Genomic DNA, 69,286 nt, shown 5'->3' on the forward strand with positions numbered 1-69,286 from the left:
TAAACGCGTTTACTAACGCGTTTATTAACTTACGTACTATTTTTCAACATTATTAACAGCAAATATACAATAAGTAACCCTAAAAGCGGTTGTAACCAAACAATAACAGTGCGTTAATGGATGCATTTTTTTGTGAACTCTTCATTTTCACATACATAGAAAAAAACCATCACAATAAAAGCAAACAAATCGGGTCAAAAAAGAAAACAATTCAATAAGAGAAACAAACAAAAAAAAACAACAGAAGCAAACTAGCAAAGAAAAATAATTATACAAAACAAACTGAGTGTAAGTGAACCACTTTCATGACAGGTATAAATAAATATTACACAAACTTTACCACACCACACACTCAACACTCAAACACACCTAACCCAAAACACACATGACATTACCTATCGAGTAAAAAAAAAACAACAAAAACAACCAAAAAAATATACAAATCAAGGAAAAGAAACAAAAAAAACCAACACAGTAACACATAGTGAATGCAGTGAGGCAAGTGAATTGTGAAGAAAATCCCCGCAACGCAATGGTAGCATTCTGATCCGCCGGACCGAGAGAAAGCTGGAAGACGAGTAAAAATAAACTGGATACTGGATAAAACTGCAACGCAAAGAATCATATGAAAATGCCGAAAATTGCGTCCGAGTGTGCGAGCGTGATTGTTGTTAATGGCAACCGATTGGTCCTATTGGAAGAAAACAAATAAAAATGGATGCGCACCACAGAGTGAAACGAACGAGGATTAGTAGAAGATCAAAGGAGGATCAAAGAAGGAATAAAAAGGAAGGAGAATGCAATGGGGATGAAGGGAAAAGGGAAGTGTAAAACTGATTTATGTACTAAAATTATTTTCAAAATAAAAACATTTCAATTCAAATTTAAAAATAAAATACCAATCGTTCGTTTACCGCTTATTCCCATTGCATGTTTATGATGACTAGATGGATATTTTCCGATTTTGTACGGTATGGTTGCCCTTGGGTTGGTATCTTGGGTTTCATGCGACATTGTATGGCGTGATGCGGTTTGCATACACGAAGGCGTTTTTCGGTAGTTTTGTTCGTTGGTTTTTCTTTACACTTGCTGTTAGGCGACGAACGTTTTTTAACAAACACTTTATCATACGGTTTGATGTATTACTTACTATAAATTGTAATTAAGTAAAATTATCTCTAAAGCTATATTTTAATCACATATTTTACCTGAGATTGTTCGCTGCTTTTAATATTACGGCAAACACTGTGGTCGGATTTGGGGTTTGGTGAATGGAGAGCATCGCTGAGCATGTGCTTTCAGCAAACATATCATCGCCTTTCCCGTTGCCCATCTGTGTTAACTCGTCTAGCTAGTGTTCCTCTAGCCAATATCGTAAAGCACTATGGTTCATGATCATGCCACCGGTACCGGACTTATGATGCAACTTTCGCTAACTTAATTTAATAAATTGTTTTGTAATCATTTTCCTCTCGATTTCCGCCAATATTTACTTCCACAAAAGGAATTATTATTACACTCTCACGCGTTATTACTCCAATTTTGTCCTTCCACGAAACACAAAACAGCCCATAGTGCACAGAACAGGCGCGATCGCACCGACACCACACACCGAGGGCGGATTTTTTCTTTCGCGCTTTGTTTCGGTTCAACACGCGTGCCGATAAGACGCGCGCCGCGTTCGCCAACTAGAAGGGCGGATCTTTTTTTTTGTTTTTGTTTGCATTTTTACCCATTCGCGCCCCGTTTCTTCGGTGGTTTCCGTGCGTGCCGTTTGTGAAGATCGGCTTTTCCTTCGCGTATCAGGTGCAGTGTGCGCAGTGGCGCAGGTGGTTCCGGTTGATTTCGCTCCCTAGCAACGTGCTACGTTTCCGAATCCGTTGTGCAACAGGTGTGGTGTCCCTTTTGCATAGTGTACGGTGAACACGCTAGCTGATCGGAGCACATTAGCGATAAGAAGGCAAATGCCCATCGCGTTCTGCACGTGAAGGGCGTCGTGAGAGTGTGTGTTCGGCGGTGGGGCCTAAAATTACCACCCGCATCTTTACCATGCCAGTGTCACAGTATGCTTTCTGGGTTAATGTGTAACCGTATGATACGAAGTTCCTCTACCCACATTGAGGCGTAGTTGTATGCGCGGCAAACAAGGGAAGCAACATTGTGCGTACGTGCCGCCGAAAACAGTGTTGCTATATGCACGTGTGTTGGGTAGTGTGGAATCAAAAATAGCAAACCCACAACCACCACATCAGAAGGATCTCCATTTCATGGTGTGTAGTGACCGTTGCCATGGCAACAAATAGCTCGATGCAAGCGTAATTAAATGGTCAGTGTTAAAGTGAATAAATGATGCAGCTACTGTTTAGGCTGCATACGGCTGCATGAGTTGAAAGCGGTTGCGTACGTAGCGGTTTGTTACACAATCAATACGGAGTAAGCAGCCAAAGTGTAGTAAAGCGCAACAGCGTCACTATATCCAAGTGGTAAGCGACTGCAAGCTAATCAAACATCATCATTACGACCACAATAAAATATTTCTATCTATTTGATTACGGTGTGTGTGTACCACCACGTATTGAGTACATTAATCCTTTGAGCTCAACGCAGGGCACACTTAGCAGTATTTGTCATAATCCTTCACTTTGAAGCTCTCGCGGAAGAAGCATATTTTCCCACCCTACCTCTTTGCCTTCCACCACGCGCAGAGCAAAAACTATTGCCTGATTAATCGTGAAGTGATAAAGTTGAGCTTCTAACGTCAAGACGCTACGTGTATACTCCCAAACGGGTGTCTCCTTTGGGGAAGTGCCTTTCTCTCCTCTTGCTGCCTAAGCGTTACCGAGTTGACAAAGTGGGAAGTGATTTGAGTGACAGCTTCATCAGATAGCGATTTATGCTGATCGGTCCCGACTGCACCACGGATGATCCCGAGTGTCATCCCTCCAGACGCTTCTCAAACTTTCCTGACGAAGACGATAGAAAACGCGGGTGAGGCAAAAAGCAATTACAAAATGCACCGAAGCACCGATGTGCAGTGTGATAGCGAAAAACGACACATAACTTTGGATCGGATGAGGATTACAGCAACAAACCTCTGTTTTTTTTTGTCATTATTATTTACCGCAAAATCTTCCCTGTAGAAAGTTTCACGTCAAGTCGGAACGGTTTTCCTTTCTCCCGGCGACATAATGAGGCGGAAGGTAAAATCCCGGTGGACATTGCAAAAACTTCTTGCCACACCGCGTGGGCAACGAACCAAATGACGCTTAAACGGTGTACGATTGCATCAAAAAGCGCATAGTTTAGTGTTAACCTTCTCCAGCACTAAAGTTCAATGAAATATGACACCTGATTGTTGTTTTTTTGTTAACCCCGAGAATATGATTCCAACATTAAAACCGATCACGAATCATTGAAGTTGTTGCCTTTTTCGTTTTATAATTTTACACGCCAGGAACGGAGCTGGTGGAGCATTTATGTGTATCCCATCCCACACGCTTTAACAGCTCAGCTCATTCCAACGCGGGGCCACGTTGTTTGGAGTAAATTTCCGCAGCACATTTGACTGTAAGTTGATCCTAAATGCGTTTTAGCGTGGGCAAATATTATGCTCGAGACGTAAACATACGTATGATTGGTGCCGCTTAAGTGTTGCCGTGGAAATATAAACACAGCTGTGTGAAGCGGTAGCAGTGCTGGCCGCTTCATTAACAGATCAACAAGCTAGCGTCACAAGCAATCGGCCTCTGGCTCGGACATTTAGAAGACGATCATCAAGCGATCTTTATGTCAATGTTGTTTTTTTTTTAACACACGCTTGCGTTAATATGCGCCGTAATTGAATGGCACGTTTCACTGCAACCCAAGAGCGCCCCTTTGTTGCTACAATATAAGCAACGAAACAAACGCACCGAAAGCGTCTCACTGCCCGTCACTTTGCAATCGCAATCGGGAAGCTTTAAATTATGCCCGTTTAAGTTAAACCGAAGTGTGACAGCTGGCCACTTGACAGACAGCCCCAAGACGTCTTATCATTTCCCGATCGGCAGTTCACCAATCCCGTTCCCGTTATTATCGACAATTAGCGAAAAACGAAGTTATGAGGCACCAAGCCAGCCCCCGTGTTTGGGGGTTGTTATTTTTCAATCATGTAATCACAGCTTTAGGCCACTTGCCAATGTCAAAAAGAGGTGCAAATTGTTCACCATCTTCGCACGCAGTGCGTGACGGGAAGCCTAGCCGAATAGGGTTGCGTGACTGTAGAGGACCCGACTTGGTCAAGGGAACATTTAACACAGGATTCTAATTTTGGTTTGCTTTCCCAATGAAACTATTTATCATACTTAAATTTATTTGTTTCAAGGTTTGAAGTAATTTTTTATGCCATAATTTTTTGTTTGGAGGATCTTTTATGCTCAGTAGAAATTGTCTTTTATAGAAGATTGTTGATCTTACTGGAAAAAGAGTGAATAATCTGTAATCGCTGATTGATGAAAGATTGAAAGATGTTTGTAGTGACACTTGAGACTTGTATCAGCTACAAGTTCAACCTGTAATTATAAACACAGAGGAAGTGTCATCACTGAGATTGAATTCTTGAAGCGCTTCTGAAGCTCCTCCACTACATCAAGTGCACTAAATCGGTGATCTTTCGCGATTATGTAGAAAAGCAACGAATCCCACATTCCGCACGTTCAGTGCTTGCCGCATTTTCGACGCCTGCATCTTATTACACCGCTGCGGTTTAAATGTTCTGCCAGCCACACCGCAACGACTTGAAGGCTATCTGTCAGTCTGCGGTTTGTATGACAACTGACAAGCACAAAACCGGGCGGATCCGCACCATCTATACAAGCGTAACGCATTTAAGGGCCATCGGTATCGAATTCGCAAAAGAACACATCAAACGAAAAGACAGGGGGGCCAGGGGGCGCCTCCAGTATTAAAAATGTCATTCAATCACACCACCTGTCCTGGTGCCGAGAAGCAAACGCAATCAGAAGCGCGCAAAGCTGTTGCACAATTAGTTCCACCGTTATTACGACGTGGTCTTCCCTTTTTTCATGAAATTAAGCTGTCCTGAAAGTCGAATGGGTATATTATTTTTGTTATTATTCACCTTTAAGCTACCTTAATTCCGGCCTCATTCGAAAGGAGTTTTTGCTCTCCAACCTGTACAGATGTGTGCCCAAGTGCGGTGCAAGATATGCAAGCACGTGCAATCATAATTTAATAACTGTTGCTTCACCATCGAAAGGTCGCTCCCTTTCACGCTTCCCGCATCGAATGGCAACCGGCAACTCACGTGTGAACCGGAGGTGCTCCAGTAGGTGCATTCTGCCGCTTGGGACGATACTGCATGTGACACATACACCGTTTTGCTCACCTCTCGTTTAGCAGTTCTCACACATCGGTCGACGATCGATCGATACCACGAGACCTTGAACCAAAGTAAACAATTCCGTACAGTAAGCGAGACGTGGAGTGTCTGCCCCGGAGAAGGGCAAGAAAGCTGTCAGCGTTGTAATTCAAATAAATATGCACCGGTTGATGCGTTTGCACTTGGGTTGCGGTGCTACCGGAGTCCCGCAAGGTGTCATAATGGAAGATGCACTCCAGAGAGTGATGACGGATTTTTGACAGATGTGCGGAATATCCCGCAGCGCTATCAGACTTCACTCCCGACGCAGCTCGAAACCGCAATTAACGATGCGAACCGTTGCCTAAACACCGTCGGCATTACCGCACTGCCCTTTAAGTAGCACAACCGAACTCCATTCATTTGTAACAATTATCCGTCCAGCGGGTGCGATCGTCACTGTCCTCCACTGCAGAATGCACACGATCTCACGTTTCTCACATTAGCGTCTGCAGTAGTCACCGGCACGGAACAGTCGACGCGCAGTGCAACGATTACATCCGGCATAAAGGCATAAGGGATTCTGTTTGTCTGTCTGTCTGCCCGCTACGATCATTACCGATTTTATCCGGCCAGTACAGCGTATCCTTCCTTTTTTTTTCATGTAACAAATGACCCTACCCGATTGTTAATGATGATCAACGGCGCACGACCGTGTCCATTTGGTTTTATCTCGCCAAAAAGGGTAAAGATCATCGCGATCGGCGGTACAGTGCCGAAAGCGTCCTGATTTATGGACGAAGAACAATGGACTGTGGTGCCGATTAACGATTAACGCCATTCTGCAGCGATGTGATAAATGCGCAACAGCGAACGAATTATCGTAATCGTTTTGTTATGTTTTGTTTTGGCGAAACAAAACATGGCGCAAGAGGCCCTTTTTTCCTTACAGGGGTTCTAAAGGTTCATTATTACTTACAAAGATATAATATTTAACGTAATTATGTCTAGAACGTGTGTAAGTTTAAGTCATTTTGAAGTTTTTTGGAGTGTCGTGTATCCCTGTTTAACTCGCCCGAGGCCGAATAAACGGACAACACGGATAAAAGGTACATCTGCTTCTGTTGATGTAACAAAGAGTGGGTTACTTGAGAGCCATCCGCGACTCGTAGGTGGAATCTTCGGGGACTATATTCTATGAATCAGCCCAAACCCTGGCATACGCTGATGACATAGACTTCAATCAATATTCAAAATTTTAAATATTCACTCTCTTCGAATTACTAATACCATCTTGAACTGCAATTTTAAAGTATCATGGATAAACGCTTAACGAAGCCAATCGCGGATGAGCGACGTTTTACTGTGTGTTAACTTCACTAAACTGTGTTCAACTTGTCCCATTGATGAGGCGCCAACATTGAACCATTTAAAGTTTCACACTACGTGACATGATGCAACGTACCAGCGACAGGCAACGCCAAACATCAACCCCCCTGAACCGATACCCGAACGAGCATCGATCGAGAAACACGTTCGGCATTGGTGCAAGGTGTAACCGGGCGGTACAACACACCGGTGCGCAAGCATTTTGATTGGTTCTAGCCGTCGCAATCATTATAATCCGCTGCACCTTGGCTGCCCACCGCATCGGGGCGGCCCCACACTCAAAACGGCACTGGTGGGGCGTTTTTCCTTCCCAAGTCCAAAAATGGAAAAATCTCCACCCCTCGTGCATGGACTCGGCCAGCGGTTTCGCCGGTGCTCCAGTTTCACACACTCACACCCTGGTTTAGTGATGGCAATTGTGCAATTTAAATTATTGCACATCAGCACCGGCACCAACTGCCTTAACGCTGCTAGGCTCCACGTTCGGTTCTAGCTCTCGGGCGCAGCATTCTTTTTTGGCGACGGCGACGTGCCCACCTCCGAGGGCGCTTTTCCCTCGGTCGAACCGCGGGTTCATTTGTGCGTGGAAAAATGTTAATTGAATTTAAACTGTAGCTCACCAAATGGCCGTGTGTGTATGTGTGTTTAGAGGGCTCCATTGGCCGTGTACTTCGGTATCGAGGTGGATTTTTCCGAGTTTCACCCATTAGCTCACGATGTCACCTCGTTTCACGGCTTCGCTTTCGAACGACATTCCATCTAACTGATTTGTGGACCGAACGACCCGATACGAGAGTGAAGACGCACCGGCATTCGGTCTTTGCAGCGTCATTGTGACATAATTGTAACCGATCAAACGTGCAATCTTCGGTGTACAGTGTGCGGAGATACTTAGCTATATAACGAAATGTTTTAACTTGGATGTGCACACATGTCAATCACGTTCAGTAAACCATAACTTATGTGTAAGGTAAGGATAAGATACTCTAAAGACAAGTACACATGGTTTTCTTGTGTTTTGCTTTAAAGTTACTAAAGCATTACTTAACAAATCAATCACAAAGATATGGATCGTGATTAGATTTGAACAATTACTAGACAAGCCTTCTCTTCAACTACAAATCACCACTAAAGCACTACCCAATAATGATATCGTTCCATCTTGGGACATTAATCTATCAACGCGTCTACTAACATAAAATACCGAATTTACCATCTAAACCATGCACTAGAACATACGCTTTCACCATAAATAATCGCCAAGCGCTATTTACTTGCTACAGACCCGCTGCACCGGCAATGGATCATCACGATCATAATGGAACCATATTAACGCGTAAAGTAAACATCTCGAACATATTGGCCGTGGTATTGATGAATCTTTCTTGTCCATTTTATCTTCTCCACAATCTGAATTACTCCAGTACGTAAACCCACCACTCGACAGCCATCTACCAACCGGTCCGCTTGTACCGATCCATGGTGTCCAGCAGCAGGATACGTTTAATAAAATCATACGTTTCATAAACGAAAGCCGATAAGGATAAGGTAAATATTATGCTCGGTAAAATAGCTTCATTGTTCGGCTCAGTTTACGCCCAGAGCGAATCTCTTACCTTACGCACACACACACACTCGTGTGCACGGTTCGAGCTTTGCTCCTTTATGCTCTGTGCCACGATGGTGATGCTGCTGCAATGGCAACTGCAACGGCATCGAAATTAATGCCGTGTGTCCATAAATTTCCGCCCCAAACGGGCAACGCCGGGTGCACTCTTGCGCTCTACACTTGGGCGTCTTATCCGTCGAGTGGCGGGCATCCCCCCAACACGCAATCGATTCCGTGCGATATTCGATGTTTCGGTGTGGGAACAGGAATCTTACTTCTCCGTTTCGATTAATACGTACCATGAAGGGGTAAAGCAATTAAGAGTAAATCACCCCGGGTACCGAGGATTCCCTCGTTTAGCCGTCTTAGGAAAAACAGAAAACCGTCCCATTAACTGTCCAGCCTGGCAGTGTGACCATCTTGGCGCAAAACCTGTTTCTTTTCCTTTTGCTGAACGCTTTGCACTCGTTAAAAGCACCCCGAAATGCAGTTAAACGCTTTCGGGACATTCTTTTCGGGACGCACGATGACCGTGTTTATCGGTAGTTTAATTTATCGGCTTTACCTTCCGGGCGTTTTCGTCGTACCATGTGGGCCCGGCAGCATTGGGATGCATTGGTTGATCGGTTGTGTTGAACATTTTGTGCTATTTGTGGGGTTTCTTTCCCAAACAAGTGGACAAAGACCTTTGCGAAGCTACTTTGAGGGTTTCAAAGAAAATGTATCAATGTTGCTAATGAATTACTATAAAATTAATAAACACCGTTTGCTGATTTTATGCAATGATAATAAAGCTTTACCGATCTACTAAGAAATCCACACGAATTTATTTCTACGTTTTTCATCAAGTTAAAATGTACTAAGCCGTCAAATCAGCTTCAACTCTTCAACTCTAGAAGTATAAATTCATGTCTGATGACATTTAGAACTTATCGGCATACTACGATACATGAAGTACACCTAGGCTATTTATTGCATCCAAAATCATCAAGTGAGTTTAAATAAATATTGCAAGCCGCTCAGACGTCTGGAAAAGGCTACAATCAAGTCTCAAGATGGAAAGTATTCTCAGGATTTATCAGCAAAGCCATTCAAGATTTGAACAGATTCGTGCTAAAACTGACCCACCAACAGAAGCAGCAAGGCGTTCTTCGAACCAATCGGCAAACGAATCAATCGTTAATGGGACGTCGTTCAGGTCCGAAGCAGTAGTTAAGTTTCACCAAGAATTTAAAGACTTTGCACTCTTCAAAGCAACATCTTTCTGAAACGGAAACGGTTCTGCTTGATGATAGATATTTCCTGCGCGCTGTACGGAACAACATTGTAAATCACAACCACTCCCCGTCCGCGATGAATCTCAACATGTCCCACAATTTACATGCGTAATGATGGGTATTTGCATGTAATTAAATTATAGTAAATGATTATGAAAAATGTTATAATTAAATATAATTCTTCCACTGTCAACGAGTGGCTTCTTCTCGGCGTGCAGCTAACCTTCAGCATCAGCAAAAACCTTTACACGATGCACGATGCAAGACAAATCGCACAATTGACACACTCCGAGATTCGATGCCAGGGTTTTTTTTTTTCATTCCGTACGGGCAACGTCTGCTCGAAGCGGGAGCAGATCGCTCGTTAAAGAATAATCTTCCCATCGTTCAACACCCGTCACCGTAATGTGTGCGCTCATCATTGACCTAACTCAACGGCGGTGTGGCGTTATTGCTGCAGGTGTCATTATGGTGATGATTTATACACATATAAATCCAGCACATCTTAGCGTCGGTAAGTGCTGGAAGGCAACGGTCTCCATCGATCCGCTCGTTCGAGCGCCAACTCGATTATCACCAGGGCCACCGCGTTGTGATTCCGACTGCAATTAGCATTATAATCTAAAATAATTTGCCATAATTTGGATGCGCTCGCATAGCCTGCGTGTGATGCACTCCGTTACAAACTGGTTGAACCTTCCCCCGGGTGTGGACCAACCGATGATGATCGATCGTGTGGCACACCGGAATCCGGCACCACTCTTCCGCAGACGTTGCGATCGTGCGATGAAACATGAAGCGCCGGTAAGATGACGTGATTCTGAAGTGTCTACAAACCGCGTTACCCAGTCAAGCGTGTCACGGGCTGATCATCATTACGCTTGTACAATTTATTTGCCTTACCCAAACCATCACCATCAACCGGATGAGAGCTCTACGTGTTGCGCCCATCACAAACCGCCCAATTCCAATCATTCCATCATAGATCGCATCAAAGCTAGCAGCAAATGTACCAACATAAAAACAGTCTTCGTGCGAGCTGCCACCAAGGACACAGCTGAGAAATTTATGACAATAAGGTTTCCGATCTGTCCACACGGCGTTGGAGCTGGAACCGGTTTCGCTGAACATTCGGGCCCCCCTCTAGAGGCGGTCTTCAATGATGTGACGTAAGAAGTTCTATCCAATTCCTTCATCCGCCATCCGGGAACCGTTCTGTTCGGTAAAAATTCAACAAATAATTCCAAAAACCGTGCCTTCTTTGCATACAATCGATTTGGTTACTTTTGATTTTGGGGTGTAAGCGTAACATTCAAGCTAGTTTATCTTGAAACCAGATAACAATTGGTCGGGAGGGTACCAGCTCGCGGTTGCCGGTTCTCAGTTTGACGTCATTAAGCACAATCGTCGTCGAGAGTATGCAGCACGAGTAAAATCGGGCCCCATGATTCGCTAATGTTATTCAAATTCAGTTGATTTTAAGTCTAAATGGTATAAATGGGCCAGTTGCACGAAAGGGTCGGTGTTTTTTTTCGGATACATCTCAACCACTCAAAATATACAATTTCTAGTGGATCCCACCGTTTCACGTTTTCACATAAATAGTACTCCAGGGAGACTCCAACTTGTAATTCCGAAAAAAAGTTGTAAGGGTCACATAAAGTTGTAAGGGTCACAATACGAAGGAGACTCTATAGTTATGAACAAAACCAACAGTACAGAACAAGGGAGCGATTAATACTCCTAGATTGGGTCAAGATGAAACACATTTGTAGACACTCCAACCGTTGCTGTCATCTGTTCCGCACAGCAGCACAAACTTCCTCTTGACATTTCTATCAGCCTTTACCGGATGAGCCCCCGTCAAGGTGGCACGCTTCATAATTACGCTCATGAGCGGAGCGGTAATGAGCAACGACGATGATTAGTAAACAAATTTGTCATCCACTTACCGACCAGTTTAATGCCATATTCATAACTCTTTCTTCCATCCCAACTCCCGACTGACGGGGCGCCCCGAAGCCCACCATTTGTTTGCCCACACACTAGCTCGCACGGTCACGGTTGGTTTGGTGCAGGAATTTTTGCATTCCCAAATTCTACACTGCACACCACAACCTGCTGACCGCTGTGCCGTTCCGCGGAACATGTTTTAATTATTTGTATCACGTAAACATCCGATACAACCGTTGTTCGATAGTTGCGGTGTTGAAAATACATATCTGTAAGCAATTCTGTACCACACCGGTCCAGAAGCGAGTAAACACCGACGTTTTCGTTGGTTGAGATTTCGATTTTTCGTACAATTATCATTACCGATCCCTTGCCGGCAGGGCAGCAGTAGCGGATGCCGTCGGACAGGGGGGGGGGGGGGGGGGGGAAAGTTGGCGAAGTTTTTGTAGCTTTCTCACAGCGGGAGGTACCGTGCGGGATTTTACTTCGCCGTTCCCGGTGATACAAGAACAAATTTATCTTTCCAGTTTTGGAAGAAAACCAAAACAAACAGCAAAGCAAACGCTCGCGAGCCGGTGTGCCCGGTGTAAGTCACCCAGCGTGGGACGGGTTCTGTGATGCAACCGGTGGTGCGGGGCATACAGGCACCATGCACGTACAGGGCGCACCCAAACCCTCACCCGAGGGTTGCAACAGAAGTTGAACCGCAAAATTTATGAGCCGTACACAAATTATCGTTCGAATTATCGCTTTATAAACGAATTGACCCTAGGACAGTTCAATAAACTTCCAACTCCCCGGTGCCGTACCGTACGGTGGCACCGTACCGTCACTTATCTAGCCGTCATTAACATACGGATTTTTATGCTTTCTTGTTATCTGGTTCTGTGGTTGTGTTTTTTTTTTCAATTTGGGTCCCGCTGTAGGTAATTTCAACCACCAATCGAAAACACATTCACAGCCAGAGGGTAATTTGACGGGTCATTATCCTCGCCCGTCCTTCTGGAAGCGCTTGGCTGCTCATACATGGCCCGTATCTCATGCTCCAAAAACTGCCACTATCGTTGACCTGCATCCAAACGAGGGGGGGCTTTGTAACGTTTGAGCCCACTTCAAACGGCACGCTCAGTCGACTACCGAGAACGATGGCATGGCTGTTGTTTTTATCGGAAACAAAGAGGACAAATGCCAAGCCGGGGTGGATCGGACGAGTAATGACAACTCGCATCTATTTCTGAATATGGAGCGCCTGGTGCAGGCACGTTGGATGTGCAACTCCATCCTCATTCGCTCGCTCGTTGGAACATCATGTGGAGACTCATTTCAAAGAACAACATTTAGTCTCGTTCCAATATGCTTAAGCCGGTGTTTCATGTCAGATGATATGATTTCAATGAACGAAATGATTACACTTTCCAATTTACAACCAACAACTCCTATCATTAGCAATGTAAAATGGTTCTAAATGAGAATTCTAAGCACCTTTCGACGAATTGTTGAAGGTTTGATTCGCTAAGCACTGGTTTGAGCTCATATTATGTAGTTATCCAGAGATATTTTAAGCATTTAGACGTGTGACACAAACTGGAATTGAATCGAAAAATGTGTCTATTCTCGAACAAATATCAAGATTCTCATCCATGGAAAAATCACTTGTAATTGAATTACATCCAGCTGGATGGACCGACAGCACCGTCCCATCCGGAACGGTCCAATTTAGAGCAACTTTTGCCGGAGTGTCCACACGGTCCTCGCATCGACATCGCATGATGATGGCAGAGATGTGTTGGAATAATTAAAACGCAACTCACACAGTATGTGAGCCTCCTCAAGGGAAGGTTACATGGTCAGTTGAAATGAACTCACGCTGCAGCATGTAACGTATTTGCATTGCAAACGCACATCGATCAACATCATCGCTTCGAATCGCTCGAATAAAGCTGGTCGAGTCGTTGCTAAATAATAATAACCAGCACAGGAATTAATGAAGAGAAGCTTCTGCGTTCTGCTGTATTATGTGCAGTAGTGCAATTTTAATCCAACCAAACATTTTTTTCCCCGAAATACATTGTCATAACGCAAGGCAAATCCATTAGTTGCTGTAAAACGCAACATGCCGTACGGAAGACTACGCTTTAAAACCCATATAATAATGGATCCATATAATGTATTCTCTCCATTCCCTCCATTCACGGTTCCTGCGCCATATTTGACCGCATCCGCTGCAGTTTGTATGTCGCTCGCGGGCTAAAATGCGATTTCGCCTGCCGATCCGATTATAGACGTTCAATTAACAGATAGTGCCGGGGTTTTGGAAATATGGATCGGCAAATATATCGGACGGCCAAAATTCCGGTCCCAGTTTCCATTTTAATTGAAATGAAAAATAAGCCTGCCTCATGAACACGGTGCGCTGTACATTATGTATGTATCGATGTGCTTTTTTTTCCTAATACTGCAGGCAGCTTGACTATTTTTACGAACAATGCACTCACTCACGTGACAGGGTACGAAAAATGATAGCGCATTATTCATTCGAATAAAACCGTTTTAGTTGTGGCTTTCTGATATCATGGTGAGTGAAGGTTTATAATTGCCGTGCCGGATTCTAAACCGACCGAATCTAACCATTGCAGAGCCATAGCAAACAGAACCGGCTCGGACTGAGGCCACAGGACTGGTGCATCGATACAAATCGCAGCGAATGCAGGTGTTAAACAGTTTAATTTTAGGCTGAAAATCGCGTTTAAATATTAAAAACCACAGGCACGTAATGGACGCGAACGCTTGACTCGCAGCCAAGTTCGGATGGCTCTGGGGGAAGGTGGCAACCGGCAGGTGAAAAACAAATTATCAGAAAAATAATCAAATTACTAACCACAGACACACAACACAAACGAGAAGCATGTGAGCCAACTGACCCCTCACACTCATCGAGATTGTACGCGCGGTGATCACAGCGAGGCACCATTTAAAGCAAACCACGTTTAACATTCGAAGTTCTGGATCGACTTCTGCCGGATTTTTGTACGCTAAATGATACAGCTGCTACCCGGTTCGCAGAACCACAGAACGCGTACAGCGTTCGGTGGCAAATTAAATAATCACGGCCTTAAAACGTTTGTAATTGGTACCAATTAAATATTTAACCGAATGATCATTGTGTCAATTATCACGATCAACAGGCGACAACCGCGAATCCATTCGCCGGGCGGTGTTTTATGTTTTTTAATTCGATTACGGCCAGAAACAAACGGAAACCAACCAGGTACGGTTGGACCAAAAACCTCGTAAAAGTCATTCCCTCTGTTTGGTGCCATTTGACGACCGATTGCCGATCGGCGATGGAAGGGTTGGTGGCCAGCATGAAATTATATCATTAAATTTCGATGATTTGTGCATGCATCATTGATGGGGGAATTAACGTTTCGGATGATGCGGTGAGACGCTTTGCATATCTACCTACGCTTGGAGGCTATCGATTTTCGGGGGAATTCAATCAGGATTTTTTTCCTTATTCAGAATTTTCCATCGAAGAACAATTCTGTTTTACTTAACTTTTTTTCCATTTTAATGCTCTCTACTTGGAAGGCATTGCGATGAATTAAATATTTGCCAAACTATATTCATTTGTATTCCTTCTCGACTGCCAGCAGAAAAATCATTTTCAAGCTCAGCATGCCATGCCTGATGACTAATAATGTCACTCAACGATCTCAGCAATCTTTCTCCACTATGATCGCAGCGCCATCTATCGTGAACTTGACGGTCTCAAAGAGGTTTCGTTTTCCAACTCCAATACTAACCAACGGCTTCTAGATCCACCAGCAAAACGATAAGTAAGAGTTCTCGTAACGTGTTTGGCTCAGTTTAGCCACATATCGCGAATTGTTACTCTCACGTGCTGAATTTCGTATTTTTATTAGTATTTCTTAGCTAGCAATACGCTCTGCTAGAAACTGTCGTCAAAAAGAGTTTAACATTGGAAATGAGAAACTTCACAGCTAATCAGCGTAACAAGCACGACATACAATGCCATCTAGCACATACGTGCCATAAATTACACAAGTCCCCATCCACAGCGCGCAACGCCTATCAGTCCTTTTTATTTCAAGTTGCACATTTTTTAAGCCCATCAAGCAAGACCCCAAGGACGGGTCGGCCCCATTTCCGATAGGTACCCTCGCTCATGGCCATGGCCACGTTTGCAGAAATCAGTCTCATTTCGTATTCGCCACTCGCTGGACGGTGGTGCATTGCGTGCCATCAGCCCAAGGATGATACCATCCACGTGTTGGGTGCGGGGAAACAGGGTAAGCAATTCCTTCTCACCCACCCCGCAAAGCCCATTCCGATTGATAAGCGTTTAAATGGCGTGTAATTGTGTGATTCAAGCATAACGCAAACGGCCTTTCTTTGTACGACGACCACGGAATGCTTTAATTCGCCCAGGACGCTTCCCGCACGCTTAAATAATTCCAACTGCATGCGATACGTTGCAAAATCAATTAACTCGAGCGCTGAAACCAAACCGTCTTCGAAACGCGTGGAATCAAATACCAATTTCGCCCGCCCGGCCACTTCTCTGCTTCAGCTTGCTGCAGCTCGATCGACTAATGAAATTATAATCATCCCGGTCTGTGTGTGTGTGTGACGTGTAGGGGCTTGGTGAAGACGATGCTCCTTTTCGCGAAACATAACTTATCAATTGGCACTTTTGCCCTGGCCAACGACACGACCATCTTCCGCAACATATCATTTGCGACGAATCCGTCGAACGATTAAACGAGATGATTGCTTGGTGTGGCTTGTGTGCGAGGGGCTGTCGGCAACATTCTACAGGCGGGATTGTGGTTTGTTTCTTGTCGCTTGAGCTTGAGGGTTGATCGAATAGTTTCTTTCCTGCTGTTCGCGTGCTGTGAAAGCCCCGTGCTATTTATTTAACAATAAGCTGTTTAGTGTTTAGTTCCATTCTTGCTGAACCTCTTTGCCTATAATTCATGAAGGAAATTTCTAACTAAAAACTGCCTTTCCTCTGTTCACTGCACAATATTTTCTTCATCCACTCATCAATAAACTATTGGAACAACCCCAACACGTACGTCCTACTTGAAATAATACATTTTATGCTTCTCAACATATGTCCCCCTACCCATTTGCTTGGCGCAAACATTTCTCCGCTAATTAACCGTTTGCCGTGAGCGCTGTTAAAGGAAATGTCCATTTTTTTTTTCGCTCCTTCTGCATCGGCTTCTCGCTTCCCGTATCATCGTAACAAGCCCACCCGATCCAAGGGTAGCAATCAGAAACCAATTTTCCTACAGACGCCTTAATTATACGCTAGCGTAACCGTGTCGCTAAAGCTGCCCAGTACACACACACACACAAACGCACACTCTCGAAGATGTCCTTCCAATCAACCCGACCCGAACTCCGCAGAAGATGCACCGCGATCATCCCCTCTTTGCCCCATTCCACTACCATTTTGTCCACTTCAAGGTGAGCGGTTTGGGAATCAATAATTCCGATGACCACCGTGGCGCGTACTGCAGCCCACCCGAAAACCCTTGCCCCGCACCGTGATGTGATCTTTAAAGTGTCGTAAAAAATTATTGATCTATAATTACTTTATTTGATTACTGGGTCCCGAACGCGGGTGTGAGCACGCGTGCGTATATTCGAAATTGCCGCGTGAAGCATTATTAGCGCGTTTAAGAAAATTGCACCTAATCGCCATACTCGCGAGAGCCAACTGCCGTACACAACGCGGCGATCAAGCCACGAGGGTGCCAATCGCACATACACGTTTGAGTCACCGCGTTGCTGTGCGGTGGATGCCGTGTAGTAAAAGGTGTCAATTAGAGGCTTCCATCCGCACAAATCATCTGTTTGATACGGTTAGTTTGCGGCTGCTTCGTAATCGATGGTCAATGAGGTGAGACGGGATGGTTCGTAGGATATGCAAGCTCGACAAACATAGACGATTGGCATGTAAGAAAATACAAGACAAAACTGTCGAACGTACTGGTGATTCTGAGGATCAACAATTCGTTCTGTTTGTAAATAAATTTTAATCAAAATGGTGCACAACAACTCAACAATGATCTCCCAATGCTGTGTGATCACACCAGAGACAATGAAGTTGGGAACTCTTTACGAAACCTCAGAAAAATTGAACATTTTTTGTTCCTATAATTCAAGTGTGCTATAAACACTTGGAAAACCGGTGGTGCCCTCTACCGGAATTCTGCAGCCATCGCCTATGTCCATATTTAAGAAAGATGTTTAATGGTTGTATTTTTCAACAAGACACATGTCGTACAAATAACTTACACTTGCACAAGATATAATTGTTCTAAACTACACAAAAAACACCCTCCTAAACGGCTGTTAACTTGCACTCCATTCGTGGTGAATTTATTCAACCACTAGCATACTAATTACACGGCTAGGCAACGTTTTTATACGCTCCTTATCTGTAACAGATGTTTCATACTTCTCGCTAATCAACTCCGCATAAGTACCGATCGTACCGATCCCATCCAGTGGAGAGGTGATTTCTCCATAACCGTCATCGGTTCAGGATCATCCATCTTCGTGAGAAAACCGCACCGCCCAAGCCGATCCAGCGTACGGGACAGCCGCACGATGCCACGGGGCTTAATTTATATCGATTTTCTCATGTTTAATTTATATCGCGTCAATTGACCGGTTGACCGTTTCGATGGCTGTGAGGAGCCGAAAAAAAAAAACATACCACCTTACATCCACCAACCGAAACGATCAAATCGTGTGGCGAAAAAAAAAACAGTCCATCCAGCCTCATTTGGTGACATCGTGCTGGGCGTTCTCTCAAGGGGCGGTCTCCCAGCTGCGTGAGACCCAACTTCACGGTAGATCTCCCGCGGTCATAACTTCATCAGCTCGATCGACCCGATGGCTGCGCCGTCATTTACTTCAGGTGGCGGTTCATAACTTTGATCGACTCCAGGGAGTTACTACCCAGTGCAGTTCCTTTCGTGGCTGCAACAACCCAAAGTTCCATCGGACTTGCTCAGTAGAGCATCTCGTTTTCGTTGCTTTTTTTTTTGCCGATTGTACTCCCCGTTCCAACCGTAAAACCCAAAGGTGGCAATAAGGTCTCCAGGGACAACGGCGAACAGACTGTAGCAAGAAGCTGCGTACGCTGTCACGCGATCCAAGGCGCTCGCCCTCCCCAAAAAAGGGACCTCGGCAAGGGAACGTGTGCGTATGTGTGTAATAAATTAATTTTAATTACATCAACTATCCGCTAAGTCAATTAAGAGTTGTAAATAATTTATCTACCCGCCGGTCATGCGACACGCAACCGGGAACTACGGGCTACGGGATTTATTTACATCTGCACACGCATTCGGTGCGATCGGGGCTGGTTTGTTTGGTGGCAGGTGGCGATCGGTTTTGGGGTTTGTGACGTAAAGTAGCTTAATTATAGGCATTTGAAGGCATTGCAATGGGGAATTGGAAGTAATGTTGCCAGAGGGCTGAATGCAAGGGATTACATTCCAATAAATAGTAACCACGGAGCATTACTAGCTAGGAGTTACGGTTCATGCCTGCAAATAGACTTTCTAAGCTCATTAGTGAAGTGTTCGGTGCTAAATTACCATCCACTGTTTAAACATCGCTCAGTGGGAATATTAAAGTGGAATATATTCACGGAATTCATGTACACCGTTCATTATATATTCGTCCAACTGTAAGCTTTCATAACTTCAATATCATTAGTAGATGTATCAAATCTTCCTAGTTTCGAAGATGATGATCAAGTCCTATAGAAGAGCATTGGACAACTCAGGCTGTGATGTCTTTCTGGATTTTTTATCTTACTCATCTATGTTGGGTCACTTGTGTATGAAATTCTTAAAACATATCCATTACATATTAAATATTTGTACTGCTTTCCTAATAATAATTATTTATTTATAATGCACAGCAAATGTTAATAGACAATCAACAGTCAGCCTTCACTTACCGTCCGCTAAATGCTATCACAATTGCAACTTGTACAACCCGAGGGTTTCACACTTACAGCCAACAGTTTATGTGTGTGTGTGTGTGTGATGTTATCTCGGCAAACATAAATCCTTACCGTTCAATTAGAAACGCCACCGACATGAATGGAACCGATGTCGCTACATAAGCGGTCCCGGTCATCAACAACTCATGAGCGCTTAAGATAAGCCCATTTAACGGCGTTGGTCAAGAACCAACTCCCCGAAGACTCCGTTTGCGTCCCTTTTACGCCCTGTCCATCTGTCAGCTGTCATATCGCTGGGTGCAGATTTCATCTCGCAACGAACCACCGCAACGCGCTGACTGTATATGGCAACATACAGACAAAATGCCGCCAGCGATGCCAGCGACAGGAACTCCACAATTAAAACCGGAACGGAATTATATATTACCCCCCACCATTCGGTCTGCATCTCTCACACGGCCGTACGACGGGAAACCATTGGACAGATCAATCAAAATTGTCAAGCCTACATAAATTTGATTGCCTTCCGATAATTTCGTCCACCCGACGTTTGGTCCGCGGTGCCATTCTGCAGCATCAAAAATCTGCAGTCTGCAATCTGCCCCATGCACAAACACGACACCTGCAAGCGTGTGAAAGAAGCAATAAATTATTCCCTTCACACACGCACACACACACGCGCGCGCGAATGCACTTCTAAAGTTGCACCCGGTCGTTGGAATCAATGCACCGGACCATAACGAGCATCGGCGTGACGAAGCGTAACGAAGTAACAGCAGCTACTCTCGCGTACTTTACAACATACTGGCGAGGGTCCTCCAAACCCCACCACCGTCTCCGTCTCCTTCCAGGGCACCATGTTGGGTAAGGGCAGGATGTGTACATTTCGGATGTAAATAGAATCGATATCCCGGAGGCTTGCGTTCGCTTTCGTGCGGTTGCTTATCGCGCCGACACGATCGCCCATCGCACGAAAGGGAAACACTTTGTTTAGATGTCGCCCAAAGCGGATGCGAGTGAGTGACGCTCGGATTCGAACCTAACCTAGAACTAGGAACCGTGCCGGCATCGGCATCTCAAACCCCGCGATACGTACAACCGTCCCAATATGGACGTGTGCGATCCGACAAGATATGAGTTTGTTGCCGTTAATTTCATAATTTGCCGCTTTATGGGTTGTTTTTCGTTGTACTACGGATGTACTACACGCGGCAGCAGAAAGGAGGACTGCGATGGTTCCAAATGTGGACAGTACCGATCGGTCTAAGACTGGTATCTACAAGTCACCTACTTCTCCGAATGAAAAGATGTCTTTTGTGGTAAAACTATAGTTTCCGACAGGTTGATTGATGATGGTTGACTCGACTTACTTGGCTATCGCTACATTTTCCACTTTGCGAAATATTGTCTACCAAATTAGAGGCTTTAAGCAAATTGAATTTGAATTCAATCACATTTTCTACATTCAATTGAGTCAACCAGCTATCGCAAGTATACAATAAACCTGTTTGATTATTATTAACATAAATCAATGAGATCGTACGGAAAAAGGGCTTCACGTATAGTTAAATTCGGCAACTAGATTGTTCTGTTGACAGCGTTAGCAACGAATGACAACATTAAGAATAGTTGCACCGTTGTCATGGTGATCGATTAGCACATTCGGACATTGCATAGTGTTATAACACGCATGGCTTGGGTTCAAATCTTGCTCAGATCGTATGCTCCCTTTGCACCAAGATTGCATTTCGAAACCGAAAAATTGATAAAGGATTGATTGAAAAAAGGGGGTTCCCTGTGGATGAAGGATTCCCATAATTAAACATAATAAAGAAAATAAATACACCTCTTCCTTTTTTAACTGATCTCTTTTTCCAATCACTCTCGACTGAGATATTTGTTCAATGTACTAGTAATTCTTTAAAAATCCATCTATCCATCCTGGGTGGATAAGCCCATACGAGGCAAGGATCGATTCAATAGTTGTCCATTAATTTACGGTGCCCTTCTGCACTTCGGTTTGCACCCTTTGGAGCCACGCGGTAATGATGACTAAATGCAGCTACCGGTAAATGGGGTACCGCGACACATGAAGTGAGACGAGCACACGCACGCGAGACGAGAAACATAATTTATAAACTCCCATTCAACCCGCACCGCCTTCATGCTTGCCGGGTCGGTAGCCATCGTGTGTAAAATGGGGTTTGTTAACGCGTGTGCGCTTGTCATCATAGAAACGAGCCCATTACTCAACGACAGCCAACCGTCATAAGTAATGCGAACTGTTGCAGGGCGAATGCACCCGGACCGAATATCCACGGTTTGCGTGGCAGGCGGCGAATGCGATTCATTGCAATTCCGTTTGTCAACTGCACTGAATCGATTGCACCCTGTCACTTTTCGCTCCCCACTTCGTCCCCTCATCTGCTTTCCCCACGCAAATGAAGGAAATCCGTTGAGGTCGTTAAAGTGGAGCTGTGTATTTTTTGTTTTTCGGACTCCATCGGAAGTTGAGGCAACCACCAAGCAAAAACAAAAAGCCAACCGGAACCGCGTCAATCGCAACTGCCAAAACTGGAGTTCCTCGAAAACAAAACCACCGTTCGCCGGCTGGGGGGGAGAAGCAATTTAAAAGCTGGTGAGCGTTCAGCTTGCCAAAACAAAACAAAAAACGAAACAAGTGTTAAGGGTTTCGGATGACGCGTTCAACACTGTGCCGTAGACAAAATTTATCGGAACGCAGGGACACATTCGCGGGGGTGATTTTTATTGATAGATATTTTTGTGTTCCCGGTGCCTTCCCTTCCCTACCATGATCGATGATGCTCCAGCCGCATAAGCATGCGAAACGCATCAACATGTATTCGGCAACGGGCGCCGTACCGTTATAACAGGCGAAGATGGGGGGGGACGATCGCTCCACCAATAATTTATTCATAAGCGGGCAGCACGATTTATGGGACGGCTGTTTGATTTTGTAATTAATAAACTTGTGAAAAATTATCAACCCTCCATCGCAAGCGCTGCTTCGTGGCTTTTGTATTTTGCTCTCTGCCGCCTGATGCGTTTCTGTTTATGATGCTTGCAGCATAAATTTATGCACCCGCGTAAGCTCACCGCTCACAGTGCGGATTTTTTTTTGTGGCGATCGACGTTGGAGGTGATGTAAAAGATACCTTCACTCAGTAAGATACGTTGGCAGGCAGGCAGAAGAAAAGGCCGTAAATAAATTGCTTCCTTAACCGGGCATGGCCGTTTGTCATTCGAATGTAAGCAAGATGAATGGTGCTAGAATCGCAAGAGAAGACCCGTCTGACGAATATTATGAATGTCGGAAAAGACCTGTCGCTTATAAAAGCAATCATATTTCAATTGGAAGTTAGTGTCGTATTAAAGGAGTGGTATGTTGTTGTCTGTGGTTATAGTTAATTCAACTGTTGGGTCGAAATCTGCTGTAGCACCAGATCCTATCACAATATACCTTTCTTGAAGGACTCATGGGACTCTTTAAAGGGAGTTAAAGTAAGCGCTACGAAAGGACAGCCACAGTTCGGAGGAGTATCACCTCAAATAGGTTTAGAACTCATAATATCGTATTTCAATCGGGTCCCACCAAAGATCGACTACTAAAAGTTGCACTTGATCGTAAAGTATGCTGCCTCACATGAACAACCAGAAGAGGAGTATCTGCACATAAGAAAAATACTCAGAGCTCTTAGTACATAATTTTAATAAGATCCCACCATAGATCGACTACTTAAAGTTCGGCTTGATCGTAAACTATGTTGCCTCACATATCCCAGGATCATTACAATCTAGATTCTCCCACTGTGATCTTTATCCCCCTCCGGAAGTATAGCAATTCAACGATGTTTAAAACGATGCTTCACTACTACCCATCAATATGCAGCTTTTCACGCTTTAAACCCGCACAAGAAACAACTCCATTCATTATACACACGCATATATATATACTTTATTGCACCATGACATAACAACGCTGGGCATAAGCCCCGTAAGCTTCGGAAAATATTTGCACTCACAAACGCATTCCTCTTGCCCACACGATCACAAAAGAACTTGTCACCTTCGGTTTCATAATTTACAATAAATAATTAATCATACGCATACTGGGCCACACTGCCGGCCGGACTGCTTGGGCAACAACCTAACCTAATTAAACAACCTTTTGTTTTGTTTTTTTGTTGTTGTTCATGTGCCATCCGCCGGCCGTGTCAATTCTTCACGCACGACTCCACTGACGGTAAGCCGCCGGTCACCGATCCAGTTGCAGTTTTAGGATTGCAGTTCGGCACAAGCGTACGTGCAGTGGTTTCAATAAAAAAAACTGCACGATCGGACGCAGTGGAAGGAATTCTCAGCGGATTTCATTAAGCCTTCACCGCATCAGCCCTTCTGCCCTTTTGTGCCGGTCGCCTGCAACGCTAAGTCAACGCTACAAGTTGGTATTATGTGATTGGTGGCTGGGGGGGAAGAGGGATTTTTTTTCTTGTCCCACTCACCATCTACTTACAGTTTGCTACCGTTCGCCATTCGTCATGGCTATTGGAGAATGGGCTTTTTTCCCGCCAACTCTACTCTTGTAGCTTCACTTTTTTTTAGCAATATACCAAGTGCCAAACAAAACACAACCATCTCAAAAACACGGCAAAGCGCGGTGGTCAGTTTTATACGTCTCTGTTGCATTTTTTTTTCTTCTCTCGCGCTTTGCTGCGATGCTCATGTGTGATGCGCATTTGGTGGCGGCATCGGCAGTGACTTTAATAACTCACTTAACAGCTCACAACCCGTTTCACGGTGGCGAATGGCAACTTTTTTCACGTTCTCTCCACAAATCCCCAGCGATCGAGGTTCGTCGCTTCAATCGTCTTTTTAGCACTGTCTGTTTGTGTCTCTCTCTCTCTCTCGATCGTTAAGCGACGAACCTTATTTTAAAAAAAGCGAAACTAAAGAATGCGCATCAACTAATAGCACCGGCACGTCCATTCACATCACGTTCGCTTTCATTCATCGGCGCTGTGCTAGCACCAAGCACACACCGTCGCGTCTTTAATCCGGCACACTCTAATCCGCCCGATACTCATCGTAATTGGGGCGACGTTTGTGGCGCAATGTGAGCAGCACTAGCGCTACCACACCGACGATGATCAGCACGATCGTGGACGTCGTGCCGAGGGCGATCCAGAGCAGCGTGGCGGATGTGCCGGTAGGATTATCCTGCGCATCGGTAAAGGCACCGTCTTCGGGTGGGAGCATTATACGGAAGGCGATCGATGCTGTTTCGGCCAGTGCAGGCGACGGTGTCGTGGTGGTGGTTGAAGACGGAATCGTCCCATTCGCTGCGTGTCCTTCGGCAGCGGGATTTTCGGTGTCCCGTTTCGAACGGGCAGTTGTTTGGCAATTTTCCTATCACAGATGAGGGATCATTTCATTACAACTTAACGAATGGCTTTGCGAGCTAATATCCAAATTGGACACACTCTGTCTGTAGAAGCAAAAGAAGCCCAGATTCTTACCACAAGACACTCCCGTCGATCGACGCACCCGACAATCCGTACGCGCAGTACCATCTCGTCGCCGCTGCGCATTCCCTGGAACATGGCCGCCCGAAACCCTAACCGATAGCCCAGTGGAGCCTCGAACACTGGCGCCACCGGACTGATGGCACGCATCAGCGGATTCAAACATCCGTTTGCGTTCACGAGCGAGGCCGAGTTGAGAACGGTTCCGGTGGGCGAAAGCCGCTGCATGACCACCTCGGAGAGTCGCGTAAAGTTCCACCCTGGGGATAGAGACAACAGGCGCATGAAACTCGCTGAGCTCCGCGAGCTAAGGACATCGGGTCCCTCGGCCAAAGTTACGCACCATCACCCGCAGATACCTGCGTCCGCAGCATCAACTCTTCCCCCAGCATGACCGCGCCACCCGGCTGCAAAGCCCTGGTAAACGAACCGCCACCGTTCGTTCGTCGAAAGATCCCCAGCTGCGATCGAAACGGTCGCTGGGAACCACCGATCGCGAACGCCGTCCCGGTTCCGGCACGGGCTTGCACATCTTCGGCCACACCGAGCCGCACCGAGTGTGTCCGGGCAACGATCCTCTGCTGTATGCGACACTGCAGCGTTAGTACCGGATCGACGGCCGTCCTCATGCCGGCAATGGCGGGAAAGCGAACCCGCAAACACAACTCCCTGGTAGGGGTCGTTTGCCCGCACGGGGTCACTCCACAGCGACCGAAGTCGGACCACGCAATGTCGACCAGCAGTCGCGATTGATCGAGACGCACCTCGCACCCACCAAGATCGCCCCCATCGTTCTCGGCATCCACCAGCGGGACACTTTCGATGGCACTTTGCACGGTCAGCGACGCCCGGAAGTATCCGCCATTGTTGCGCAGACAGGCGAGCTCATTCAGCTGCAATCTTATCGGTGTTCTGAGATTCGTTGGATCGTCCCGCAGCGAACGTCCGACGCCACCGGCTGCAGGTGGAACGTAGATGTTCGCCGGTGGATCATACCGATAGCCACCTTCCGGGTCAGCTCCATCCTCGAACCCTTCATCGCCCAGCGGTGAGAAGGTTGACGTCGTCGTCGTCGGAGGGTTATAGTTGTATCCGGGAACGGATGGCGTTACCGTCGGTACCACAAACACTTCGTCTCGCTGCGGGGCTTCATCGGGTGGCAGATAGTCTCCGACGACTTGCGGAGGTGACAATGGAAAGACTGGCTCGTCTGCCGCTGGTTCGTCTTGGGAAACGGGTGGAAGGTAGTTGTTCACAACCGAAGGTGGAATCGGAGCAGGAGGTTCGTCAGCGAACGGAACCGACTCCGGTGGAAGATATCCCGCTGCGGGCACATCATAGTTGTATCCCGTACCGCCCTGGTCCCTTTGCGGCGCGACAGTGGACGTTGGTGCACGGTTCACAATTATTTCCGGCACAACTGGCCCATATCGGGTGCCCAACAGAAGCGACTCCCTTCTCGGAGGCACTAAAGCGCGCGTGATGGTAGCGGCGAAGACACTGCCACTACCGATCACCGGGTCTGGTGCGGCAACGTCACACAGCAGCAAACCAACAATCACTCGCCACGCACTAGAATGCATCACCACGGACAGAAAGACTGATGTCCAAAACGGTCCACACACACACGGTTCAACCGCGAGGATAACTTCACCAAACGAAACTAAGCTCCGACCGTTCGGTGTGCCAGGGTTTTTATTACAATTCCCACCCAGAATTCGGAGCATCCCGTGACGTGGACATCCCCCCCCCCCCCCCCCTAGCGGTGGTGACACTGTTTTCATTTTTGTGGTGTGTAAGAATATTTAATCATCCTCGCACGGCACGATTCGGTCTGGATTTGCCGGGAGGGGAGCGGGTCCGTGCAAAGCCCAGAAGCGTCCCAACAAAAACGAAAGACTTCAACCGTACGCGACGAACCCCGTGCCACAATGCCATCACATCGTGATTGAAGCATTCCGTGGTCAGTTTTGATTCGATTGTGACAAAATGGTGCCGGGGAAGGGGGGGGGGGGGGAGGGGAAACGGGAAAAAGGGCCGAGGTCACGGTGCGGTACGTACGAATCCGAGTTTCCGAAACGTTGTTTTCGGCTGCCCCCAGGAACTGGAAGTAAACGCGAAAGCGCGTGCGTACGTCAAACCGTGGACCGACACCGATGGTCGCGGCAGATCGAAATCGTGACCGGGTGAAAAGGTGCATTAATGTAGCGCAAGTTCCGTTGCTCCCTTTTTGCACGGCGCAATATCGGCTGCAGGGAACGGTTTTCACTTTCATTGCGCCAGTGACCTTACTGTGGCTGCCGGAAGGAAACGCAAAGTGCACGCAATTGGTGGAATTTTCTCTTTCCCGGTGTTTTTTTTAAATGCAAAATGAAGTTCGTGCCGTAGAATGTGTTGAATTGTTTTTTTTGGAAATTAGATTGGGCGTGACTTTTCACTGCCTGTGTGTTCCCAATTTTTATTTCTCCCAAAACGCCACACTATGGCCGCTTTGTTTTTAAATAAATCGATTCCACAATCAGCCCCATTGCAAATGGTACTTCGTTTTATCAAGCGTTTGGGCTTACCGCATTTCTCGGTTTGAAAGGAGAGACCGCGTCTGGGGGGGGGGGATCGATTTTCCAATCGATCACTATCAACGACACGCTTGGACACCAATTACCCAAGTCGAAAAACCCGTCTCCGGCTGCCAATTCAGTTGCCCTTTCGCCAGGTTTCCCTTCTCAATGCGCTGTTTTTTTTTGTTTATTTGCTTTTTGTGGTGCTCCAACAGTCATTTTTCACCTCTAGCCGCCACTAATGGATGTTCGATTAAGATACGGGACGCGTTTACATGGCCGCAATGGGTGCAGAAACCGGCCGGATTGGTGTTACAATTCAATCGTACTATTATTGCGCACTCACTTTTGTTTGTTTTTTACTTACAATCCCCCCCCCCCCCCCCCCCCCCCCCCCTTCAAGGTGTCCTCTAAGTGTAAAAGTAAACCCCAATGTTACTTGTAAACGACTTCTTTAATCAATACATGCGTTCAGCAACACCGATTGCCATTGCCATCCGACAGGCAGGCCGTTGCCGTGGAGACCGACTCATCCTGTCGGTACGCAATTTCTGCTTCGCATGCAGATTAATCAAGCAAGATAGCAGTGCCACCGTACTGCAGCGTTTTAAAATGTGATAAAATCTTAATAATGTTATAATTATAGGCGATTCGCTTGCGATTGCCGTACCGTAAATAACGCGCATCGGTATACACTGATGGGTGTACTTGTACTTGCCGGTGGCTTTGTGGTTATAAGCGGCATCCTTTCTGCCCAGGTGGTAAAAGCGATAATGATATGCGTCTGTCTGTTTTTATTTTTCTAGTTGAGTTAAGTGATTTTGTAATTTGTTGTGTTGTTGTTTTATCTGTTCGCTATGAAATGTTTTATTTTAGAGGAATGAAATAACCACAGCGGTACCTCGAGATACGGGCTTAATTCGTTCCGCATCGTTGCTCTTCTGTCAAATTACTCGTATTTCAGAGCCATTTTTTCTGTTTAACTTCATTAATGGCCCTGTTAATCTGTTCGCACTCCTCGGAAAACGAAGCGATGATGATGAATCGCTTAAATTCCGTCCCTGGATCATTTTTATCGGCAGATCGTTGATGAAAACTGTCCAATAAAGTTCGTTTCTTTAACTATTTAAAAGGGATTGGAGGAAAGAAATTCTTCAAGTTTCGTTCAACAACTTCAATTTCACGGGGTGACTTTTATCCACAAACTTTCCTTTCTCCAACATTAACAAGATCTCCTTTACATCTCTTGCAGAGTAACCTCGTTTTGGGACCTCCGAACTCCCATCCGGATCCATGTTAGGAACTCAGGACTGACTAGTTAAGTTCAGGTGAACAACTTCAAAGAATGGCAGACCTCTTGAGGTTGTTGTGCCGCAAAAGAAGAGAATAGTAACCTCTCTCATCTCTGGCTCTTTAGCAAATCGTGAAACTCCTCGTTTTTCAGTCCTTCTTATAGTTCGATCACATCAGTCTCATACAGCTCTAGATTTATAAATTTTCCCAGAAAAACAATATCTTCTACCTAGGTTGGTACTTTGGATTCCAATGGAATTAGAGTACTTTTGGGTTCCTGGACCTGGTACTTAGGGTTCCAATCATTCCATTCCATGGTCAAAGTTTTAGTTGCAATACTCAACCCGGTCTGATCAAAAATTCTTAGACATTGCGAGATTGAAGAGATCCTTTCAGAACTCTCTGTAAAGAAGAAATTTCTGTTGTCCATCATCTGACAGCAGCTCGCGAAGAGCCTCGTATTTCAAGGTACCATTGTATTTTCTTTTCTTCCCGGGGTTTTTTTCCTTCTCTTACAAATGTTAATACACAATATGATCACCTTTGACAAGCAATACCGCCTCGAACGGAATATGCAAAACCGCCCATGTTTTTTCCACCCATTTACATTTTCTAACATGCAACGGTGGGTTCAGCTTTATCTACAGCAACAATCAGTAAAAGAGTGCGAGAGAAAGAAAAAAAAGAGGATCACACTTTCCCATCTCTCTCTCTCGCTCTCTCTCGCAATCATTCCCGATCGCTATCGTTGCAATGTTTAAATGCAAAAATGCGCTTTACAAACACACGATCAGTCGCGATCGCGATGTTCTTGGGGCGTATCACGCGGGCAGCATCTCATCACCATACGACCGTAGAAGGCGTACCGGTACAAATCCGACGCCCCTTTCGTCGTTGCACCGTAATTGCTCCGGTGCACCGGCAACAAAACATTTCAATTTTCACGCATCCTTCGCCTGGGCGGGCGAACGGATTGCCGTGTCTTCCTCTCGTGCAGCCCGACCCGATCGACCGTTTTTGCGCGGGTCCTCATTCCACGAAAGTGCGATAGTGCGTAGGCTGCACCGCCTTCGTGCGGGGATTGTTTTAATTACATCTTTATCGCTGATGGCGAGCGGGGCACGGGGCAGGGCCTTTAATTGCATCGAATCGAACGGGATTTTGCTGTTACCCGCAGGATTCTTGCCATTTCCCACACGTTTCCGAAGCGATGGAGCTTGGAGCGCTGGCTTTTAGCTGAGTTTTATGGCGACAAACGGTGAACGATCGAGCGTTTCAAACGTTGAATGCGACTCGGAACGGAATGGGCGATGGAAATCGTTTGAATGTTTTATGTTCATATGGCGATGCAACGTGACGGGGTCCGGAAAGCGGACAAATTGATTTTTTTAAAAGACAACCTTTATGTACGTGCTGATCGTGAGTTTCCGAATTCCGATTCGCAAATGTTGCCCCCCAAACTCCCCCATTGCCATCGATCTCGCGTAAAGTTCATTCCGCTTAACAATCGCTGAAAACTCACCCTCTGATTGACTTTTATCACAACGGTCGGCAAACGGCCTATCAAATTTGCACCACTTGCACTGCGCATATCACTTTACGCAACACGTCCTCCCCAGCCAAAGTAACGCAATAGCTTGCTCTCAATACACTTCCTCGCTGGACACGCTGAAACTGGAGTCCTTTCGGTTCGGCACATGCATGGCTTTATTACCTTTCACTCCGGGGCACCGGGGCCGGAAAGTTTGGGTGGCCATTCGATCGAGGCAATTTACATAAATTTCATGTCAGAACCAATCGCAATAAGGTATTCTCGCAGTTGTTGTGTCCCAACCGAGTCTGGGAATTGTGTTTGCTTGTGTGCCTGCTTTCGGGGGTTACATCAGAAAGGAATGTGTTCAACAAATGTTCTTAACCTCATTTCGTTTGCCACTTCATTTCAACACCGGTGAGACCATAACACACATCCACACATCACCAAATTAATCTGTAATCGAGCCCCGACCCCCAACCACAATCGATCAAGGAGCGTCAATAAACTGTCAAACCAAAAAAAAAAAAAAAAACGCCCAACAAAACAATGTGCTTTTGTTGTGCTTTAGCCACCAACTATTAACCAGTACGCATAAGCTACGGCAACGCTGGATATCTTCATCGAATTCCATTCCAACGGCTTCTCCGGCCGCTTCGAAAAGGGGCTCGGAATTCATGTCCCAATCATGTCCGAATGCGAACCCACACGTTTCGCACAGGGGACGGCCAACTGTCATCTCCGCACTGGCGGCAGCAACCGGCCGCGTACGTGCCAAAACCGAACAACAATTTACGGACCGTACCGTGACATCCATCGGTCACAATTATGGTATTGTGCAAAACTCGCAAAACTTTCCCCGCGCACCGATCGACACGATCCTCGCTTTACCGTCTTGCTACGCGGTGGAGCTGTTAACCCTTCGCTGCTCAACTAGCGAGTGTGTGACGTTCCGGATGACAACGGGCGATACGATCAGCTGATGAGGTTTGGCCTAATTTAATCAACCAGCTTAATCGCGTTGGATGTCACATCCAAGGGTTAACTCACTAACCACGATCGATCACCAGCGGGGCAAACGATCTTCACAACAGCAGCAGCCGCAACGACCGATCATACTCGACGCGATGGGAACTCGCTCAACAAGGCTCTTCGCGGAGGGACTATGTTTGCACTCTTCCACCCAATGTCTCTCTCTCTCCCCTCTCATCTCTAGATGGGCACCAGTTCGCGATTATGTTACCGTCGGCATATAAACTTCAACATCGATGACACTCCCCGAACGAAGGGAGATCAGTTTTTTTTTGTTGCCATGCTCACCACACATGTACGCCACTGTTCAGGTCTCAAATATGGTAAGGCCGAGGCGCGTGTTCGTTATATATTTTTTTTGGTCCGTGTGGAGTTTTACTGCGAGAATCTCCTCCCTGATCAATCAATCGACAAGCTGTCGATGAGATGTGTATCTTGCCTTTTTTTTAAACTGTTCTTTACTTCCCACCGCTGCGTGGTCTATAGGCGGCCCTTTTGCATCCGGGTTCGGTGTCACGTGTTTGGCATGCTTTGATCGGTCCCTTCCTTCCCTTCATCATCATTCAATCACCACCCAATGTGTTCTTTTTTCTGTTCGCCCTCTTCCAGAGTGACGTCATGTCCAGCGGTTTGCTGCAGGTGGAACATCCCGCCAATAATGGGACCGGGCTGGTACCGGGTCGGTTATCCCTTAGCACCGACAACCTCGCGGCGGGCAGTCGGCTGGGCAATGGAGAACGGGGCGGTTCCCTCACACCGAACCTTCCTTCGATGGATCGACTGAGCGCACCGATTGTTACGCGCCGAAAGTTCAGCTTCCCCGCCAATCTGCACTCGACCGCACTGCTAGGATTTCCCGAAATCGGCCGAGATCGGGATGGTATTGGCAGTGGCGCATCCCTGTCCGCCTCCAGCACCGCCCTGTCCGCCCGGAGACGGCTCAGCAATGTGAGTGACGTCGTCACACGGAAGCTGTCGAGCACGATCGGGTGGAAGCAACCGGTACTACCCTCCCAGGACATCATCACCCAGGGCAAGTGTCTGTGCGGCCAGTACATCCGGTGTCGATTAAAGCGCTCCGGTGTGTTTAATCGCAAGCTGGGACTGCAGCGCATCCGAAGCATTGTCGGGACGCCTTCGATCCATGTCGTGCGGGAAGTATTTCCGGCCTTATTAAGTGTAAGTAGAAGCGATTGTGTCCTGGCATCAGAAGGTACAGCTCTTGATCCCTAGGTGGGCGAGGAACTGGAGAGAATGTATCCGCGCATCTACAACGGCATTGCGCGCCAGTTGACACGGTTCGGACGCGGTGAGCTAAAGACGCCCGAGACGGCACCCGTGCTGCTGAGTGCCATCGCGCGGGACCTCTTCAAGGCGGACATTACGTGGGGCAAGGTGGTGTCGCTGTTTGCCATTGCCGGCGGCCTTTCGGTTGATTGCGTCCGGCAGGGACATCCGGACTATCTGCCCAAGCTGGTCGAGGGTGTGGCGGACGTGATCGAGGATGAGCTTGTCACCTGGATCTCGGAAAACGGTGGATGGGTGAGTGGATCGGGCCGGCGTTCCGAGTACAATTTCGTGACTCGTCGTTCTCGTCCTTACAGATCGGCCTAGCGAACAAGGTGCGACCACCGCAGGAAGAGATCACCTTCACAGTGCGGTGTCTAGTGGGAGCGAGCTGCGTGATAGCATTATTTATGATCGTCTTTCTACTAAAGACGCTAGGTTTATATTTATTTCCAAATATATTCTCTTAACTTCGCTGCTGCCTCCATTTATTCTGCCTTAATAACCACCGACTGCAGGGTTCGCTATCAAGGTGATCTTGCGTGCATGCTTTGCTGCCTGGGAACGATCTTGCAAACAAGCTGCGCTTGCACACAAACGCAGCCTCTAAACGTCAACCGAGTAAAAACATCCGACAACTGGTTGGATCGTTTGTCGGAACCGATTAAAAACTATTTTTAAATTATTTTCTTCACAATTCCACCTGTTTGGTGGTACAGCGAACTACCAGCATTTAAGCTGCAACAATGTCGCTACCTGTATGAGTTGCTGGCACGCATTTTGATCTTCCAATGGCGAGAAAATAAACAATCTTCCCCAGCACGGAGAGCCTGATGGCCCCACCTTTTTCAGACACTGTCGATCGCTGTGCATCGCGATTATCGGCCAATGTGTACACAACTTCTGCCAGTCGCAAACAGTTCTCGTTGGTCTTTTTTTTTTTTCTTTCGCTGTTGCCCTAGAAGGCGACCTTTGGCGAGTGTTGTTTTCGTTTGTAAACCGGTACGACACGGACCCACCATCGATTAGTGCTCCACTTGTTGCTTTCCAGTCGCTGCTAGAGGAGCATTCCTCCCACACCGAAAACGCGTGCGCGTAGTTCACAATCACGGGATGACCGATTGGCACCTCCGTCTCGCCGTTGTTTTTGTTGTCCAGCATCTGCTTAACGTATAGAGCGCGTGTGTGAGTGCGATAGAGATGTCGTCCACCTCCTCGACAGGATTGCAGCATCAGCCGTCGCCAAGATCACCGATCGTGGCCGTCGCCGTTGCAGCTGCTTCCGCGATCGGATCCGCATCGGTCGGTGGGGGTGCGAGTGTCGTCGGTTGGACCAATAAACGGAGCCCCATTCACCATCTCACCACCAGCCAGGACGTTATCAATCAGGTGCGAACACGGGCGCCATCGCGGCGCCTTTTCAAGGTCGCTTGCGTACGAAGCGCGGACGGAAGGTGTTAATCACAGGGAGGGCGTTTGCTTGCTCCGGTGCTCATTACTCATGTTTTTCTTCTACCGCATCGGTTCTCTTCGCAGGGTAAATGTCTGTGCGGTGAGTATATACGCGCACGGTTAAAGCGGTCCGGGCTGCTCAACCGGAAGATCCTGCAGCGGTTGCGCAACTCGATGGAGCACTGTTCGGCGGTGGGCGGTGGCGTGGTGGTACGGGAAGCACTGCCCATACTGAACGGGATGGGCGAGGAGCTGGAACGGATGCATCCCCGGCTGTACACGAACGTCAGCCGACAGATCTCGAACGAACCGTGGGGCGAGCTAACCGAGCCGGATACGGTCGGCTATCTGCTGCACGTCGTCGCGAAGGATCTGTTCAAGAGTGGCATTACGTGGGGCAAGGTGATCTCATTGTTTGCCATCGCCGGCGGGCTAGCGGTCGACTGCGTACGGCAGGATCATGCCGACTATATGCAGCAGCTGATCGAGGGCACGGCGGACGTGATCGAGGAGGATCTGAGCGGGTGGTTGGTGGAACGGGGCGGATGGCTCGGTTTGCAGGATCACGTACATCCACCCCAGCCGGAAATTTCCGTCACGGGCTGGTTAAGCCTTACCGCGGTGACGCTCATCGTGATCTACTTCGTCTCACTGTTCCTACGGATGATCGGTAGCAGCTACCTCGAACCGAACCGATCCGCCACCAACTAGGCAGCTTCTCATTCCTTCACGCTTTAATGTGTTTGTTCGAGACGGAACAAAAGCTAACATTCTATCGCCACTCCTACTGGCATTATATCATTCCCCTGGCAATTTTCTGTCCTTCCCCTGGGGCGGGACGACTCACCCCCTCTGTAAAATCTCTGTCGTATCTTCTGAACCGGCATGTAGCATTAGCGCAAACCACCATAAAATAGCTAACACGAGAAAGGGAAGAAAGGAGAATCCCGGGAAGATAAAAGAGGCAAAAGTGTGTGCGTGCAAATATGTTAAAGTTTGATTAGTTTTAGTTATGTTTAGTTCTTTTTTTATGAATGTACGCTACGGTTTCCTATTTAATTCGCCTTTTTTTAAGCTGTGGTTTCCTTCCCTATCCAATACATTATTTTGTTGTCGTCTGAGCTTGTGAATGGTATCTCTCCCATTTATACAACCTATAGTCTATATAGACACACACACGTATGTCGCACTAAGGGCGCAAAATGCAATACAAATATACAAACAACTACATTGGTTTACTGCTAAAACGTTAAACGTGAAAGCAGTGATTGTTACACAATTTTGTTATTTCAGTTCTTTATGAAAGCATTACCGAAAGATATCACCCATTTACAACTACAGCTCCATAAAAATACCATCCCGTATGGCAAATGATCATGCAATCTCGTTTGTTTAGCACCAATTACATCTAATGCGGACCGTTACTAATTGCTTCGTGTTTAGATATTATCATCCCAAACGATTATAATTAGCGCACACACACATATACACACAAAGCTGGCTGCTAAAAAGTCGATAAATTGTTTAATGAGCGTGACGTTTTGCTTAACACTATCGCATAGCACGCGCCAATTCCGTTTCGGTAAGAAAGTAAATTAGGCTGAGTTGATACGTGAATTATACTGTCGATAGCTATATTTATATACTAAACCATAGCGATGTAAATAGATAGGTTTATTCATTTCGTTATCAAAAACTAAACAGTAGCACGGGATTATACACGTATTCATCGTTTCCTATTATGTATCAATTGCATTAATGAACTAACTCGCCCCGTTTCAAACCCACCAAACGCCTTCCCCGGTACACGATTCGCCCTCGCGATCATCAAAGTAGACTCGATGATGTGCTACGATCGTCACAATTAAACTCGAATCTTCTTCCACGTCCGCACGAAAACAAATGCAGTAAAAACAAACCCCAACCCAGCCTATCGGAGGTACACCTGCAGCTGCATTGCGGACTGTAGCAACACCTTAATGCCCGGCATGAAGCTAGCGATCTGGGAAAAGTCCGGCCCGGATACCATCTGTGTGTGGAGCCCGATACCGTTGGCGTAATCGCCGGCCTGAATCAGGGCCACCAGCTGGTTCAGTGAGTTGAGCGTGTTTTGTGAGAGCTGTGTAATGCAGAAAGGATTTAACGTTACTGCCATGGTTCGACATACACTCCTGCCGATCTCCGCTTACCCTATTCTCTCGCAATAAATCGTACAACATTTCTAGCCTTTTCGAGACATCTTCCAGCTTTCGTTTCGTTTGCTGTAAATGGAGAAGTTGGAATTGTTCATTAGCATAGCATAAAGCGATAAATCCTTCCGAATGGTGCCTGCTGCCGCTTACCGGATTTCCCGCCGATGCTACACACTGCTTCTTCAGCTCCTCAAATACTGTCTGCATAAAGACGTACTGCTCCGGTAGTGGTGGCTTCTGCTTCGGTGGTTCCGGTGCCGCTGGTTGCATTGCCGGTTGCGATCCATCCACCGGTTGTCCCACCGTTTGCTGGCCCGGATAGTACATGCCACCCTGTCCCGGTGCCGGACCGGTCGGTTGATATGCCGTCGGTAGCGTTTGCTGGAAGTTTTGATAATTGATCGTGTTTGACTGTGGCGTAAGTCCGGCTGCGTTCGGCGGTGCCCCACCGCCCATCGTCGGATTGTACATCGTTGGCTGTGGCGCCATGTAACCTTGCTGGCCAGCATTTCCCTGCATGTAGTTACTGTTCGGGTCCGGGTAGCCGTTCGACGGTGCCAAACCAGCCGGAAGAGGTGACGTGATCGGGGCCATAACATTCGGTTCCACCTTCGGCTGCTAGGGCGAAAAGATGTTAACGCGATCGCACACACACAGACACATCGAACGGGAGAGAAAGGCAGAAAAGCGTTAGCGAAAGCTGTCCATATTGGGAATAAAGGGTGACGATCGGTTCCTATCGAACGGCAAGCCAAACTAAAGCACTGCACTAAACACTACTAAAGACTTTTGCAGCAGCTCGAAACGACAAATGGCTGCAGAATGGGAAGCAGTCGGTAGAGTAAAGCGCAAAGAATTCGAAACCGCCGTACGAATAGTTTATCAAAGGAATAAAAATATAAAAGTTATACAATTCAACATAAGTATCTTTGAAGACAGTTAAGAAAGGTAAGAAAGTAACAAAAATAAATCACAATAAATGAACGAATGTTCAACAATGGAAAGGAAATTGAAAAATCTCTTGTACAATATTATCTAACGCGTTGATTTCCAATTATTTTATCACAGAAAACTGTACCAATCGTGTTTTGAAAGATCGTATTTTGTTAGTAAAAGAAAAAGAGATTCAAAATCCATACAGAAACGTATGAATCAAACCTAAACTTAAAAAAGGTAAATCAAAATTACATAACAATGAAAAGAATGCTATGTTTTATAAATGTAAAGAAGTAAAGCATGAGAAACATATTTCTAATGAAGGAAAAGATGTAGTTAGAGTAGAAAGATAGTTAGAAATATAAAATATGTGAAACAGTTTGAACGTTAGAGTTAGAAAGCTCCAAACAAGTAACACAATAAACAAATAACATTGTGCTAATTTATGACATAAAAGCAACAAGCAATATGAAATATTCAAGAGACTGTAACGAATATCTTCCTTGAATATTAAAAAAAAAAGGAAAAAATGAACCAAACTCCAACAAGAACTCATTCAAACGGTCATTTAAGTTTGTAATCCAAGTCAAAACACAAGAAACCAAACGGGAAATTGAGAGAATTGAGTTATTAAAAAATGGAAACAACATAAAAAAAACGATATAAAACCAGAGAACGAAACGAAAACCAACGGAACGCAACAAAAGATCAGACATTCTCGCTAACCTGTGGCGAAGAGCGATTCGAATGATCGTTCGCGTGTGAATCGATTATGCGGCGCCATCGTCGGGTGCCTGCATGGACGGCGGACATTTCGTACTGTTCGCAATACTACGACACATCGTACAGAGTTTAGACCGGTGTCGTTCACAAAACCCCCCCACAGCCACGGATAAAGAGGTACAGATACACAGGTAAGGCAGAAAAGGATAAAGGAAAGAGAATGGAAGATAAAAAGAATTGCGATGCAAAGACATTATCGACGATATTTACACAAAAACAGCAAAGCAAAATGTGGAGGTACATGATCAGTGAATGGGAAAATTAATGATAGGAAAGAGATCGTAAAACATAAGAAAAAGAAAGATACAACAGACGTAAGTGCATAGGAAAGATGATTAGAAAAGAAAGAAAAAGGAAAGTTTCCTGATGGCAGAGTTCACCCTCGATAGCGTGCAAAAGACAAGTGTTAGGAACGGATGGATTCGTAAGGGACCTGCTAGTCTACTCTAAACGCTCCATTTGGTCTTTTATACATCCGAACGACCTCATTCGACTCTTCCAGTTCACTCACTTGAGGCCTGCTGGTAGTTTTCAGTGCCGGTGGATCGTTCCAACCTGGTGGTGGCGTTGGATTTCGCTGAACATTGCCCATGGGTGGTGCGGCAGCTTGCGGTGGTGGTGGCGGATATCCCATACCGGACTGCTGTTGTTGTTGCTGGCTGACATCCAGCGGTGAAATGCCGGGAATGTATGGAGAAGCCTGCACAAGCGGTGCCGGTGTGAACGGTTTGAAATTGTTTGTCTGACCCGGTGCATTCGCCGGATTGTAGAAGCTCGGTTGCTGCTGGGGTGGCTGATTGATCACTCCTCCAGCCGGTACGTTCGGCTGCTGCTGGTAGGCCATGGGGTTGTAAAAGTTCGAGCTTTGTTGTCCATAGTTCGAACCGGATGTAACCGAAGGGTCCAGAACGTACTTAGCCCGGCTCAGCGTGCTGCCACCCGATTGGGAGCTAACGCTTGATGGACGAGGAGGTTGGGAAAGATCGTTGTTGGTGGCGACCGGCGGCGGACCCACCGGGGGCTTTGCGGCCAAGGGTGGCGGAGCAACCGGATTCGTTACTGGTGGCATTCCCATCGGTGGCTGTTGGAAGGGAGAGGTCGACCAGCTAGGTTGCTGGGCCATGGTGGAAGCAGTGTTGAGCGTTGGAACCGGTGCCGATTGTACCGACTGCCCGTATGACTTCATCTTCGCCGCTTGACCAATCGTGGGGAACATCGGATTGAAGGGCGGTTGCTGCTGCAACGCGTACTGGGTGGGCCTTGCGGTACCCACCGGCGTGTAAGTTTTGTGTCCCAGCGCATAATAGAGACGGTCGCGCAACTCCTCCATCTCCGGATCGGTTGAGTTGCCCAGATAGGTTAACGCGGATGAAAGCGATCCTTGGGCAGCCAGCAAGCTCGCATACTGGGACAACAGATCGGCCAACTTTCCAACGGCCGGAGTCGAACGTCCCTGTTTCTCCAGCGCCTTCTGCAGCAGCATCGACACCTCCACCAGCTCTTGAAGGTCCCGATTGCTGTTATTATTTTTATCAAGCTCTTCCTCTCCGCCAAAATCACCCCCTGCCGGCTGTGTACCCTTGGACAGTGGCCACGCTTCCACCAATCGTTCGGTACTTCCGGCGCAAATGTAGCACAAAATTGCATTCCGTGCCAGCTCCACATTGCTGCCAGCTTCCCTCTGAAGCCGTTCGCCCAAACGCTCGCAAAGCAACGGCATTTGGTGCTTGCAGTGTGTGATGGCTGCCACTAGCGCTTCCTTCCACGAGTCGATCGTACACTGCGACACGACACCGGTCCAGTCGCACAACACTAACGCGGAGATTAAGTTCGACAGATAGTTTTCATTGTCGTGCAGATAGCGATATTGCACCTTGGCCAACAAATCGGAACCACCTAAAATGAATGCGCACAAAGTCAAGATGAAGTTTCTTCTTTAAAAAAATCCATCTCGCGTTACTTACTGTTCATGGCCAGTATCAACGCTTCGCTCGTCTTGCCGGTCTGCATGCACAACTCGATCGCCGCCTCCAGATTTCCGGTGAGCAGTGCTTCACAGATTAATCCCTCCTTATCCTGACCGGTCCGTATTTTGTACGGAATCTCACCGCCGGTTCCGTTCTGTTTGGCGGTGGAGGTTTTTTCTGAGTCGGACTGTTTGCCACCGGCGGCGATCGCGTCGAACACCGCATTGTTATCCGTGATCTAATGGTGGGGAAGTTGAAATGAAACATTATTTTAAAAACATTTATTTAAAATGGTGTAAAATGGTTATTCTAACTTGATTCTACAACCAAAGTAATTTTTCGCCTGCAATGTCTGGCCGTGCAAGCATTATTAAATATGCAAACTCCGTGGAATCTCCAATGATTCACATAAATTATTTACATACTTTATATAATATTAAGCTTAAATTCAGCTCTAGCTTTCCAAACTCATTGAATGAACAGAACAGATAAACAGATCTATACTATAAAACCGTCATAAATTTACAATGAATAACAAACCGAGATGAAATGTTTGTCAACTAATCTTTGATACCGAAAATCAAAACACTTCAATGTAGGGCAATGGCAGTTGGTAGCTTACCGATAGATCAGTACTTTCGTCCGTACTGGTTTCCGTTTCGGTTGAATTATTCTAGAGACACACATACACATATACACGCACATTTAGGTACGCCCGGTCGAGAGCAAGCGATTGCAGTCGCAGTTAAAGAAAACAGTAGTGATTTGCGTTAATGTTGCCGTGAACAAGCGATATTTAAATAAATAAAAAACCAAAAGCACCGGATCGCGCCATAGTCCATGCGTACTACAGGCAATTCGCAGTAAAACAAATAAGTTCATATGCAAACTGCGCACGGATTTGAAGAACTTATAGCAGATTATGAATGTAAACAACATATGCGACCGAATGTATAAGGTCAATGGGAACTTACCCGGCTTAGACCGGCCATCTGATCGCTGAGTCCATCTACCGCATTCGCATCCTCATTCTTCGGTCCCTCGACGACGTACTTCTTGAACTTGTTCGCCATATCATCCGATTGATATCCTACGTACAAACGAGAACGGAACAATTTTACAATGGCACTTTGAATTGGGTTACAGCCATCTTACCGAGCAGGTTGAGCATTTCAGCGTGAGGATCGTTTTCAAAGTTTGCCTTAAGGAAGTACCACATGAAGGTGGAGTGCTGATCGGTCGTTTGATCTGCCTTCTGGCGACAGTATTCGACAAAGTTGCCCTCATTTAGCACCCGTTCGAGTTGGTTCGATCGTTCCATTAGCTCCGGATCGGTAACGACCTGATTCACCGTGACCGTGCGACTGTTCCCGTTAAAGGTAACCAACTTTCCACCAAACTGAAACAAAATGATCGTTCTTAATGCTTGCAACTGCCGTTGTACGCACTCTCGAAAACTCACCCCAAAGCACGCTCCAGAAGGCCTTCGCATCCAGCGCGGAGGACGCTTCAGATCGTTACTAACTCCCTGCGATTGTACCGGAACCGACTGAGACGGTTCGTGGCCAATGTTTTCCATACCCGGGAAGGAGTCAGCAATCTTGTTGCTCGTTTGCACCTGCTGATGTACTCCGCCGTGGATTGAGTAGATGGTAACATTCCCGTCGAAGCTCGAACCGGCAATGAGGGCCGGATTCCGCGGGCACCATGCAACATCAAAGTTCCACTGGTTGGTCGTGGCCAGCTCCGACAACACCTCTCCGTTCGGATCCTCCGTGTTTTGGTTCCAGCAGATAATCCGATTATCCTTCCCGCACGATGCCACCAGATCGTGGTCCTTCGGGCACCAGGTCAAGCCCAGCACGCCTCGCTGGTGGATCTGGAAGCTTTTGGCCGGTGCCGTAGCGTACCGCAAATCCCACAGCTGTACCGTCGGCGATTGATCTTCCTCGCTGGCAAGCCATAGCTGGGTGGCCACATCCGGATGCCACTGGGCAACCCTCCAGCGGATCCGCGACTGCGTGTCACTTAACTTTATGATCGGTTCATTCTTTCGCAGATCCCAAATCACACACCGGGACGGGAAGACCGATGCGAGAATGTGCTGCACCTGCCGATTCCATGCCAGCCCCTGCACGTCCTCGTGCGGTGTCACCTTCGCACCGGGGCTCATTGGAACGGCCGTGTTGTTCAGATCCCAGATGAAGATTTCTGACTCGGATGCACCGCTCGCCACCAGGTTGTGCTGGAACGGGTTGTAGTCGAGACTCCGGACCGCACCCTGATGCTTTTCCTGCTGTGCCACGAGTGCGTTCTGTCCGGCCAACAGCTGTGCCACGTTATACACCTGCAGCACACCACTCTCGCAACCTCCGGTAATGAGTCCGCTGGGTTCTGTTCCCGCTTCCGCTACTGCACCGGCCAACGGTGACCAGAGCAGCTTGTGAAAACGGTGTGTGCTCGGTTGGCTGCCCTTAAGCTCCAGATCATAGCTGGGATCGGCCAGATTAATCGAGTACAGCTCGAGGGAAGCCGCCGTACTGAAAGAAGCGTCCAGCTGCTGGGCTGCCGTACCAGCGGCCAGCATGATTGGGACCTGCTGGGCCGGCGACCAGGCCACATTCACCATCTTCTGCAACTCCTTCACCTTCATTGTATTTTGCTAATAGACTGCAATGAGAAAGAAATGTTAATTAATTAACACACGTAAACCGACCGACTTAGAAACTGAATCACAGGAAGTTCAATGAACTCTCTAGCAGAAGTTCTTATCGTCGGAGCTAGAACTAGGACATGAATTAAGATGCTTTAAAATATTTCGTTCGTACTTTAAATATTTACCAATATTGCAAATGACGAAGAAGCGAAATAATGTACAGCTGAAGTATGAGCTACACAGAACAGAACACAGCGAGTTCTGTGTAGCGTAGCAATTGATGAGTTGGCCGAATAGCAAACGAAAACATTGCAGTACGGTTCAATAAACAAAGCACCAAAAACTAATGAAACTCCACTTATCGCTAACAATCTTTTATTTCCACTTCTTGCCTTCACTTACCTGCACACAATTAAATACTAAAACACTAATTCACGAACGAATTACGACCCTTTTTCGGCCGATTTGCAATCCCACCCACAGAACGGATACAGATTTTCCAAAAAGTTCTTTGCGGCAAAATAATACACGTCACCCGCGCACCTAGGTTCGGACGAAAAGATTATCATAGTGACATTTTGTAAACTGGATATTCTCACAACTCTATTTCGATGCAATTAAAGCCTTTTCTTGCATTTTTAATAATAATAACCGATAAGTTTATTCATGTGTAATAAAGTTATAGACCTTTTTGTATCGTGCTATGGAGAGGTAAACAAAGTTCAAAATGAATTAAATATCAAATTTACCGCGCTTTCAGCGCAAGTTTTACGAGGTATCAGTAGAATAATGTAGTACGGTAATTAATCAACTTTATTGCGGCACAATTCCATACGTTTTGGGAGCAAAATTAAATATATTATGCCTAAATTTGCCATGAAATTTAATATCATTTTCATAGGGCTTTCCCGCTGTGCGATGACAAAAACTTATTTTGACAATCGTGGGAAACGCTTCATCGGTGGGATTTGTATTATGATTTCTTTAACTGTTGCAGTGTTCTGTTTTATCCATCACTAGAACAGTAACTTCCAATTGATTGTATATATACAGTCGAGATTTCCCGGCACATCGTGTCATTTGAAAGGAGAGCAGGTTAGCACTCCCCTTGACAAGGATGGAACACACACTCTGAGATCAGTGGGCACCTGATAGAAACTGATCTCGGCCATTTTTTTTCCAACATCTGTGTTTTTCGTTCTTGTTTTTATCACTTTTGGATGCTATCAAACTTTACAAACCCTTTCAAATCTGCCAGGGAATAATCTCAATATTTCTTTATTATTTGATACGATTTCGTATGACATTATTATAATGTTCAGCAGGCAAACATTACTATTGCTTTTTGTTTGCAGTTTAATTGTTGTGAGCAATTTTTTCAAAATCATGCGAATACAAACAGTAAGCATATTGCAGCAAACAAGATGTCCATCGCAAAAGAACAAAATGTGTTAAGAATGGCCCAGCGTTGACTGGGTCCTGTGGCGCAATGGATAACGCGTCTGACTACGGATCAGAAGATTCCAGGTTCGACTCCTGGCAGGATCGTGGACGAGTTTTTTACACACATCGAGTGTGCCTTTTTGTTGATTATTATTAATTTTGGATGTACGAACAGACAAAAGAGGGAACATTACCATTATTATTCCCTCTTTAAAAATATGAAAAATACATACAATGCAAATCAATGTTGTACATCTATTTCATTTAATTTAGAATAAAACTAGTGCAACAGAACAACTAGACGAACTTAATTCCAATTCCTTTGCGCAAAGCAGTGCTCTAACTGTGCTGAGCAGCCGATTCTCGCCAATTTCGTTTGATCATCTCAATAATCTGTGCGTACAGCGTAGATTTTGAGAAGTAGTAGCACGTGCAAACAATGATGAAAGCCCACGCCACGTACAGCCAGTAATCCGTGCGGTATTCCACCTTGTTCGACAGCGGACCTTTGAAATCATCCGATATGTAATGCAAAACCGTGGTGCTGCTCTTTTGATTCGCCAGCCGTGGTTCGATGCCCGTGTGGCGTGTCACAAACTTGGCCAGCGAGGTGAGCGTGATTTCCGTACCGTTGTACTTCACCAAGGGACGACCCTGATGGAACAGCATAATCGTCGGCAGCCCAACGATACCAAACTCACCGTTCAGGAAGTGAAAATTGTACGCATCAATCGCGGTCACCACGAGATCAGGAAAGTGGCGCGCTAGCGCATTAAAATGCGGTGCCACCATCGCACTGTGGATGCAGGTTTTCGTGTAAAACAGCATCAAGAAACAGCTGCCCACCTCGTTCCGTTTGGTCGAATTGCCATAGTGGGGTAGCCCTTTCACCATGTCCTTTAGCGAGGTGATGATGTACAGTGTTCCGTTTCCTTCCACTGGGCTGCATTTGACGCGCAACGGAGATTTGCGACTCCCGTCCGGATTTGTACCATCCTCCGGTTCGTTTGTGTGCGCCAGAGAGCACATCACCTTGTCCCGGTACGTGAGGTAATCGTACAGTGTGCTTTGCAACGATTGACCCTGGACCGTAATGTCTGGCTTGGTGCTTTCCACTTTCTCGTCCGTCTTTTCCACACTGCTGCCCCCACCAAATGGGCTCGCTGAGAAAAATTCACCATTCCAAAGCTGCACATAGAAATCTAAACTCTTGAACCGAAAGGCGCCCACATTGCTGACCAGTAGAAGCACTACGGAAACAATCCCGAATTAACGCATTGAATCGAAAATGAGATGTTTTAAGGAAAAATCAATCACTTACCGGAAATAAAGACAATTCTGCTGTTTAAAACCACCATTTTCCTGTTCAACTAATGCTAAATGTGCCTTTTTCAATGCACACCAAGAGCAGGCTTTGTTTACATCTGGTTCAATGTTTTTCAAGACACATTTGACAGCCGCTGTCACATGATACTTTGTTTAACCCTCAAAGTGATAGCACAGTGCTCGGCACAATAGTACATGACGGGTTTTTTTTTAAATACAACTTGAAACATTGTCGAGCGTGCATGTTACTTAAAATGAATATTAACTAAGAATGAATTCCCCTTCCATTCGTTGATACTACTGTAGGTGGGTTTTGAATGTTAAGGCAATATTACACGACGCTACAAGTTTTGATGATCATTTTTTAAATAGATAGCGAATATCTTGTCTCTCCTCTAGCTGCTCAAATGTTGTGATATTGCTCAACATCTAGCGGAATTAATCTTGTTTCTATAACATTATGGTTTTAATAGATTATCCAGTTAAATCTAAACTAAACCAGTTGTGTCAGACATATCGACCTAATACGACGTTTCACCAAAAAGCAGAATAAACCTGACCAAAACGATATCTACGAATTATCTTTACTAGAACAGTTACCATCAAGAATGTCAGTTCAATTTATCAAACTAGAAATCAAACGAGCTCATGAATCATTGAGGTTTTATTAGTCTTCGGGGATTCATGAATCCTTGAAGAGTCATCCGAAGTAGTCACTCATTCATTTCAATGATTCAATCAGGTTTACGAATCAGAATGAGATTCTTAACTCTCGAATTCTTGACAATGACACCATTTTAAAATGCAGAGGTAATGACCCACAACCTCTAGGGCGATTGAATGCAATGTGATAAATTAAGCACCGTCCGTGGTTCCGCGTGTATGTAATGACGGGTTTTTCCCATTTTCTCCTATTTTCCTCCCTGCGCTTAGGGCCACCCGCACCCACAACTTTCTATCTCATCTGAAAAAGGCCTCACATCAGCATCTAAATGTCGGAGAGGGCGCCTTCGGGTTTACACACGGGGTTTGGCATTTACGATAAGAACATGCATCGTCAACATCACCCACACACACGCGCGCGGTTTTGTGTCAGCCCCTCGGCTTATTAAGCGCAGCCCGTTGCAAGATAGGCCGGCTGTCGCTTATCGCCCATCACCCTTCCCGGTACTGCTGCGCCCGCGACCCTCTCACACACGCTTTCCACCGTGAACCATCACGCGCACGCGGTCGTTGGCAGGTCGTTGACGTCAGGTTTCCCTATGCGAGCGCGCTCGAGGGGTTGCTCACAAGATGAAAAGACCCACCGAGAAGCAGCGACGCGATGTACGCGCGCTAGAGGGTGGAATACTTCTGAATGAATTTGTGATCAACGCACACAGCGGCACAGTGTATCGGTTTATTTTTGGGGCACTGCAAGGATTCGGCACAACCAGGAAAGAGACGGACGCTGGTGAGTGAGACCGAACGAACGTGGGTGCGTGACGGCAAAAGGAGGGGGAGAAAGGGGTGGAAGTGGCGCGGTAAAGGGTCTCGCGCGCGCACACGCGTGATGGGAAAACTCTCGGTGGCCGCGTAATGTCGTCATCGTGCGAGATCCTTTTACCGGAGCGTGTTGTAGCAGAGGGTTTTTCGCCCCCGTGTCAGTGTGTGTGTGAGCGGGTGCTGCCTGTATTTACGGTTTTGTTTTCGAATCAATTTAATCAAGCGCAAAAGAGACGGAAGCGACTGAAGAGTCGCTGTCCCACACCGCACAACGCCAGCTCGATTTGTACGTTGCGTGCTCTTTGCGAGAGCAGTGGACGCGGGTCGCGCGCAGTCAGGCTTCCACAGTCCGGGTACAGAGTAGGCGACGGCAGCAGTGTTTACAAAACATGCTGTACGCAGGATCCGCTCCGCAGCAGGGTGGCACAGCGCAGTGAGTGTGGTGCAGGAGCGCACTTTTTCCTTTGCGAGAACCGAGGCGCACCAAACCCCGGAGTGCGTATACGCTGCGACCAAGTCCGACGCAAGTAGGTGTCGCGAAGTTGGGCGGTGAGTTGTTGATAACAACGCGTACGGTCAATACACGGCTTACCTTTTTGCCAACCGGGTGCGTGAATGACGAACAGCACGGCACAGCAATAGTTGGTGAGTTGGTGGGTGGAACTGTTAGTTAACATTCGGAGCACGCGGCCTGCTGCGTGCTACCATCGTCTTGTTTTTATTTTCGGTGTCTTTCGTGAAGACCTGCATTCTTGTTGACTCATGCTGGTGCGATATCTGAAACTGCAATCGTGCTCCCCTTGCACCGATAGACCAGCGCCGCTACAACGGAAGAAAAAAAAGGTGCAATTTCATTGGCTCGTAAATCGATAAGAAATTGGAGCCCTCGGTTTCCCTTCTCCGCTGACGGATTTAATTGGTACCGTTCCTCCCCCAAACCCATCCCACCGCGCGTTCTCCCTTCCCAGTATGGCGGGTTCCTGCAGGAATAAAATCGAAACTCCCTCGAAGGGAAGAGTGTGAGTGTGTGTAAAGTGTCGGTTGGACCAGCGAAAAAAAAAAAAGGATAACTCTGGAGAGCTGTGTCGTGCGGCACAGGCGCAACACGAGCAGGCGACGAGGCGGTGTGGTGTGTGTTTTCTTGGGTTCCCGTGTGTTCGGGTTCGGCCCTGCTCCTGGTGGCTCGCTTCCTGGATGCGTGCGTGGCGACCAGTAGTGATGTCTCACACCAGCCAACAAGTTCACTGTTCACTCCTTCGTGCGTACCGCTTGTGATCCGTTGGGAGTGGGTGTTCCTACAGGATGAAGTGAAATTCTACAAACCGGAGATCCAGTGTCTTTACCAAACTGAACAGTGCACCGAAACCAAAACAGTGTCAGAAACGATAATAACTCAACTGCAGCAGAAAAAAAACAAAACCACCCAGAACGTGACATATAATCGTAGTAACGGGTGACTATTTCCATAGAGACGCGTACCACGTCACAGCTTCAACAGCTTCTACGCATTTATCGAGTGTTGGTGAAGTGGAAAAAAAAGAAAAGCCCTTTTGGGGAACACCCAACGGCCTACTGCTACGTCGCACGCACAGTGGGGTAAGTGGGGTACGCGGTGTGAAAACACAAATTTGGCGAAAACATCAACCACTGGCGTGGAAAATAATTCCACGAAAACTAGAAGAACTTCTCAATGGCCGTACGACGCATTTACGGTGTGGAAAGGGATTTTGTTTTGAATTTTCACTTCCTTCACACAACCCCAGGCAAAGGATCGCGGGGCGTTGTGGGTTCGCAAAACGGGCGCAAGGACGGCCTACCGCTCCCGGACATCAGCAAACATGGTGGACGTGAAAGTGAAAGTGAATTTCGCTTCCCGCCTGCCCTATCCATCCATCCTCGTCAATGTGTAGGCGACAGGGCGACTCCATTCCACCACCATTTTGTGCCGAATTTTCGGCCCACGCCCGCTCCATCTCGCTCGCACACTTGGGTCGATTGTTTTCCCTGCGTGTTGCCAATGGAGATCATACCAGCAAGGAGCGACAACGACAACGGCAACCCCTCCACTCCTCCTCCTCCCCCACCCTCCGTGTTTGGTGCGTCCACCATCTTCTCCACCAGTCTCCAGTGTGCGTGAGCGTTTCTCCTTCCATCGTCCATTTTCCGCCAACTGGGGTTGGGAAAATGCCTTCACGCGTCGTTCACGCACACACCCGAACACAATCGCAAAAACCATTTAGCAGTGTGCAAGAGCGAGACGGTACGAGCGTGGAAAATTGGTGGTGTGCACCGGCGCACCGCGGTGTTGGGCGAGTCAGGCACCGCAACACTACCACATACACACACACGAGCTACCGTGCTCCTTTGCTGCTAGAGGATGAAAAAAAGGCGAAATACTACAAACCGGAACCGCACGCACACCGACGGAGTGGAGGGTGGCGGCCTAAACAAAATATTACCCAAAGCCTACTCTTCTCCGTACGGCCTACGCGTTGGTGCAAGAGCGTGTGGCCTAAATTTCCTAAATCCTCCAATAAACCCACTTCCCAACCGAACCCCAAAAGCCACCGTTCCACCACCGCCGGGTGGGTTCTAAAAACGGACCCGATTTTTCGCTGGAAGGGCGAGATGAGTATCGCTGCTAGAGGAAAAGTCAACATACACTGGTAGAAATATTTCCAAGTGAAAATTAATGTTTGTCGTAACTTTTGTGCGTTTGTTGGAGAAATTATGGCCATGGCCATATAAACACATTGAATCAATAGCTGACACCAAAAAAGTTGGATTTTACTTCAATTTGTGTTGATCAATTACTTAATGGAGACATTTTTTGTCAATTGCGAACCTTAAAACACCCCATTTTATATCTTCACCAAGTTGATACATGCGTTATAGGTTAGTTTGTAAAGATTTCCTTTTTTCCATTGAAGGGAACAGCTTATTACTCTTTACATGCCCTCTGTAGGATAAATTATTGATTACGCACGCCTGGAAGTATGCAATACCCTTTTAATTTCTCAGTAACAAATCCTGCAAAACGTTGATCGTCGAATATTAAGCCGAGTTCCACAAAAATGTCTTCCCCTACCTTATACACGATTAAAGTTGGTTTGAAAATAGCTATTGCATACTTCCAGCCGTTATGATACCGCGATCCAATTAATTGGAATTAAGTCCAACGAAGAGCTGAAGCTGATATAAGCTTTCAAACCATCACATACTACCAGGTTCAGAATTGACCATCTGAAGGGTTATATTTTAGAGCAAGATTTTAAATATGACCATCACTGTACATAATTCATATCCAACTTGTGAATGAACCAACGCCTTTCCTTGTGCTTTTCCGGGTGTGCTGTTTCTGCGAACGTTAATTTGGCACCATCAGGACTGGGAAAAAATTCGAGAGTTTTAGTTTTTTTTTATTTAAAATAATATGTAGGTCACTTTATTGTTGAAAGAATTGTGAAATTGATTCCCTACATTTTTGTTTCCTTTTCCACCTGTCTCGTTTAATCTAAAACAGCTGAAACCTTGCCTCATGCGATGAATTTTTCACCGTTCGGGACACACTTTCCCGGTGCGATACCGGGAATCCATCAGTTCGCCAGCTCGGGACTGGTAACGAGCGTACCGACGACTTCACACGACTCCACCAATCGATACCATTCCATCAATTCGAACGTCAACATGGCCCACTTCAACCAAAGCCATGCTCCAATTCTGGGCAAGTTCCATCGGGACAGTCAGGAGTCGGGCGGAAATGCGGCCGGTGGCGGTGCGGGCTCCAACAAATACAACGGTCATTCGGCGGGTTCGGGCAATGCATCCATCCCGACGACAACGACCAGCGGTGGGGCGGGCCAGTACACTAACCCCTACAGTCAGCATTCGCACGTGGCGGAACACAAACAGCGCAACATGTACCATCAGTCGTCCGTCGGCAATAGTTCAACCGGAGGCAGTAACGGCCAGAGTGCCCAGGAGCTTAGTCAGGACATCAGCGCGCTGCTGCAGCAGGCGGACAGCAAGCGTGTACTGCAAAACCCGAGCTGGCAATCGTTAACACCGGGCGCATCGGTCGCCGACTATCTGTCCCATCTGCCGGGCAGTGCACTACCTCTCTCGCTGCACCATTTCCTGAAATACTCGGCCGAGAACATCAAGAAGGAGGCCCAGAATCCGCTCACCAGTCTCGATATGTCACAGGCACAGTCACAGGCGCACGGCACTGGCGGACATGGGAGCAATAATGGTGCGGGAATGATTCTGCCTGCATCGCAGACCATCGCGAGCATTCTTGGCCATCCGGGTCAGCCGTCCCAGCAGCAGCAACAGCACGGCCAACCACAAGCGGGTCTTGGTGGGCACCAGTCGGGCGGGGGTGTTCAAGCAGCAGCGGCTACCTCGTCCACCGGTGGTACCGCAAATGCTGCTGCCGCATCCGTAGCCGACGCGACCACCGATAAGAAGAAGCGGAAGAAGAAGAAGAAACCACCGAAGGAGCGTAAACCCCGCCCCAAGCCGGGTGAAATCCAGGTGCGGACGGCCCTGGACGGTAGTCTGCTGTTCCTGTGTCCCGAGTGTCAGATGGCGTACCCGGAGCGGGAACTGCTCGAGCAGCATTTGATCGGCCACAATCTGGAGCGTCGATTCATCTGCGACATTTGCAATGCGGCACTGAAGCGGAAGGACCATCTAACGCGCCACAAGCAAAGCCACAACCCGGAACGTCCGTTCGCGTGCACCATTTGTCTGAAAGCGTTCAAGCGCAAGGAGCAACTGACGCTTCACTTTGTCATCCATTCCGGCGAGAAGCGACACGTATGTCAGGAGTGTGGAAAGGGTAAGGTTGGAAGGTGGAGGAGGTCGTCCACGACATAACATTCTAATTACCCACTATCTTCCTGCAGGTTTCTATCGAAAAGACCACCTAAGAAAGCATACCCGATCGCACATCGCCCGACGATTGAAAGCGGAGCTGAGCCAACAGCAGGGTGGTAATGGAACGGAAGCGGGTGCCTCTCCCAGTACCTCTCGAGCCGGACAGAACCAAGCACAAATCACGGCTGCCGCCCAACAGCAGCAGCAGCAACAATCGGCACAACAGCAATCCCCCATGCAACAACCTCAGCTGACCACCTCAAACCAACAGTTACAGGCACCGCAGTATCACGCCCTCACGCAAGCACCAGGCCAGTCACAGATGATGTCATAAGATGCTGCAGGAGGCCGCGCAAGTCCCGCACACTAGCTTAAGTAATTATTGTCCAAAATATCCCACGCACGGCTCTTCTGATAAGCAACATTGCATCAAAAAGGAACAGAAAACAATATATTATCCTCCCCGGTTACTGATGGTTTGGCTATTTGCAACAAAATGTCCCGGAGTTGGGACGGGTTGGTGTAGATCAAAGACCTTTTTGTGTATGTGTGTGTGTTCGTGTGCAACCCTGTCGTTGGTCAGAGTTGTGAAGAACCGAATAGTGTAAGAAACATATTTCATAAAAAACAACAATGAAGCGGCAAAATGAATTCCAACCATTGAAACAAACGACCCTGCACAGCTCTAGTGATGCTCGTGAATGATCGGAAAGTACGTGGGATTCGTTTAACCGGGGTAGTATATATGCGATAGAGCGAAAATAAACCGACACCGCCGTGTACAAAAAAGCTAGCTGTTAACAAAGGACAACGGATGTACTTATCGGAGTTTGCTTTAAGTTAACATACTTTCTCATACAACAAAAAGGGAAACCCTCGCTCAGGTGAACACAGATTGTAGTAGGGAACTATTTTAAAAATACGACAAGTCGAGCCATTAGCTGTATAGATAGTGAGAGACTCGTAGACAGAGTGGGATATGCGCTCGAGAGCCACACGCTCCTTGGTTCTAGGTAAGGTGAGCAAAGGTAGATATAATTACACCTAGTACTAGTATCATTAGTGCACAGCTAGTCTGATTACTCTAGTCCCATTTTAGGCGTATCTTTGGCGGGTGGGCACACAAAAACAATACCTAACCTTAATGCATTATTCAACCAAACACAAAAATCCTAGACGTAATTGCAGGGACGATGTGCAAAACAACGCGGAGGGGCCTTCAGTACCCCGGGGGGGCGGGCTAGTTGAAATGTGGATGCGGTCGAACTGAATTTTAAACGAAAATTAGTTGTGCATCGCGCGGATACTAGATTTAACTAAATCAATATTCTATTTAACGATAATAATAAAACAAAAAAAAAACGAACAAATAGGTGACAAAATATGGAATGTAAAGAATTAATGTAAGATATATCTTCTTTTCTTATCTAGATTATTCTTCCTGATTCCTTTCCCTGATTGTTTATAAAAGGATTTTTCTCAGAAAAAAAAACAAATCGAACAACACACGATTAATCATATCCATTTTTTAAGGATAAACAATTTCTTCTTCACTACGATGTCATTCTCACATTCATCCCGGAAGGATGATTAAAATACCCAAACTAACATTTACTTAAGACGACTTACATCTTGCCTTGTAGCCGATATGCCCGTTGCGTCTTTCGTACCGTTTCGTTAAGGTCGTAAACAGTATACGACAGCTTTCGTCCATCGTGCGAAGCAGGTAAGCCGATGCATGCGAATCGTAGATGGCCATCAGGCTGAAGCAAACGTTGTACACGCTGTTGGCGATCCGGTTGTGCTCCGTGGTGGCTCGCTTGCACTGTACGATCGTGTGCAAAATTTTTCCCAGTACGTACGGTGCTAGGACGTAAAGCTGTTTCTGCAGCTTTTTGCACGCTATATTGACGATCCTGCGTAGGAGAACGTAGGAGAAACGTTTTAATTATTACAAGATCAATATTCAATCCCGCTGATTCGGCTTACCTTTGCAACGGTAGCAGCAGATCGGATATGGTAAGTATTTCGAAGCTATTCAAACTTTTTGCCAAACCTACATCGCCTTTATAGCAGATGAGCGCTCCCAGTAATCCTTCGTAGGCGTGCATGTAACTGGGCAGCCGAGCAGCTACGTAACTGGGGCGTGCTTGCAGCAGCCAGTACAACACATTGCCCATCAAACGATGCAACCGAAAGAAGGCTCTCTCCTCGCCCTGCTCCACGGAAGCCTGCTTACAGATGTTGATCGCACTCAGAAACTGCAACACATAGTCCAGCAGTGCAGGAAATAGTGCGAGCTTGCGGTTCGCGATGATGGTCGCAAAACACTCCAGAATCGTCTCGACCAGATCCTGATCGCGCTGGTGCTGGTTCAGCACGCATAATCCCATCACATCCCGCGCAACAACGGCCGCAAACGAACGCACAAACACTTTGCACGTTTCTTTCGTGACCGTGCTGGTTAGACCCTTTCGGGAGAGGATGTTAAACACGGCCATGGTGATTTTGAGCGATGCCGACGAATCCTTGCTGCCGGCGAAGTCTACCCTGTTCAGCAGGTTTAGCTTCTCCACGTATTGTTCCTCCGAAAGATGGCCGACGAGGGCGGTTATGATCGTTTCGATGCGTCTCATTTGTTCGTCGGTTTTACTGACAGCAGGATTTTCCTCGTCCAGCGCCATGCCATGCTCTTGATCCTCCTTGATTGCCATCTGTTCTTGCATCAGCGAGAGGAATGTTTCCCAGCACTTTTGCTCGATGTCACCCGTCAATACAGCGTCGAGCTTAAGGTACTCCTTGTGGATGAGGCAACGCGTTAACAGCATATCGGAGTTGTAGGTAAATACCTTCATCTGTGAGAAATATTTTAAGCTAATTAAAGAATATTTTTATCCAACCAAACAGTTATATTACCGCTTGTTTTATGTACGCCAGCAAATGTTCATGCAACTGCTCGCTAAGCTCCTCCTGGCGTTCCGCTTTATGTCGTATGCTAGTTAAGCATCCTTTTAATGCATGGTTGAACCCTGTAATGTCCTTTTTACGCAGCTTTTTAGCATCCTTCTGCAGTAAATAACCATCCACGGCTGTTACAATGTTGTCCAGAAAAGCTTTCCGCTCCTCTAATGGAATTGTGGATTTCCGATCACGATAATTAATCTGTCAAATAGCATGGAAATCTTAATAAATCAAGTAAATTAGCTTCAACATTATACAATACGTACTCTTCGCTCCAGATTGTATATAAGAAGCAACAGCTCGAAGTGTACATCGTTTTCATTCGAAAAACTTGATAAAATGCATTTAAGCTCATCATTTTTTTCTTCCGTAAGTTGTTCTAGCAACTGTTGCAGCAAGATTATCACAACCGGCGATAGACCGAACAGTCGGAAAAGGGTTTCAATAGTGACAAACTTGGACATGTTTGCCGTTGTACCGAGCAGAATGAATCCTACAATGAGAATACGATTTTGTAATGAATAAGATCATCGGTTTCAGAATTACCGGCGTTGAAGATTGCGTACTTATGAGTTGATTTTTAAAGCGTTCCGCAAGCTTTTCCGTGCTGTAAGCATTTAGATTAGCCAGCAGCAACAAATGGACAGCTACGAGAATCGATTTTTTCCCCTGTGCGAATGAATCTAGCCGTATATCGTCCAGGATATCTAACAGATGCTCCAAATCGCTTACAGCCGATGATTTGAGGTCGATCTTCTCTTCCGTTACATTGGTGACATTCTGTTCGAGCAATTGCTTTAGTTTGGGCGCAACATCTGCTTCATCCTGTTCGAGCAGACCTTTGAAGGATAAATCGGAAAGTATGGCAGACTTGTCCGAGTGCGATAACAGTTCAGCTATTTTCTTGTAAGCTGTCAACAAGTAAACCTCCAGCAGATCGTGATTGGAAGATACTTCCTGTAGAATGTACTTAATTTCTTCAAGCGGACAATAGGCACGATCAAGCAAACGCTGCATAACGATTCTTTGCTGCTTTTTGTCCAGCAGTCCCATAAACCAAACATTGGTCGAACGATCAAGTAGAACCGGACGCACATTTTCGCCAGTTTCATCATTCAGAATTTTCCCAATTATTCGCTGTCTTTCCTCGTGATTGGAAGTGTCCTCCTCTTGGTCCGCTTCTGTAGGTTGCTTTTGCTCCGCAAAGTAAAACAATTGTAGTTTCTGTAATAGCACTCTATTCAGCAAGGGAAGGTCCTGTTCTGGAACACGTTGCTCGAGCATATGCCACTCCGAATCATTCAAGTAGACCCGCAACTTTCCATAGTTGCTTTCCTCTATCGAATCTGGCCGATAGTAAAGCACCATCAGTCGATAGTTTCCGTAATAGTAAACCACGTTTAAGAACGCGCCGTACAACGTCGTAACTTCCTCTCCCTCTCCTGTCAGTATTTTACGCCCAATGGTGCCCAATATCTGATCAAACTCTTCAATGCACGCGACAAGCCTTGGCCAAAACAGATTCGAATGTTCAATCAGCGTATTTCCGGCGAAGAAGTAACACATCCAACACAGGGCCAATTCCATCTGGAAGACAGTGCTCACCGTCTGTTCCGGCAGTTCCATTAGGTCGTTTAGCGTTAGCATGAACTTCTTCCAGTATGAAAGGCTGCGCTTCGTCAGCAGTTGCTTTGTGAACTCCTTCATTACTTCACCCAGCTGGCCATCAGCATCGGGCCAGGCAAAGGTTAATCCTGGCCAAAAGTTATGGAACTGGGCACGATGTTGCATCCGTCCAGTTTCATGAAACACTTCACGTCCGGAAAGCAACACATTCCAAAACACATTCGTGCTTTTCGATACTATTTCCACAGGCTGTGCAAATCCGCCAGCAAGTTTCTTTTTTTTCGAAGGAGTGTTAGAAGAGCCATCGTCAACCTTTCTTTTACCGGTATGCTTCTTACGCAATTCTCGAATCGTCTCATCTAAATCATGCTCCTCCAGATGATCACCAAGCTTCATAAACAGTTCGTCGCAAAGGTTTTCACTTTTGTTTAGCTTCATAAACATGTTTACGGTCGACACGAGTGTCCGCTGGAAGGCGTGCAGTGTCGCCGGATCTTTGCGCATAAACATAACCTTCAGCAGGATATCCACGATGCTGTGCTCGAGAATGAGCGGGTTGTATTCGTTGATCGTGCAGATAAGGTCGAGCAAATCGCGCATCATCGGTTCGGAAGTGGAACAAATGTCGAGCTGCTCCTTCAACTTCGTGGTCAGAATCTCGATGAAGTTAAAGTCCACCATCAGCTGCTGATCGACCATGATGAAATAACGCTTCAGCAGCGTAAACACGTACTTCGTAATGGCAAACTTTTGATGGCCATCCTTAACGATGGAATGGGCTTCAGTCACAAACACATTCTGCAGGTAATGCTTTAAGAACAGCAAAATTTCCAGCTTCAAATCACGATACGCACGAAGAAATCCTTCTATCAACAGCGCAATTACGTGGAGTGGATAATGGGTCGGATCAAAGCTGCCCATAAATGCCTGTTGGCTTTGGCCTTCCTTAGTGCGGTTGAAAGTAGTGACGTTTTCATTGGTAAAGTACACTTGTTGAAAGAAGTCCAACAGTTCCATACGACGATTGATGCCATGCTTTTCCAACAGCAGAACCATCTCGGACAATGGTGACACGACGCTGTCGAATGTTTTCTTCCATTTGTGCTGGTCCGAGAATGATTTGAGGTAGATTTTAATATCATCAAAAATTCGATCAACGACCTTTTCTTCCTCCTCTTTGGATTTGGGCTCTTTCAGGCACTGCTTATAGTATTCCAGCGCAATCCGTAGTACAGCACCATACGCAAAGAAATCAAACTTGTAAAAGTTTTTGTATTTCACATCGAAGGCTACGATTAGACAACTTTCCAGAAGTTGTTCCCTTCTACCTGTGGCTTTCTCCGTCAACTTCCGTAGTATTTCTTCCAAGCGTTTTATCACCGTGGCAGGAAGTGCATTGGAAGGGCACGGTAACAGGAGGAAGTTGTTGACGATCTGCCAATGTTCGTTAAACTGTGCCTCATCATGGGTTTCCAGCTCGTCGAAAAACTGTTCCACATTGTCGAGGAAATAGTTAAACGTAATGTCGTATTTCGACATGTAGTAGAAGCTGGGCGATTTCCATAGCTTGATTCCATAGGCGATGTTGCCGGCGAAACCACGCGTAGCGTGAGATAGGCGCTGAAGGATTTCTACGAGAGAATGTTAAGGTTATTTCGAAACGATTCAACGGTAAACACAAGCTACACTATTACTTACTTGCTTTTATATCCATTTCGGTCGAATTAAACAAACAAACCGTTATTAAATCAAGAAACAATACGCTCACACCCGGTGCCCACGTGCGAGTAAGTTTTTGTGTTGTGTGCGGTGGTTTGTTTTGATGTCAAACGTGCGTGCGGTTGACGTTTGTTTCGTCAAAACTAGGGGTGAATACAACGAATCGTTGAACGAACGGTTTGTTGTGATGTTTCAATACAGTAACGGACAAAATGAATCAACATACAAAATGTAAGCTAACCGTCACATTAAATTGTTGCTGTTATGTTCTTCGTTTTGAAAAGATTAAATTGATAAGGCATACACAAAAATCCCACTTTATTAATTTTCGTTTTGGCAATGTAAACGTTGACAGAAACCATCGAATCGATATGCTAATTTTAAAATACGGTATGATGATGAAAAAATAGGTTTTAATGTCCAAATTAAACCCATCGTTATCAACGGCAAGAAAAATTTCCATTACCTGCATCACAAATTGTATTTGTTTCCTAGAGCCTCTTTGATAATGATTGGAATTTCTAGTTCAAAGCACCATGCTACAGAAATAGGAAGGTATTTACATTAATTCAATTGAAACATTCTTAATCCCCGACGCACCTCGGAAACGTTCTCACGCGCTTTTACCACACGCTCGCGTACTTTCGACATTACAACATGGAACAAACATGACGGGACGCTTCTTTTGGTGGTTTAAATTCAGAAGAAAACGTGATCATATGTATCTGTAGGCGTAAAAAACGCATCGGTAAAGTGAGATTTAATTCCGGTCGCATTGAATCGATTTGTGTTCTCTGTTGTTCGCCTTTAAATCAACCGTCTGCTACCGTTTGGAGGCATTTGAAAAGAAACACTTAATCAGTGGGAACCCTCGCCTGCCTCGAAGCGGGCAACCTGGAAAATGCTCTCGATAGGATTATCTTCCCATTCAGACCTTTTCCTTGCTGCGATGGTGACGAATCCCTGTGATGGGAATTTTGCGCCCGGGAAGAACGTTTTCTGTTCTAAAAGCAAACCTATCAATGAGAGTGTGGATCTAACAAAAAAAATAGTAACCAAAATTTGATTATGCAAAAAAGTGCCTCAAATAGCATACATCTTACCTCAAGACCTTTAGCAGCAACCTTGAAACGGCCGGTGGCAGGACAGGCCCGTATGGAACAGCGCTGGCAGGATGCTTCTCTAGAGGGATTCTAATCTTTTTCCCAACTGCACATCAAAACCACTCGAAGCGGTAAAATAAACAACACTTCTGGCCTCCGTCAGCATCACATACCGGGTTGACGATTCTGCTCCATTCACTTATGCGTGTACGCTTTTTTCCTAGCGTCCACGTCACTTCAAACCTCATCCCGCCACGATTCCTTGAGGAGAGCTGTAGACTTTACGCACCCTTATGCGAGCGCGCCACGTCCCCTGTCATCAGACTTTTTTTCGTTCTTCTGTCCTAGCCTTGGAAAAAAGGACCACGAACACAGTCCTTTCGTTTTCCCTCCTGCAAACAAACAACATCTGTTTCGTGCGGCCTACGGCAGCTACGGTTTCTTACGCCGTGAGAGTCTTGCCGAGGTCCCGGAGAAAAATCGTCACATGGGTAACTCTGAAGGACCTTCCCGTCTTTCAACAACTGCTCAGCTACTTCCTTCTTCCTTGGTTGCCTATAGCAACCAGCATCTCGCAGCATCCGTCAGTCTTTTCACAGGTTGCTGTGTGTCTAGCAAAGCGTTCCGTCGTGCACGTTACATCTTAATTAATCCCACAGGGCGAATTACACACCGAAAATGTGTGCGGCTCACATTGGGTAAGGGGGCAATAAGGATCTTGAACGTAAAGATGGATGAGGGAACTTTTTTTTTCGTTTGCTCTGAAAAATTCCCATACACCACCACCACAAACAGTCGAGTCGGGCTCTTCCGGGATCCGTCAAGTATGTCAACCGTTAGTGACGTTAAGGACCGTGGACTACAGGCAACGCTTTTCCATGCCGCTCTACCCCCATGTGACGATGCGTTGGGGTGTAGGAAACAAGATACCGACCCCGTTTGTTTTTGGTCACCACCAAACACGACCGCGATACACTCGGTGTGGGAAAACTGGGACAATTTTCCATGACCTCGCCACGTTTCGGGGGAGGCTGGTTCGAAAGCGTGATGTCAACTGTGCACGGGAAGCGAGGTCATTTCTCACTCGGTCCCGTCGGTGCACTGAGATACCTACTAATGAACATGATTACAGTGCTTAATGAGGCATTGCGGATGAATGGAAATGGCCTAGCCGGCTAGGAAAGACCCCCGGACTAGGAGAAATGTGGTCCTAGTGTGTTCGCATTGTTAAGCATTAGATGTCGCTTTCAAGAGCGATGATGTTGCATTCGAGTGGAAAAACATCTGCACCGTTCAGTACATCGGGTTGGCCTGAGATCGGTACAGTTCCGGCAGTTTTCGCTCGCTTGACGACATGTACAAGCTCCCGTATGGAACTAATTAAGCACAAACTTTCATTCACATGGACATAGCAATTGCATGTCTTTACAAAACCCAGATGTACATACGGCATGCTCCCCAGGCTCATGGACGGCATACTTGACAGCTGCTGACCTCCTTTCTTCCTTTGAACTGTCTTTATTGACTGGTTTACAGCACAATTTTCTCATTACCGCACGCGAGTGACTCAAGACGCCTGGGAAATCGGGCTGCGCTCGTCCTGGTCGGGCAATTTATCATAAAGGCTCACGTGCACATGTTCCGATTGGCCTGTTGACAATGTCCGCTCCAAACACCCCCGGAGATCGTTACCGGGATCAAACCGAGCGGAGGAAATGATGAATGGTTTTCGATTGGAATTGTATATTAATGAGAAACGAGGGCTTCGCTTAGACGGGCTGGGTTAGAATTAATAGAACTGCTTCCAATGACGCATGGTAAGAATACCGAAGTGGCAAGGTAACAGACCATTTTGTACACACCGTTAGTAGGTAGAATAGGGAGAAGCTACGGTCATCAATATCTATTTAGACGAACACACGCGATAGGGATGTCACTGAGCACGAACGGCTCGACTAGTGCACGAGAGAAAAGTTCCTGAACAGAGCAAAAAATCGTTTGACATTATACTCACGTCAATCTGTTAAAATGATTCATTAACTATCTACCAGCGATAACAGCTTCAAATTGGACATCAATTTACAAGGACGCGCGTCAAGCACCGCAAAGGGATTTCTTCTGTTCCCGTTTAGTACACCGAAAGCCAAGAGATCGATCGACTTAGTCGATAATTGACTCAAAGCAGAAGAAGACGCTCAATATATGAAAACATCTATGGTGCTATTGTTCAAGGATCATTAACTTAAGACTATTGTTATCTTGCAACAGCTGCGAGCGTGCGAAATAGAATAAATGCGCCCAAAAGGTATGCAATTTGTAGTTTTCGATCTTCCATCACCTTAAAGTGGTGCCAATTTCCAGAAGAGACGATAGAGACCCATGATTAAGTGCAAATTTTTAACATTTTGGTACAATAACTCAAAAGGGACTAAAGTGTTTCCGAACACCTCGTAGAATTTAACAAGAAATATAAGACATCATGATTTGCATACTTTCAGGTGTTATAAGTCCAATAACCCAACCTTTTAACAATTAACAATGCTACTGAGGTCAATTAATTGTTCGGTCTAAGACCTAGCATTCTCAGACCTGATAGGTTATAATTTTGCTTGCAATTTCCATCTCATTCGTAACTAAATCTTCAACGCTTAGCATCCGTACCGTGCAAAGTATCTCTATCGTTTGGCAGGTGTGTTTCCTTTTGTTGCCTACCGGGTCCTTTGTGGCGTAAAGCTTGTCAAGAAGCATTAGTATAGCAATATGTAAACCTGTACTATAAGCAACTGTTGTCATTTCTGGGAAATGTTTGTATGGTAAAGTATTTCCATGGAAATTGTACAGCACTGGTTCTTAGTCGTGTGGCTTGTACGTCACGTTCAGCGATGAGAGTTGAGAGGCTGTGGTCTGCTGTTGCGGATTTTGTGGTACAGTGAGCAAACACATGCCAGCACATCGTTTAGTGTGATACTGTTTAAGTGCTAACGGTGGAGTACATTCTGGTCGTTATTTTAATTTTCTGGTGGTTCGAAATGTCTTAATCAAACACCAACAATCACAATTTTTTTGGGAAGATAAAGGGGTTCTGCAGCTACTGAACAAAGGCTATTGCTACTGTCAAAATACGTTAACAAAGTCTGCAAACCATTAACTTCCCGAACCTTGACACAAAATCCAGTATTGGACACCTTTCCATCGAACCGTGATGAAGCATCCATTCTTTTCGAACTACTCCGATCGCCGGCACCGGGTCCCTTCGTCTGGGACGTTCGACAACTGTTTGCGTTGTTTCAGGTTGATCTTGTTTCGATTTTCCGAACCTAACCTTCACTAATTCGAACCGACCGTGCTGTGGAAAGATGTTTTACGTTACCGTAGGCCGGATGGGTGTTGTTTTTCCTCCTTTTTTACTTTCCTTTCTACTCCTCGTACTCGTGTTATGGTGTAGCAGACAAAAGCGATCTCGTTAGCTGTAATGTAAGACATTTCTGTCGTACGGTTACACATGCCACAGGGTGGATTGGAAACATATGTAACTTTTTACACCACCTGAAGTGAGACCTGAAGTCTCCAATTTCCGAATAAAAGCCTCAAACGATTCCCTTTTTTTTTTGTTTCTGCTGCCGCATCAGCAGGACGTTTGTAACAGTTCAACTTTTGTTTTGATAATTACGATTTCTTTCGGTTTCGTTTCGACTGATTGAAAGGGACGGCCACGACAAAAATGTCACCCATCAGCCGAATCGGCCTACGAATTTCGAATTTTAATTTGTTCCGGGTGGCTTTTCCCCCCGTACCGACGATGCACGGAAAATGGGAAACACATTTCCCGGGACGGGAGTTGAATGCAGCGCTGGTGGAGAACGTTGTAACAGCACCGAATTGAGCAGAGTGAGAATGGAATGTAATGAAGGGCGCAGTTTTCACGCGACCGCCTGCGCTGCTAACGGCCAGAAGAAATGCCACCAGAAAAGCGACAATTCCCTCGCTCGCTTTTCCTCCACGCCGTGTTTGCGCTAACCGAGCGCAATGGGAAGAGGAAAAATAACAACTTGTCAAGTGATTTATGCGTTTCTCCTGCTTTTGCTTTCTTTTGCCGCGGGAAGGGAAATTACATAAATTTAACCATCATTACCGGGCAAACCGGTCCTTTTACAACCTCCACGAACCGAGGCAAACGGGAAAAACACCGAACCGAAAAAGATCATTCATTTCGGTTGTCCCTACTGACAGCTAGTGGACACAATATTTATACCAAAACAGTGTTGCTACTTTGACCGACCGAATTTGACGTTACGATACCGTACCGTTACTATCCGCCTGCGCATATGCAACGACGGATGCGTAACACATAACACATCAAGCGCGCACAGCGAGTGTGGTAAGATCTCCTGTTTTTTTGTTCGAAAACGTCGGCAATAAATTTCCAGTAATGACTTTTCATACTAACGAATGATGAAAAAAAAAACGAAACACTGTAACCAAGTTACACAATGATAACAATTCCGTCCCATCTATTCCAGCTGGATAGGATGCTCATTAGCTTCCGTGGATAAGCGGAATGAGCCGAAGACGCGATAATTAGGTTTAGAAATATGTTGTGCGTTTTTGCCCCTGCTTAAGCACATACTTTATGTTTTGTTATGCTAGAGAACATCTTTGGTCCCGGCGATTGCGGGATTTGAAATTCAACCGGCTCTCGGTGCGGTGTCCGAAGGACTGGATGGGCGCGTGATACGGCGAGTGATTTAGTTTGGTGCTGATGGTGCCACGAAACGTTCGGTAGCCACGTGTTTGTGGAGAGCTCCATAAATTATGGTGGGATTGCTTGCGTGGCTTTCAGGTGGATTTTGCGATAATCCACGATAATGGTAATTGTTTAGGAGCGATGCATAATCGGTTGGAAACGTCACACAACTGTTGGTAGCGATTAATTCTATTATGAGATGTCTATTAAAGATATCGTTTAATAGAATGTTATTTACCATCCTGTGCAATAAGCTCAAGAAACATAAACTGTGGTGCTGAAATGGAAAAAGTCCAACGTTGGTGACATAAGATGATATAAAAACGCTCTCTTAGAAAAGGTCGTAGCCTTCCAATACAACACAAGTACTTTATTGAGCTATAAAGTTGTGATAATTAACCATTTGTATTGTCCTTAATCAGAGCAAATCGTCAAAATACAGATAATCCAAAAGTACGAAAGAGCTGTAATTGATAGCTATTATCACAGCGGGCTATTCTGTACCAAGTGAGTCGAGACTCGTAAAAAGAATCAATTTTTCCATCTGCTTGAGCTCTATCTTACTCTTCCTGGATGACTGTAGTAGGTCACGGAAGGAAATCCCAGTGAAGCAAGTTAGGAAGGACCTTTAGTAGACAAATGATGGCCTTCTCGTGATATGCTCTTCAGATACATTTCACTGTTGGCCTTATGAGCTGGAGAGATCAAACTGGTTCGATCGCAAACTGACCGTATTAGTTCAGGAGAAGTCAAAAATACACCTTCACCATACATCGTAACTCGTAAACCTCTGAAATCGATGATCAACACACGAAAGGCATATTAAGTAGGCTTTGCAGTCCTCTGCTTAATGACCGATATTTTTCAACTCCTCCACAATCGATCATTGAATTGTCACGCTGTTTTTAATGCGCTCGTAAAATCTTCCTCCATGAAATAGAATCGATCCGTAATTGGAATGAAATGATTTCAATTGAATTAAAAATTCAGTTTCCGCTCCGAAATTATACATCGTTCGGAACGTTCCCAGTGCGGGACCGCTTCGGGACGGGGTTTAATTGCTTTAATAGACGATTAATTCGAGTCGGCATGATTTAACGATCGATGGATTAGCACCATTTTTCCACAGCCTGTCTGTCGGGTTGCAACCGGTTCGTTCGGATGTCTCAACTTTCCCATAAATTGTTCCCCGTTTCCCGGTGGCGTGCTTCGTAGCGGAGATGCTGCTGGTATTATCATGTTGCAGGCCCCGCTTGATTGGTTTTCGTTCGTTCGCTGTTTGCTTCCGATGTGACGCGCATCAACAGTCGTCTTATTACTTCCAATAAGTGCCTCACAGGATATATGCGGGCCGGTGACATAAATTCCCTTTTTTGTTTGCCAGCTATGCCTTCTTCTGGAACTAAATTTCCGGTGAACAAAAAAAGTTTAGTAAGGAAACAAGCGCACTCACACACGAAGTGTCCTCTTCCGGGAGTGCAAGTTGTGCCGGTATAAGTTCAGCATCGGGGTGAAAATTCAATTTTTCATTCAGGTACACGCGCGGTAAAAGGATGTGATACTGATCGTAACCTCCGTAGCACTCCTGGCAAATCAAATCGATGTGAAAGCAGATCAATCTGGCCATTTTTGATACGGGGATCAGATTGGAAATGAAAAACGAGATTGTATTGAAATCACATGAGTCATCGCAGAATGAAAGGAAAATCGTACACCCGTTATAGTTCCGCACAGATCACGCATAGTGTGGCAGGTGAGGCGTGATTATAGAGATTGAGAATATTCTTCTTCCCCGCGCAGACACCACCAGACGGCTTACTTCCATACGGCAGGAAGGCACTCAGTGATATTAATGTAATAAAATTTTGCATAACAAAACACAGCCATTTCCCCGCGGGATGGGTCGACATTTTCCCCCATTTACCACGCATGGCCATCGAATTGCATCACGCCGCAGCAAAGAAGGGAGTGTGCGATAGCAGCATGGCGCATCATACGCGCGCAACACATGCACGTGTGCTCGTACCGTGTGAAGTAAGAGTAAACAGTTGTGAGTAGCATTTATTGCACTTGCCGTTTACCGGAAGATGGCTTGTAAGGGAGGTAAAGATAAGACACTTTTAGCACAGTGTGGCATGCAGTTATAGGTGAGGCGGTAAATAAACAAGTAAGTAAGTAAGTAAGTAAGTAAGTAAGTAAGTAAGTAAGTAAGTAAGTAAGTAAGTAAGTAAGTAAGTAAGTAAGTAAGTAAGTAAGTAAGTAAGTAAGTAAGTAAGTAAGTAAGTAAGTAAGTAAGTAAGTAAGTAAGTAAGTAAGTAAGTAAGTAAGTAAGTAAGTAAGTAAGTAAGTAAGTAAGTAAGTAAGTAAGTAAGTAAGTAAGTAAGTAAGTAAGTAAGTAAGTAAGTAAGTAAGTAAGTAAGTAAGTAAGTAAGTAAGTAAGTAAGTAAGTAAGTAAGTAAGTAAGTAAGTAAGTAAGTAAGTAAGTAAGTAAGTAAGTAAGTTAATAGGTAAGTAAGTAAGTAAGTAAAATATCATGAACACATTCAATTGGTATATCACTGTAAAACGCACCGTCTCTTGCATTACATTGTACAAGGTAAAGATATGGACAAGCAGAGACAGAGAATGATATGCACCCAGGCAACTTTTCCCCTTCTTTTACTAGCTATTTTGTGCGGAAAAGTTTTTCTCTTCCCACAGCAGCACAGTGGTGCAATTTTCATCATTTTCCTCCCTGCACGTTAACGAATGATGGTGAAAATCATTTTCGTTCTCCCTTTCACTACAATTCCTTTACTCTGCGATGCTTCCACCCGTGCATGAACATTCTGATGTCAGCACGCACCAATACACCGACCAAAGGGGACACACATACGCACGCACATTGTAAGACCAGTGGAGGGTTTTCCGCTTGCGTTATTTAAAAAGGGATCAAGCCACATTATTCTCACTTGCGTTTGCAGCAAGAAGAAATATAATAAAAAAAGGAACCACCACCCTGTCTTCTGCCAGTCGCTGAACACATAGCCCACCCCCACATAGCCCATTGGGTTTGCTGGTGGTCACCACCCTTACGACCCTCAGCGAAGGAAAAGCGAGCGCAAACTTCGTCATCGAAGCGAAACGATGAACGAAAAGTTCTGGGCCAACGAGGCCGAGGAAATCCCATCCAGCGCACACACACACACACCCATGACACGATGAAATGATGCGGAAGGCTTTTCCTTATTTCCATCGGCTTCCGAACGGCAACCGAGCAATGCAATGCAATTTTCCAGCCCAAGGGAAATGGTCGATTCGTGAATGGCACCCCTTTTTTAGCGCCACTCACCAGTAGCCATGGCATGGAAACGCGTCCCACACTACGGTGGGCAGAAGGCGCGAACCGGCACGGGGGTTTTTCCCGATGTTTCCCTACCTTTTTGCGTGTGACGAAAGTGATCTACCGTTTGAGATTAAATTGCGCGAAGGCGCATTTGTTCCGATTCGGGACGAGGGTTAAGGGCAAACAGGGCGCAGGGCCGTTTTGTTGTCTGCTTGTTTGTTTGTTTAATTTTTTCCAACGATTTCGATTGAAGGTATGAAAAACATGCTCCCTCCCGCTAAAGAAGGCAGCACACTCTTTTAGTGCCGTTATGCACGACATTAAATGGAGGGTGATGCAATTTCCCGACAAAACCCCTCCGAACCACTTGCTTGGAAAATCCCTTCGCGAATGGGTGTCGAACGTCTGGATTTTCCCTTCATTCTTTTATGCTGGGTCCCTTCCCCGAACGAGAATGAACGGCACTTTAGGGAATTTCGGTGTGCCCGCTTGTGTGTCAGCGTTTCCCAGTGCCGCCACGTCATGCCATCGGTATTCCGGGTGGGATTGGAGGGTGAGATTCCAGCGGTACCACATTCGGAGCTATTTTTCATCCCATTCCCGCTACATCCCGCTGCCTTTACGGTGCAAATCTTGCCCAAATGGTGTTGAAAATTCACCTGAATCGAGTAGGGGACACTAGAAGAAGTCAATGATATGAGTAATTTTTGGATAGGCTTTGCGCCATACTCCTTTGGGGGAGAGGAGGAGTGAGAAAATAATGCCCGGGAAGATCTCTACACTCGAACGTAAGCAGCGATAAGTGGGGACTCGGCAGGACTTATGGCGTACCTTCCCCAAGGGCAAGCCACACAGCTACTTCACTGAAAGTGAATAGGTAGATCACTTTACTCTTCGCTTAACGTTCTCAACAGGAAGACTATTGTCAATTCTGATGACAATCGACTTTGCTTTGGAAATGAGCCTGTTACGTTGTTAGTAATCAATTGTTGCGTAACACTGTCACTTTCCCGTTGATGCTGTTCAATTTTCCTTACTACGGAAATCGTTTGAATGTTTTCCACGAAACAGGACTACACTCAGCAAAGGTTTTGCTTTCGTATGACATATTTGCGATGTAACTAAATTTCTGTGAATTCTGTTTCTACGCTATTTGATTTGATTCTGCTTTCGGAGTACATGGTTATTCGTAAAGATTTAATGTTGCGAAAAGGAGAGTATATTTTCCAGAAATTTCATCCCATTCTCACAACTCAAAGTATTATGCTTCGTTTAATTTGAAACGGATCTTCATGAAAGTTTGTGGGGTTTTCCATGTAGACAGCAAACCAGTGATTGGAAAAATTGTAATCTCGATGGAAAATATTCATTCGGGCGGCATTCAGTATTGGATTTTCGCAGAAAAGTAACCCCGTGGCTTTTCCCTTCTTTTATCATGTAAAACGATCATTTCGGTTTGATTACATTTCACCAATGGATAGCGATAAGGCAGCACTGGAACAGAGGCGGCATAGTTCTGTTGGCAACGTCAATTGCTAATAGGAATGCTCATGGTTTTTGTCACTAAATGAAAATGCTTTTATTAATATCCATCTGCTTTTTCCATTTTAATTTTACATTGCTCTTGAATTTAGTACATGTGACCATTCACAGCACATTCTCGTTGATGGAAAGCACTAAATGAATAGTTGGAATTTACCAGAACTGAGAAAATTGCGTTCTGTGCGAGAACTCATGAATCAAAAGTGAGGTTCACAGAGCAGCTCGAGGTGGAGCAATAATGAGATCCAGGATTCCCACAACCTCAGAGACCAGTTGGTGTTGATAAAACAAGAC

General features: G+C 46.1%; 7 protein-coding genes and 2 non-coding genes across 9 annotated transcripts; 5 read left to right on the plus strand and 4 right to left on the minus strand.

Annotated features, from left to right (window-relative positions):
* Window positions 1-24,692: 24,692 nt before the first annotated feature.
* LOC128708914 (uncharacterized) lies at window positions 24,693-26,733 on the minus strand. The gene is made up of 3 exons (XM_053803894.1): window positions 25,494-26,733; window positions 25,145-25,410; window positions 24,693-25,034 (listed from the first exon to the last, which is right to left on the minus strand). The coding sequence occupies exons 1-3, from the start codon at window positions 26,731-26,733 to the stop codon at window positions 24,693-24,695; spliced, it is 1,848 nt and encodes a 615-aa protein (XP_053659869.1).
* A 1,673-nt stretch (window positions 26,734-28,406) lies between these two features.
* Window positions 28,407-33,321, plus strand: LOC128718785 (bcl-2-related ovarian killer protein). The gene is made up of 4 exons (XM_053812402.1): window positions 28,407-28,469; window positions 32,174-32,743; window positions 32,798-33,106; window positions 33,169-33,321. The coding sequence occupies exons 1-4, from the start codon at window positions 28,407-28,409 to the stop codon at window positions 33,319-33,321; spliced, it is 1,095 nt and encodes a 364-aa protein (XP_053668377.1).
* A 730-nt stretch (window positions 33,322-34,051) lies between these two features.
* LOC128719298 (bcl-2-related ovarian killer protein) lies at window positions 34,052-35,014 on the plus strand. Its single transcript, XM_053812922.1, has 2 exons — window positions 34,052-34,240; window positions 34,388-35,014. The coding sequence occupies exons 1-2, from the start codon at window positions 34,052-34,054 to the stop codon at window positions 35,012-35,014; spliced, it is 816 nt and encodes a 271-aa protein (XP_053668897.1).
* Window positions 35,015-36,233: 1,219 nt separating this feature from the next.
* Window positions 36,234-42,834, minus strand: LOC128710426 (protein transport protein Sec31A). The gene is made up of 10 exons (XM_053805479.1): window positions 41,644-42,834; window positions 41,337-41,580; window positions 41,156-41,271; window positions 40,804-40,854; window positions 40,179-40,419; window positions 38,726-40,110; window positions 38,158-38,262; window positions 36,646-37,110; window positions 36,493-36,564; window positions 36,234-36,422 (listed from the first exon to the last, which is right to left on the minus strand). The coding sequence occupies exons 1-10, from the start codon at window positions 42,832-42,834 to the stop codon at window positions 36,234-36,236; spliced, it is 4,059 nt and encodes a 1,352-aa protein (XP_053661454.1).
* Window positions 42,835-43,910: 1,076 nt separating this feature from the next.
* On the plus strand, window positions 43,911-44,014 carry LOC128710527 (U6atac minor spliceosomal RNA). Its single transcript, XR_008409903.1, has one exon. It is a non-coding gene; the product is annotated as a U6atac minor spliceosomal RNA (small nuclear RNA).
* A 298-nt stretch (window positions 44,015-44,312) lies between these two features.
* Window positions 44,313-44,385, plus strand: Trnar-acg (transfer RNA arginine (anticodon ACG)). The gene has a single exon. It is a non-coding gene; the product is annotated as a tRNA-Arg (tRNA).
* Window positions 44,386-44,619: 234 nt separating this feature from the next.
* Window positions 44,620-45,638, minus strand: LOC128707415 (thioredoxin domain-containing protein 15). Its single transcript, XM_053802367.1, has 2 exons — window positions 45,602-45,638; window positions 44,620-45,530 (listed from the first exon to the last, which is right to left on the minus strand). Exons 1-2 carry the CDS (start codon window positions 45,636-45,638, stop codon window positions 44,620-44,622), a joined length of 948 nt encoding a protein of 315 aa, XP_053658342.1.
* Window positions 45,639-50,634: 4,996 nt separating this feature from the next.
* LOC128719227 (zinc finger protein Gfi-1) lies at window positions 50,635-52,306 on the plus strand. The gene is made up of 2 exons (XM_053812850.1): window positions 50,635-51,934; window positions 52,002-52,306. The coding sequence occupies exons 1-2, from the start codon at window positions 50,635-50,637 to the stop codon at window positions 52,304-52,306; spliced, it is 1,605 nt and encodes a 534-aa protein (XP_053668825.1).
* Window positions 52,307-53,587: 1,281 nt separating this feature from the next.
* On the minus strand, window positions 53,588-58,273 carry LOC128708420 (uncharacterized). The gene is made up of 6 exons (XM_053803398.1): window positions 58,258-58,273; window positions 55,500-58,190; window positions 55,200-55,426; window positions 54,889-55,134; window positions 53,962-54,827; window positions 53,588-53,888 (listed from the first exon to the last, which is right to left on the minus strand). The coding sequence occupies exons 1-6, from the start codon at window positions 58,271-58,273 to the stop codon at window positions 53,588-53,590; spliced, it is 4,347 nt and encodes a 1,448-aa protein (XP_053659373.1).
* Window positions 58,274-69,286: the final 11,013 nt, after the last annotated feature.

Source organism: Anopheles marshallii, chromosome 2 (assembly GCF_943734725.1).
Source record: "Anopheles marshallii chromosome 2, idAnoMarsDA_429_01, whole genome shotgun sequence".
In the NCBI taxonomy this organism is placed as follows: Eukaryota; Metazoa; Arthropoda; class Insecta; order Diptera; family Culicidae; genus Anopheles; species Anopheles marshallii.

What these genes read in the sequence shown, in the direction of transcription:
- LOC128710426 (XM_053805479.1), bottom strand. Translation starts at nt 42,834, where the DNA reads ATGAAGGTGAAGGAGTTGCAGAAGATGGTGAATGTGGCCTGGTCGCCG. An exon ending in ACGAAAGTACTGATCTATCG is followed by an intron (nt 40,420 to 40,803) that starts GTAAGCTACCAA and finishes CCCCACCATTAG; the next exon opens with ATCACGGATAACAATGCGGT. An exon ending in CGAATCGCTCTTCGCCACAG is followed by an intron (nt 37,111 to 38,157) that starts GTTAGCGAGAAT and finishes TCGCCCTAGCAG; the next exon opens with CCGAAGGTGGAACCGAATGT.
- LOC128718785 (XM_053812402.1), top strand. Translation starts at nt 28,407, where the DNA reads ATGGGTGTACTTGTACTTGCCGGTGGCTTTGTGGTTATAAGCGGCATC. An exon ending in GCATCCTTTCTGCCCAGGTG is followed by an intron (nt 28,470 to 32,173) that starts GTAAAAGCGATA and finishes GCCCTCTTCCAG; the next exon opens with AGTGACGTCATGTCCAGCGG. An exon ending in TCTCGGAAAACGGTGGATGG is followed by an intron (nt 33,107 to 33,168) that starts GTGAGTGGATCG and finishes TCGTCCTTACAG; the next exon opens with ATCGGCCTAGCGAACAAGGT.
- LOC128719227 (XM_053812850.1), top strand. Translation starts at nt 50,635, where the DNA reads ATGAATTTTTCACCGTTCGGGACACACTTTCCCGGTGCGATACCGGGA. An exon ending in ATGTCAGGAGTGTGGAAAGG is followed by an intron (nt 51,935 to 52,001) that starts GTAAGGTTGGAA and finishes ATCTTCCTGCAG; the next exon opens with GTTTCTATCGAAAAGACCAC.
- LOC128708420 (XM_053803398.1), bottom strand. An exon ending in CTTTAAAAATCAACTCATAA is followed by an intron (nt 55,427 to 55,499) that starts GTACGCAATCTT and finishes TTCTCATTGTAG; the next exon opens with GATTCATTCTGCTCGGTACA. An exon ending in TGGCGTACATAAAACAAGCG is followed by an intron (nt 54,828 to 54,888) that starts GTAATATAACTG and finishes TATTTCTCACAG; the next exon opens with ATGAAGGTATTTACCTACAA.
- LOC128707415 (XM_053802367.1), bottom strand. Translation starts at nt 45,638, where the DNA reads ATGGTGGTTTTAAACAGCAGAATTGTCTTTATTTCCG. An exon ending in CAGAATTGTCTTTATTTCCG is followed by an intron (nt 45,531 to 45,601) that starts GTAAGTGATTGA and finishes TTGTTTCCGTAG; the next exon opens with TGCTTCTACTGGTCAGCAAT.
- LOC128719298 (XM_053812922.1), top strand. Translation starts at nt 34,052, where the DNA reads ATGTCGTCCACCTCCTCGACAGGATTGCAGCATCAGCCGTCGCCAAGA. An exon ending in GCCAGGACGTTATCAATCAG is followed by an intron (nt 34,241 to 34,387) that starts GTGCGAACACGG and finishes TTCTCTTCGCAG; the next exon opens with GGTAAATGTCTGTGCGGTGA.
- LOC128708914 (XM_053803894.1), bottom strand. Translation starts at nt 26,733, where the DNA reads ATGCATTCTAGTGCGTGGCGAGTGATTGTTGGTTTGCTGCTGTGTGAC. An exon ending in GCAGGTATCTGCGGGTGATG is followed by an intron (nt 25,411 to 25,493) that starts GTGCGTAACTTT and finishes CTCTATCCCCAG; the next exon opens with GGTGGAACTTTACGCGACTC. An exon ending in ATCGACGGGAGTGTCTTGTG is followed by an intron (nt 25,035 to 25,144) that starts GTAAGAATCTGG and finishes CATCTGTGATAG; the next exon opens with GAAAATTGCCAAACAACTGC.